Below are 72,089 nucleotides of genomic sequence, written 5' to 3'. Positions count from 1 at the left end.
GATGACAATCCAAAAGAGTGGTTTGTATTGCAGGCAGGGGGTCAATAGCATGAGATTCCAACTATAAGGAAAGCAGACAGACAGGGTAGGGGGCACGGCGGCAAGACACTATTACAAGCCCAGAGCCCTGGGCTTTTGATGCATAAATAGGGCACCACAGCACTGCAGCCAATCATGGGAGGATGTCAGACAGGTGTGTGTAGTATTGTGACTGTAGGATAATCAATATTCAGGAGGCTGGACAGACAGACCCAACCCATTGCTAAGATGCCTTCAGAGGGCAAATAGGAGAAGTGGGGGACTTTCTGTTCCATCATGGCTGTGCCCTTATACACAAAGCCAGCTCCAGTCAGACATGGTTTGATGAGTTTTGGGATGGGGAAACTTGAGAGGCCTGACCTCAACCCTAATGAACACCTTTGGGATGAATCAGAAGACCAAATATAAGCCAGTTCTTCTCATCCAACATCAGCACCTTTAAATGCTCTTATGGCTGAATGGATACAAATTCCCACAGATACACTCCAAAATCTTGTGGAAAACCTTCTAAGAAGAGTAGAGACTGTTTTAGACACAAAGTGGGGCCAACTCCATGTAATTGGTGAGAGTTTTGGAATGTGGTGTTTATGAACCTTATATAGGTGTGATGGTGAATTTTCCAAAAATGTTGGCCATGTATGTATGAATTTACTTTTTTTTTTGCCTTTTGTTGTGTCCCTAACGTTCCACATTGATATGCAACATTCTATAGCAAATGCAACCATGTGTCCAATGTGTTCATTATAGCCTTAAAAAAGAGAATGACCCTTTCATATTTCTTGCATCTCCATTTATTGGTGCCTCAGTCCAGGTCAATATGTAGTGCTGGATTTAGCAGTGTAAAAACATCTCCCTTCCTGTCGCTAAAAGATCTACCCTTTTCTGGCCACCCTAATGTTTATGGGTAACTTAAGTAGTGTTCACTGTTTGACTTCCAGTACTTAACAGAGAGCTATAAAAACTTCCACCACATCTCTTGGTATATTACGGTTATTGTTTTTCCTCTCCAGCCTTTGTTTACAAGGTTCCTGTGAGGTTATTGCTCCAGTGTCCTCTGTAATGTGATTACTTCGTTGATTTACGATTTCATCTGACCTATATTTGTGAGTCAGTGAACCCGTATAGGTCATCTTGCAAATTTTGCAGGATATATGCATTAAGTCATGTTACTTAATATATTGTTTCTAATTTCTTGCAGTTCTGCACGTTCTAGCCTAATGGAATGATTAGAGGGATATATGTTGTCTATAGACTCTCCTGACATGTAACGCTACACGACGGTGCCCTTGAGGAGATGGGTAATTATAACCGCAAGTGGTCCTCACTTATTTATCGGAGACAGTTACTGATAATGTAATGATAGACCGCCGTGAACCCCTGATACAGATATTCCTCACTACTACCGCAGATATTAAATGCACCACTACTCTCAAAAAGGGAAATACATCATTGTCACATAGTCAGGAGAGTGGGAGAGGATGTAATCATGCAAGTTAAACTAATTATCATAGAGCAGCTCGCCAGAGTAAAATGAATAGATTCATGGCTGCAAAAAGTATGTATGTTTTACTTGAGCATATATAGTTGCATTGTTAGAGTGGACATATACTTAAAGCTGTCTACTACTCAATGATAATTATAACCTCACCACTTCCATTTAAACTAACAAAAACATTTTTTTTTTTTTTTTTTTTTTTTACTCACGCCATGCTGTTTTTTCACTATATACATAAAAAAAAAATTTTTTTCCATCAAGTGATCTCATCGCTGGACTCTTCTCACCATCCTGTGGTGGTTGATGGGAGGGTCTGCAGGGGTAAAGACGAATATGTTGGCGGGGCTTGTATTAGGTACCTTGTATAGGGAGCAAATACTCACACACAGTTCATAGAAGTGGTGCTCAACCCGTGACTCGTTAAGCCCTATGATGTGGCCAATGGCCTCAAACCAGAGAAGCGCGTGCTCTAGGATGGCGGCTTGGCAAGTTCAGATCGTGATCAATGGGTTGCTGATCCGCCATCCCAGACCATTAGACTGCATAAAGCCGGCACTGGCAACAGAGGAAGCAGGAGGCCACTAAGGGATCAGGAACCCCATAAGCTGATGCCTCCTCTAGAGCCAACTCCTATGCCTTTCTAGCAGCATGGAGAGTGATGCCAGCAGAAGCTAGTAGAGGAAAAGGTCAGTGTGTTAAAGTGTTTGGAAAGTCACTATGTGACTTTACATGTATCCCATGCAGATATGCTGCCATTAACGAAAGTGTAATTGTTTGTTAGAAATCAAAAGGCTAAATACCTTTTCTGACCCCGCAGCTGTGCGGTCACGTGATCCCCCTGTGCTGACTGGCCTTGATCTATGGAGAGAAGCAGGAGGGGCCAAGATTCCCCTGTGACATTAGCCAGCCAGCAGAGGGGAATCTCGACCCCTCCCACTTCTCTCCATAGATGGGGGCCGGCTAGCACAGGGGGATCACATGACCATATGGCTGTTGTGTCAGAAAATGTAATTCGCCTTTTTATTTTAAACAAATCCCACGTACAGACAATCGGACATTCCCGCAACAAAATCCTGGATTTATTTCTGAAGGATGTTGGCTCAAACTTGTCTTGCATACACACGGACGCACAAATGTTGTTGGAAATTCGGATCGCCAAGAACGCGGTGACTTACAACACATACGGCGAGCCGAGAAAAAAAGTTCAATAGCCAGTGCGGCTCTTCTGCTTGATTCCAAGCATGTGTTGAATTTTGTGCGTCAGAATTGTGTACATACGATCGGAATTTACGACAACGGATTTTGTTGTTGGAAAATTTGAGATCCAGCTCTCAAATTTTTGTTGTCGGAAATTACGACAACAAATGTCAGATGGAGCCTACACATGGTCAGAATTTCCGACAACAAGCTCACATCGAACATTTGTTTTGGAAATTCCGACCGTATGTACGCGGCACTACAGTTTCATTAATGGGAGCATATCGGCATTGGGTAAATCAATATGTGCTGCGTTATGCAGCTGAATAGAGGCGGTAGGGGCAGGGAGGAAAGCTCTCTCATGCTGACAGGGAGAGAGGGGGAGAGACTGTCAGAGGAGAGATGAGAGCAGCGGGATGACAGGGGCACGTAAACTGACCGCGGTAATCAGGGCTCAGCAGCCATGATTATCGTTGTCAGCAGAGGCAGGGGGACACAGGAACTGGCAGGATAAACCAAGTTTATTACCAGTTAGGAATAGAAGAATTGCACAGCACAAGCACTGTGATGTTATTCATGCTTTGAAGGAACAGGATCTTATTTTTTTTTTTAGGGTTACAAACACTTTAAACACCTCATACACTACATTTTTCCAATGGGCATATAAGCAGTTATAAAAAAGGGTTATTAGGCTGCTTTCACACTGATTTGCAGGTGCAGCGCAGTGCACCTGTGGCTTTCCTGTGGGTTAGCTGTACTGATTCATAGACTTCTATTACATCCTGCGGATTTTGGCGCAAGATGTAATAGAAGTCTATGGCAAAGCTGCACCCATATGTGGGTAAACCACAGGGTATCGGTGTAAAAGCAGGCTTATAAGGGGCTCAGGGCAGTAAGGGTATGTTTACATTTGTGGTTTGGGGGGCAGTAAAATCCCTTAGTTCATTATGACCCACAATTGGTTAGTAAATCACTTAAGTTGCCCTCACTCTTCAAAAGGTTGAGCACCCCTGGTTTATGGCCTACGTATGTCTTGCACAGTTTGTTGCAGCAACAGAAAACTGTTCTTTAGTAGCTTCTTTGAATAGGCAGAGGATGTTTCTGCAGTCTTCACTGGCTCCACGCCTCCGCACCTGCTACTAGAGGGTATGGAAAGAAGGAACCTTCCCTAAGGTTCGTCATGAACTTGACCCTATGCTAAGCACTATCCCTCACAAGCTGATTCCTCTCCCTACCACACACTCACCAGAAGCACACCGAAAAGATTTGGGGGTCCCTTATTTAAAGGGTTTATCACCCAAGATGGCCGCCAAAGTCTCTCAAGATTTCAGTGTCCAATCAGACAACCTTTCTCTCTCAAGGCACTGTACCAAATCTCTAAGGGATTCATTGCCTTATGTGAGTCCCCTTCCTATAAAGTATAATAATAATGGCACTTAGCACTAGGCCATCTACAGGTGGGAAGGCTAACTGCACTTGTCTACAAACTAGTGTTTCTAGAAGAAATGCATCGACATGTAGACTGCTGTAGATAACATCCAATTGTGATTCAGATCTGCTGTAAATGTAAGTGCAATGGTTCACGTACCTTAAAGGGGTGGGCCCCTGAAAGCAAGGCTGGGGAGGAAGGGTCTGGATGATGGTGATCATTATTTGCATAGTAAGTAGTATAGCTGCCATTGGGAATAAGCTTTTTCTATTTCACACGGTAAGCTTCTCACAGAGAGAATATGAGTGGATCCAGTCTAATTATCAGAGTAAAATATACATTGACTAAACATTTAAGGTAAAGTGGAAGTTCAGCTTTAATATTTGCCGTCTGACAGGGATTTTTTAGTGTCATTTAATGTGACAAAGCATTTAGTAAAAAGAACAAATATTTAGCATATAACTCCTTATTTGAGGTAGCAATGCACTTCTGTACAGTGTCTAGGCACCCTGCACCTTCATTCCTTGTAGGTGCTTGTCAGGACTTTGACATCAATCATTACTGGCTTATCACTCCCACTTCTGCTCCTAATTACTGGATTACATTAATGGTGTCATCAGGGTTCAGCTACAGGATGCACTACCGGTGATAGGATGCACCTACATTAATATGACAGCCTTCCAGCCACACGGCACTCTGAAATGAATGAAAAAGTTGCCCTAGAAAAACAAGTAGCTGCAAACTCAATACTCTCTGTTATATCACTAACAACTGACTTGATTTGCTCAATCTGATGGATAAGGGTACCTGAGTCTAGGTCTGATTTAGTAAAGATTGATGTCTCTTGTGGTGCAGGCTTGAGTGGAGAGCTCCAGAGTGCTGTGCTTCCTTTCACCTGGACTTTGGAAGTCGTGTCAACAGTGTAGAGGCATCTATGAATGGTGTGACCTGTTCTTTAGCCATCTTTATGCATCATGGTCAGGGGCGGCCCGTCCATTAAGGCGCACAGGCACCACCCCCTCTATCACGTCACCCCCCTATAAGTAGAATGTATAGTATAGCATAGCATGAATCTATCCATGGCTGCTGTGGCCACCCCCTATTCAGGTGCCAGGTCCCTTTTTGTATGCCGGTTGCCTGAATTACAGCGGCGGGGGTGTTTTTTTTAAGTACCTGATTAGAGCCTTAGGCTCTAATAGGCTTCAAAAAAGGTGGAACTCGGAGCGCAGAGCTTTGCGCTCGGAACCCACCCAGGTGTGTTAGAAAAGCAAATGAATATTTGCTTTTCTAACACTGAACTGCCTCTCAGTCAATCAGAAAGCGCTGGTCCATTACCCATCACCTAATTAGCTGGAGGCACAGGCGATCCTACTGGATGCCTATCAGAAAGGAAGAAGAGATGCACGGGAAGCATGGAGGACACAGGAGCCATTGCCTGACTCGCTGCCCGTCCCACAGCTCGCCGCTGTCACCCGCTGCCTGACCGGGCACCAAGATGGGGTAAGCGTAAGTGCCGGTCAGACAGTGAGTGGGCGAGCGGGGGGGGGGTCACAGTGGCTGCATATGATGGGGCACAGTGGCTGCATTTGATTGGGCACAGTGGCTTCATTTGATGGGCACAGTGGCCGCATTTGATGGGACACAGTGGCTGCATATGTCACAAATGATGGGTACAGTGGCTGCATTTGATGGGCACAGTGGCTGCATTTGATGGGCACAGTGGCTGCAATTGATTGGCACAGTGGCTGCATTTGATGGGCACAGTGGCTGCAATTGATGGCACAGTGGCTGCATTTGATGGCACAGTGGCTGCATTTGATGGGCATAGTGGCTGCATATGATGGGCACAGTGATTGTATTTGATGGCACAGTGGCTGCATTTGATAGGCATAGTGGCTACATATGATGGGCACAGTGATTGCATTTGATGGGCACAGTGGCTGCATTTGATGGGCACAGTGGCTGCATTTGATCGCACAGTGGCTGCATTTGATGGGCATAGCTGCTGCATATGATGGGCACAGTGATTGAAATTTATGAGCACAGTGGCTGCATTTGATGGGCACATTGGCTGCATTTGATGGGCATAGTGGCTGCATATGATGGGCACAGTTGCTGCATATGATGGGCACAGTGATTGCAATTTATGAGCACAGTGGCTGCATTTGATGGGCACAGTGGCTGCAATTGATGGCACAGTGGCTGCATTTGATGGCACAGTGAGACTGAAATTAATAGTTTTTTTTTTTATTTTTCTGAATTTTTCGGTTTGTTTGCACCCCCCAAAAAATTTTCAGCACTAGCCGCCACTGATCCTGGGCATACGGTGGTCTGTGTTAATCCCCTTCCATCCAGTGTGCTGAGGCAGTTATTCAACTACAGATTGCTGTGTGAAGGACATCCGAGTAATGAGAGGCCTTTGCATGTACTGAACTTGTTTATTCGTGCAAGGACTTGCTTTTGCCATTAGAATTTCATTTTAGGGCATCTTCCTCAGCCTTCCATTTTTAGTTATCCTGGGATACTTTGTGAGAGCTTCTTCTCCCTTAGATTACAAATACCTTCATTTGAAGGTCAAGCACTCCCATAAAAGGTTAAAGGACCCCACCATCGGTAGCCTTTGCATGTATATACTGCCCTAGCCAGTACCTAGATATGGCATAAGCTAGATAGAAAACCATATATTGTTAACTACATTCTCTTATAACTATAATGCCGTGTACACACGGGCGTATTTTTCGACTGGACTGGTCCGACGGGACGAATCTGTCGGATAATACGATCCTGTGTGGGCTTCATCGGACCTGCAGCGGACTTTTTCAATCGAAAATCAGACGGACTTTAGATTTGGAACATGTTTCAAATCTTTCCGACGTACTCGAGTCCGGTCGACGCTAGGGCAGCTATTGGCTACTGGCCATCAACTTCCTTATTTTAGTCCGGTCGTACATCATCACGTACGAATCCGTTGGACGTTGGTGTGATCCCGTGTAGGCAAGTCCGTTCATTCGAAAGTCCGTCGGAAGTCCGTCAAAAGTCTGTCAAAAGTCCGTCGGAAAGACCGTCGGAACTTTGATGCTGAAAAGTCCGCTCGTGTGTACACGGCTTAAGAAGTTGAGTGCATGTGCTCAGCCTCATATCCAGAGGTTGTCTTTGGGAAATAGATGTATGAGTGACATTCACCCTGGAAAATATATGGAAGAATATGGGTAAAGCACAGGTTCAGCTTATAACATGGATAGTGTAAAATTTAAAGCTCAATTACATCATTTGCTCATTCCCATTCCCCAAATTTTACCACAATCTAATCAATACAGTCTGCTATTTAAAATAATATCACATTAGTGTACCTTTTATGTAAAATAGTAAAGCTCAAAGTGGACATATGCATTTTACTTCAGGAGAGTTTTATACCCCGTTCGATTCTACATTGCAATACACGTATGGGGAAAAATGGTTTGCATAATATTAAGATTAGATTAAATTTGGTTAATGAGGGCACACATTAGCAAAATTTAAGGCCACTGAATATTAGTTTGCACAGAATTTTTGCACAGTTTCTTCAATATTGCGCTGATTACATATTGTTTCACAATGTCTTGAAACCATCTCCATTAAAGGTATCATAACCAAAATAGTGGGAACATATGCCTGCCAGTATACAGTATATATATACTGTATATATACACAGTATGTATAGTATTTTTTTTTCTTCAGTGATCTTGTCGTCTCATCAGTGGAGACCTTTAGCAGTGATCTACTGCTACAGGTAGAGGCTGGACCTATCTGCAAAGCTTCCGTAATGGAAGTACTGTTACATCACTTGTGACATCACATTCACATGAACAAATTAATGGGGTGGGCAACTACACGGCAAATGAGGTTCAATGTAGGAAAATGTAAAATAATGCATTTGGGTGGCAAAAATATGAATGTAATCCATACACTGGGAGGAGAACCTCTGGGGGAATCTAGGATGTAAAAGGACCTGGGGGTCCTAGTAGATGATAGGCTCAGAAATGCCAAGCTGCTGCTAACAAAGCAAACAGAATATTGACATGCATTAAAAAGGGGATCAACTCCAGAGATAAAATGATAATTCTCCCGCTCTACAAGACTCTGGTCCGGTCTCACCTGGAGTATGCTGTCCAGTTCTGGGCACCAGTCCTCAGGAAGGATGTGCTGGAAATGGAGCGAGTACAAAGAAGGGCAAGAAAGCTAATAAAGGGTCTGGAGGATATGGTTGCGAGCACTGAACTTATTCTCTCTGGAGAAGAGACGCTTGAGAGGGGATATGATTTCAATATACAAATACCGTACTGGTGACCCCACAATAGGGATAAAACTTTTTTGCAAAAGGAAATTTAAAAAGATTTGTGGCTACTCATTAAAATTAGAAGAAAAGAGGTTTAACCTTAAAATACAGAGAGGGTTCTTTAATGTAAGAGCGGCAAGGATGTGGAATTCCCTTCCACAGGCGGTGGTCTCAGCGGGGGGCATTGATAGTTTCAAGAAACTATTAGATAAGCACCTGAATGACCACAACGTACAGAGATATACAAGGTAATACTGACATATAATCACACACTTAGGTTGGACTTGATAGATTTGTGTCTTTTTTCAACCTCACTACTATGTAACTATGTAACATTCCTTAAACGCAATGCAAAAGCAGTGAAGCACCTGGAGACAGGTATTTCATATGAAGTGCTGTGTAGCAAGATCAGAAACCCAGGTTTCAGCTCCTGGGCTTAGCCCTGGACCTTGACTATCACTGACCACTGGCACTTTCAGCTCTAGTGCCAAAGGACACTGGGGGGGGAGGGGGTTAGGAGCCACTCACAACAGCTTGAGCTCATAGCGGTACTCTGCAGAGAAAAGCACTCATGTTTCTACCTGAGTGCCATCCTATGTAGCTTAGAGCAGTGGTCATCAACCCTGTCCTCAGGGCCCACTAACAGGCCAGATTTTATGTATTACCTTGGAGAGATGCAGACTAGAATACTGCAATCACTGAGCAGCAAATGATATCACCTGTGACGTATTTCAGTTATCTTGCAAACCTGGCCTGTTAGTGGGCCCTGAGGACAGGGTTGATGACCAGTGGCTTAGAGGACTAACAATGCAGGGAGAAGTGAAGGACACCAGGATCCCACATAACCAGAAAGAAGACTCTGGGAGGAAAAAAAAGGTGTATATATACAAAATATTGTAAAACCATAAGTGTGTGTCAGGTGTTCCAGTGGAGGGCAGCCCAGCTTACAGTTGAGCTTTTACAACCAGCTTTATTACAGCAATAACAGAATATCGATGGCAGTAATGTCTTACTTCTCTCTTTTTAGGTCACTATCACATTGTGTGTCCATGTGGGAACAAGTCAGCTAAACAAAATGCTGGCTGAATAGGTCTCTAACTAAGGCGCTCCCTTGTTCCTTCTTCATTGCTTCCAAGTGACCCACTATCAATCTATCGGTTGCATCTATTCTTCCTCCTGAAGAGCTTCTTTATCTTCTAAAGAGGTTTCTACAGCGGAATAAGACACATTATCAGAGAACAAAACTGGTGTTAAAACGCTAGAGCTGAAAAGAAACGATCCAGTGCCATCTAGTGCTCAGTAGCGTTATTTTTTGCCTTTGACGCAGTGTTTTTAGTTGAGGGTGAATAGTATTATATTCTGCTATTCATTAGAATCAAATAAGTATTAAGGAATTTTTGAAATATACAGTATAATATTAGATATTTACAGGCTCAGCCCATCGACGTATGCCTGAAGAGGATTTGACGTAAAATAGCTGAAGTGTTCAGAGTGTCCGGATTTCATTAACCTCTTCACGACAAGGGGTATTTTATTGCCTATATGGTTGGAGAATGATTAAAGTCAGTTTTTTTTTTATTCTTAAGCTGTGAAGTCCTTCAGCACAGTGTAGTAGTTTATCTCTTTGACAGTAGGAGGGAGAAGGTTTATGCAACGCTGCTCTGCCAGTTGATCATTGTTATCACATTGATCATCAAATGAAAGTCATTGTGGTCAGGGCTGAGGACCGTCACTCTGAGCATGGTTGAGATTAAGAGTCTGGTCACAGCAAATGTTCAGTGTGCACCTCTGTGTTTGTACAGACATGCAGCCACATGTCCATATAAAACAGTGCTTTCCAAAGTGGGTGATATCATCCCCCGGGGGGCACTGGAACAATCTGGGGGGGAGGGAGTAGTAACCTTGGGTGCAATTTGGGGGTGTTAAATAACAATATAGGGGTGGGGGAAGAGAAGAGAATTGAATTTGGAAAAAATGTTTGTACATGTTTCATCTGTTGTGTAACATAGAGTTAAAGTACTTTATTATTAACACACAAAATGCAAGTTATAACCGATCAGTGGTCTGACAACAGGTCCTAAAGCCCATCTCCATCTAGAAAAAAATGTATCCCTTACAGTGGGGCTGTGCCCACACTATAATGGTTAGTGCTTGTTTTGTTCAGGGGAGAGAAGAAACCCTTATGCCGCGTGCACATGATCGGATTTTCCGACAGGAAATGTTGGAGGTGAGGTTGTTGTCGGTAAGTCCAACCGTGTGTATGCTCCATCGGACAATTGTTGTCGGACTTTTCGCCAACAAATGTTGGCTAGCATGTTCTCAAATTTTCCACCAACAAATGTGTGTTGTCAGACTTTCCGATCCTGTGTACACAAGTCCGTGGGACAAAAGTCCAAAGTACAAACATGCATGCTTGGAAGCAGACGCGGTCGGTCTTGTAAACTAGCGTTTGTAATGGAGAATTAACATTTGTGACATGGCAAATTATGAAATCTCTAATTGCAGAGCACATTCTCTTCTTCTTTAATGGGATAATAATGAAGCTGCTCTGCTAATGATACTGATGGAGTTATTGCATACGAATTTTCAAAGGATATTTTTTTTCTAGTGATATCAAGAATAATATTATTATATTTTGTTTTTTTTTTTCTTTTTGTGCAAGTTACCACAACACCAATATCCCGTCGTTTTTAAGAATAAAGATAACGTGGTGTCCCTTGTGAATTTTCATTGTATTTTTTAAAATGTAACTGCCTACTCCCAAACTGTCATTTGAAGTAAAACACATAGCCGAGTATTATTCTACACAATGTTTTTATTGTGCATTAAAAAAAAAAAATAGACATGCTATCTGCCAATAGAAAATAACCAAAAAGTGCATTCTATGCATCCAAAAATATAGAAAATTTACCAATTCAATTCATTATTCAACCAAAAAAATTATGTCAAAGCAATAACTCCAAGGCCAATAATAAATAACACTTTATTTTCTCCGATTCTGCACCATGGCTGGTTGTTGATCGGCCGTTCAGAAACAAACTGAAAAGCACGAACTGAAAAGCGTTAAATGAAAAACACCAAACTTATACTAACACGAAATTAGCAGAAGGAGCCCAAAGGGTGGTGCTAAAGAGCTGAAAAACCATGTAGTACGTCTAGTACGTCACTATGTTGTAACTGTTGGCCAACATTTATGTGACCGTGTGTATGCAAGACAAGTTTGAGCCAACACCCTTCAGACAAAATTCCATGGTTTTGTTTTCAGAAAGTCCGATCCTGTGTACGAGGCTTTATACTTATTCAGACCTCCGATCCCCGGAAAATGGTGCTCCCACAATCCAGGGGTGGACTATTCCTGGTGTCTTGATGTCATGAAAAGATTTTTGGATTTTACCCTGGGCTTGATGATACCAGAACTCAAGACCACTAAAGCACAGGGTTGCAGGAGCTGCAGGTCTTGTGCAGAGAGAAGTGGAGGATTGAGTAAGTATATCTCCTTTCATCTTTCCTCTCGTGAATGTTACTATGGTTGACTTTAAAAAATAATTTTGGAATTTCATTCTTCAAGATGTATTATTTGCAACAACATCTTTCTTTTTGCAGGATGTAGCTAGAAATATAGATTCATACAAGAACGAAAATGTGTCACTGCATGTTTCTGTTCGCTTAAAAGAAGATAGATTTCCAGGGGGGTGCTGAGTACATTTTTGTTTCTGAAAAGGGGACAGTAGGCCAAGTAAGTTTTGGAACCTCTGTTAAAAAAAAAAAGACTACTACCTTATCAGAATATGGCTCTACTGCAATCTGATCTGAAAGTGGACCGTCCAGTAATTTGTTTAAGTCTATGTTCCAGTATCAGTTGTCCCAGGCAAGAATACTACTGGTTTATCCATCCTGGATGGTACAGTATACAGTCACTACAATCACTACATACAGTTTCGGTACTCACAATGTCACAGGATTACCAGGTGCCTCCTTCCAGCATCCACCGGACACTCTTCAGTAAGCTCTCCGGACCAAGTTCTCATCCCTTGACTGGCTCCAAAATGGATTCTAAGAAGTAGACCCCCACATGTCTGCCACAGCTGGGACCTCTATGAATAGCTGCTGGTATTTGGATAATGGGTGCAGGTGGGGTTAGCCACCCCCACCCAGGTGGGTGGTTTCTCCTCAACAGGGAAAAGAAGAAGAGTCCCTGCAGCTCTAAATCTCAAACTATTTATATGCCTCCCAGTCACCTTCTGGGCACACTTCCCCAAAGATTGTCTGGAGCATAATCAATAATCAGGCTGGGATTTTCCTTGCCCAACCCCTTATGTTCTAGAAGCCTCTAGATAGCAGGGGAGAACATTCACCCCTACAGTCTGTGAGAACAAGAATAGCCAAATGTAATTAACAACTGAGGAGCCAGGAGAGTGCTAAATCTGCACTTACCATAAAACAATACTTCACACTTGCTTTCAAACAAAAATGTAGCAGAAGATAAAGTCTTAGTGCAACAGATTGGATTAAAAAATGTAGTGATATTAGAATGCAAAATTTCCAAAAGGGCAGTTGATTTGAAAGGGATACTTAAAGCAGAACTAAAGGCACAGATACCTACCACTGTTCCAAAGGTCCGATGCCCACGAGCTCCCTTACCAGTGGTAACATCTTGTCCCTGGCTTTTTCCAGGTGCTTTCTTCATCCATTTGGATTGGACAGCACAGGATAACATCATTGCTATGCATGCTCAGGAGTGCAGTCATCCTAGCACATAACTAGTGTGCCAAAATGTAAATGAAGCTGGCAATACACAGCTCAGTGTACATTCTGCAGGACATTGCGAAAAGACATATAAACGCAGAGGTCAGCTGTTTTCTGGAGTTTGGCTTTTACATAAGAACTCAAGGGGGCTGTGATAACAGTTATTGATTGTCTTACAGCCCAGGGGGCCAGTTCTCTAGGTGGGATTCCTGTCCCTTATTGCTGTGTGAATGATCTATGGTATTACCATGGGGGGAAAGTGACTCTAACTTTGACAAGTAGAAGGGTTGCAGTGAGTTCCATTTCATCGTGGCTCAAATGGCAGGAGAACAGTCAGTATGCTTCAAATCACAAGCTTTAATGTTAAACTTTCCATTCCCCAAGCTTGTAAACATAGTGGTATTTGCAATCTCAAGGCATGCAGCCTAAGTAGATTAGAGAACATTGCTACTGATATGCAAATTTTGACATTTGTCAAGTCTGAGCCTTTATCTCAATCCCAAACCACTCCCCTGGTTACTTCCTTCTGCAGTAACATGACTGTTACGGATGTTTCTGATGTGGGATCAGATTGATAGCTTAGTATTGCTTTCTCTGTATGAGAGGTAAGATTGTTAAACAATATTGGGTGGCCATTGTTGTGCCCTGAGTGAGATCTCTGTGTAGTTCTCACTTCTATCTCTAGATGTCCCCACCTGCCCTTATTTCTTTAGTGTGCAATCCTTTTAGAGAAAGTTCTTTTCTTTATTTCTACCATTAGTGAGGGGAGGAGCCCAGTATAGGACTAATGCAGGGATATGCAATTAGCGGACCTCCAGCTGTTGCAAAACTACAAGTCCCATCATGCCTCTGCCTCTGGGTGTCATGCTTGTGGCTTGTCAGAGTCTTGCTGTGAGTCATGGGATTTGTAGTTCTGCAACAGCTGGAGGTCCGCTAATTGCATATCCCTAGTAATGTGTGCTCTGCCAGACTGCCACCAACACCAGTGGAGAGGCTGTACTGTGTTTTTTCACCTTTTCATTTTTTGCTGTAAAGGTGAACTAACACTTTAAGTCTCAGTGGACACAAAGCTCTCTTAAGAATTGGGGAGCCAACGTTGACTCATAAGGCTATATATATATATATATATATATATATATATATATATATATATATATATATATATATATATATAGCACCTGGGTGGCATCCACAGTATAAAACACCATAGGGATGTTCATGGATACGCCTGGAGTTGACTCTACATCAGAGCAAGGTCGGCATAAGCATTTCCAGCTTTCTTATGTGACGCAGCCCTGCACAATGTATAGCCTAGGACAGCACCCTTTCAGGGAAGCCACATCTGGGAGCTGAACTTTAAAGGCATAATAACGCACTGTTATAACTGCTGATTACTTGTTACATAAAAGAAATGCTTAAAGGACAAGCTGAACCATACATTCTCTTTAACCACTTCTTACCCAGCCTATTATAAAAATATGGCCGGGCGGGAGCACTGTTATCCCAGGTGGACATCATATGACCTCCTCCCAGTCTTGCGCCTTGTAGGCACCCTAGGGAAACCAGCACACCAAGGATCTCCAGAGTAGGTCCAGAGCTTCAATCAGTGATCACATCTTTACAGTGGATTGCAATGTTTCGGAGCCATGCATGACCCCTTCATCAGGCATTGTAAGCACCCTAGGGGCTGTGCAGCTGTGCAATCTGTGACCTGCTGTTTCCAATGAACACAGTGGAACACAAATCATTGTACTGGGGCAGTGCTGGTACCATGTGATCTCTGTGACCAATCACAAAGATCACATGTTAGTTGTACACGTTGGCTTTGATTTATAGCCTTTCATTGTGTACTACTGTGATCTCTGTGATTGGTCACAGTGATCACATGGTGCAGGGACAGTCACAGTGGGCCTGTACTATGTGATAGCTGTGGTCAATCACAGCTATCACAATAGTACACAATGGCACATGAATGGATACCACTCACAAAGTAAAAATAATTGCTTATACAGTGATCATTACTGAAATAAGCAATCATAGTGTTTTAAATCCTAATCACCGCCCCAGAGGTGTACAGTACAGTGTAAAAAAATAAAATAAAAAAAGAAGTGAAAAAAAATTGTAATTTTCTTTTTTTTTTTACATACTCTCACCAGTCACTGTCCCTGATCAGTCATATGGTGCTCTGGAGTATGTAAAACAAAAACAATTGTGAAATTTCTGGTATTTTTTTGTTTATATAGCAAAACATTAAAAAACCCAGTGGTGATTAAATACCACCAAAAGAAAGCTCTATCTGTTTTAAAAAATGTATTTTATTTGGTACAGTGTTGCATTACTGCATTCAAAGTGTGACAGCCCTGAAAGCTTAAAAATGGCCTGGACAGGAAGGGAGTGAAAGTGCCTAGACTCGTGGTGGTTAAAGGAGAAGTTGTGCTACCTCTTCTCTTTAAAGTGGTAGTAAACAAAGTAAAAAAGTATTTTAAAAAAAATCCCTTGCAAAGCAATGGCGTAATGTGCTAGTATGCATCGCTTACTAGCACATTATGAAATACTTACCTTAGACTGAAGCCCTCCAAAGAAAAAAGCTTTTGAGGCTGACTATAAGCTTTGCAAATGCTCTGTAAAAGCTCCCTGCACACACTTCTCTTTGGAAAAGTGTTTATTTGCTTGATGTGTGAAAATTGGATCTAATGCTTTTAAAATATCCATAAGTATAAAACATATAAGAGTCTATTTATAAAACATTTATTGTGCGGATGTCAGAAGCATTTGTGCATGCTGAACGAAATGTGACCGCTATTTTTTTGTAAGTGAATAATATCTGTATCTTCAGCTCCATCTAGTACCCGCTTCTTCAGGAGTTTTTGTTCATGAGGAATATTGATCTAAAAAGAAGATATGGAAGGCATAGGCACATTAGAACCTTATATAAGTGCTAAAAGCACACAGACAAATGTAGTAATTACTGAAAAACCTAAATAAACATAAATACAGTATAAACAAATCCTGAAAAGACCCCCAACCTATGCCAAAAGTCATACTATGATACAAGTTAGCCTAAGTCAATAGAGTGGACATAAACTCAAGCCATTGTGACCAAATAGCATCGGACCTCCTCATTGAGTTTCCTAAAAAATATGTATGTTTTTCGAAAGAAATAAGCCTGTTAAGGTAAAAAATCCACTCAGATAAAGTAGGATGGTATGGAGAAGTCCACATAAGGGCAAATTGTCTACAGGCCACAAAAAGAGCACGCAAAATAATATTCAACATAGGAGGCATGTAAAAAGAAGAATCAAGGTAGCCCAATAGGCATGTAAGTGGTTCAACTGGTTCAAGTGGTTTCATCCAAAAGCCTATTAAAGCGGAGGTCCGCTCACAGCTTCAAAATTCAAAAGCCAGCAGCTGCACATACTGCAGCTGTTGACTTTTAATAATAAGACACTTACCTGTCCTGGAGTCCAGCGATGTCGGCACCGCAGCTGATGTTTCTATCAGATGTTGGGTGCATGCCGCCTCCATTGCGAGTAAGGGAACCCGGCAGGGAAGTATTATGGCTTCACGCTGGGAACCCTACTGCGCATGCACGAGCAGTGCCATCTTAATAGCATTGTGGGCCCCGGGCAAAGTAATGCACTAGAGCCCCCACAAGCCTGCACTACCACTCACCAAATGCAACCCAATCCAAGGTAGTAACCAGGATCACAAGAATGTTTGTCCCCAATTCTAAAGACCTCCTGTCTCCATCCCTCCCTGTGTTGCAGGTCCCTCCAACCTCTTCACCCTCCATCACTTCCATCCCTCTGTTACTCTATCCCTCCCTTCTTTTATCTTTTCACAACTCCTTGTGCCTTATATCCATCCACCTTTTCTCTCTTCCATCACTTTCATCCCTCTAGTATTCTGTCTCTCCCTCTTTCTTTCCCCAACTCCATCCCTCTATCCTTTGCTTCACTATTCCATTTCTCTGTCTCACTCACATCCCTCCATGCCTTGCTCTATCCCATCATCCATCTCTCTGTCACCCAGTTTATACCTCCATTCTTTAGGGCTCTTTCACACACACATCCGTTTTCATGGACTCCACTTGCTCAGCAGGGATCGCTCCGCTGAGCCGACGGATGACAGGTCTGTCTCTGCTCACTGTGGAGAGACGGACCTGTCAGAGCTCCGCTCTCCTCTATGGGGCATCGGATGAAAACAGATCTGCCTGTCCGTTTTCATCCCATCTGCCAGAGGGATGGACAATAGTAGACTTGTGCACAACGGGAAATTTTGTTTAGTTTCGGTTCGTTGTCATTCGTAAAATACATAATTTCGTTCTGTTATATTAGTTATGTTGCGTTAATTCGTTTTCTGATAATTCGTTATTATTCGTAGAGTGTGGATATTTGTTATACTGAATCTTGAATCATGTCGAATTCATTCGTTATAGCCGCTATAATTTCTTTAGTATTAGTTGAAATTCTATATTTATGTATGTATGTTGATTCGTGATAATGATTTGTAGTTTGGAAAGTCGTTTGTTTATTGAATCTATTAACACACACAATGACAATATCTCTTCTCCTCTGCTCAAATACAATACAACACCCTTCTCACTCAGTTCTCAGGAATGCACTTTGTCAGTAATCCAACCTCCAGAACAAAATTATTCAGCTGATTGGACTGTAAGATTTACTTTGAGTTGACCTTTTGTTTCATTACATCTTAAACGAATTACCGAATCATGTCGAATTCATTTGTTATATTCGCTATAATTTCTTTCGTATTAGTTGAAATTCGTTATTCTTTTATTCGGACATTCGGATGCATCCAAATGTTCAAAAGATGCAAAATTTGGCCGAATTTCGATTCGTTACGAAACGAATTGCACATGTCTAGACAATAGGGTTTTCATCCGTCTGGATTAGCGGATTGGATGCCAGCAGACAGGTCACCGCTGACATCCGTCGCTCCATTGAGGTGAATAGAACATCCGATCGGGTCCGCCTGAAAAACTGACAGACAGACCTGAACGTGTATGTGTAAAAGGGGCCTAACTCACTCTTCACTCTTCATTTCTCTGTCCATCCACCTCCCCTATCACTTCACTACTCTCTTTCCATTTTAAACAAATAAAAATACTCCAGTGCGCTTCCACACTAAATTTGCTCACTACTTACTAAAAAAAAAAAATATATGAATAATAAACACATTAAGACCATCAAGCACAATAATCAAATATATAATGATCATATGTTTTTTAAAACACACACTATAACACCAGAGCTTTTCATCTACAAAATCAGCCTGATCTGTGATATTGCTGCTGCCTCCCCTCTCCTAGCATGCTGGGATTTTTAGTGCCACAGCCTGACACATGAGGTGGTCATGCAGGAGAGGAGGCTGTGCCTGGTGAGCAGGTAATGAGTAGGGACAGGGTGGTGTAATAGAGATTGGGGGGAGATCTCAGAAAACATGCTCCCTTTAGAAGCAGAGCAGTTCACAGCCACACACAAAAACGATCTAGTGTAACAGCATGAGACAGGAGCCTGCTACACAGAGCCCATCCTCTACACAGAGCCCATCCTCTCCCCTTCTCTCCCCTCCTCTACACAGAGCCCATCCTCTCCCCCTCTCTCCCCTCCTCTACACAGAGCCCATCCTCTACACAGAGCCCATCCTCTCCCCTTCTCTCCCCTTCTCTCCCCTCCTCTACACAGAGCCCATCCTCTCCCCCTCTCTCCTCTCCTCTACACAGAGCCCATCCTCTCCCCCTCTCTCCCCTCCTCTACACAGAGCCCATCCTCTCCCCCTCTCTCCCCTCCTCTACACAGAGCCCATCCTCTACACAGAGCCCATCCTCTCCCCCTCTCTCCCCTCCTCTACACAGAGCCCATCCTCTACACAGAGCCCATCCTCTCCCCCTCTCTCCCCTCCTCTACACAGAGCCCATCCTCTCCCCCTCTCTCCCCTCCTCTACACAGAGCCCATCCTCTCCCCCTCTCTCCCCTCCTCTACACAGAGCCCATCCTCTACACAGAGCCCATCCTCTCCCCCTCTCTCCCCTCCCCTACACAGAGCCCATCCTCTACACAGAGCCCATCCTCTCCCCCTCTCTCCCCTCCTCTACACAGAGCCCATCCTCTACACAGAGCCCATCCTCTCCCCCTCTCTCCCCTCCTCTACACAGAGCCCATCCTCTACACAGAGCCCATCCTCTCCCCTTCTCTCCCCTCCTCTACACAGAGCCCATCCTCTCCCCTTCTCTCCCCTCCTCTACACAGAGCCCATCCTCTACACAGAGCCCATCCTCTCCCCTTCTCTCCCCTCCTCTACACAGAGCCCATCCTCTACACAGAGCCCATCCTCTCCCCTTCTCTCCCCTCCTCTACACAGAGCCCATCCTCTCCCCCTCTCTCCCCCTCCTCCTGCCCGCTAAGATAAGCCACCGACAGGACTGCATGTTGTTCAGCTAGCTTACCTTAGGCTAGGCTGAACTCCGTCCTCCACTGCAGGCTGGCTCCACTCCTCCCCCTCTCAGCTTCTCCTGTGAGGAACTTGAATAAGGCATGCTGAGAGAAAGGGGGAGGGTACAAATAGCTTCACTCACTCAGATAGATGATCGGAGACTCTTGGTCTCCGCCGGCTCCAGCCGGGAACTGCACATGAGCAGTCGAGCCGAGAGCGAGTACTGCATCCCCCTAGATCGGAGCCAGCCCTGATGGGGCCCCATGAGCATTTGGGGCCCCTGGGTAAGACAGCCCTGGGTCGCTGGGCAGGTGGGGCCCCTCAGGCAAGTGGGGCCCCTGGGCAACTGCCCAGCATGCCCATGGGAAAAGACAGCCCTGTGTGCGAGGCTCCACTCCTCTCTCCTACTGGCCCGGCGGCCGGGGAAGGAAGAGGGAGGAGGAGGGAGTCTGGGCGGTGACGTCAACACCCGTGGCTGAGGCTCCCAGAAGTGGGAACAGTACCTGTGAAAGACAGGTATCCTGTCCCCCCCCTCCCCCCCGAAAGGTGCCAAATGTGGCACTAGAGGGGGGAGGAGTACAACAAGCGGAAGTTCCACTTTTGATTGGATCTCCGCTTTAAGTGTACCAACCACCCCCGCCCCCAATATCTCTAGAGTTTGGGTCACTGTCACAGAAGATGTATAAGAGTACCAGGATTGCCACACTTGGCACAGGCTAGGTTAGTTCTCAAGCCTATGGCATGCAGAAATTCAGGGGTTCTATAAACCCTATAAAGAATAAAGATCTGAGTTAATCTGTACAATGTAGAAAGATAGCCAAGAGGGAGAAACTGGAGGATCTCCTCCCAAACCTCCTCATAGGGCCAATATCCTGTTCCCACCCAGCCCTGGAACGAATAGGAAACCTAAATAGAAATGTATCTAGTAGTTTTTGTTTTTTTTATATATGTTTCTAATAAAATACATTTTATGTATATGTAAGTTTTTTTTCCTGAAAATATATAAGGATTTTACCATTCATGTAAGGGGTGATTATTTCTATAAAAAATGTTTTAGAAATAATCAGGGCTTTTTTTCTAAAAGAATAGGTGCAGGAACCCCCTCCCCCCTTTTTAAGGCACCCTTGTCTCCACCCCCTACCCCCCTCCAAGTACCTTCCCTTGGTTTCACCCCTTGCCTACCTCCCAGTACCACCCCTTTTAGAGAATACAGAACCAAGTACTATTTTGTGGTGCTAAGTAATTTGTATGCAATTTGTTAGTGATAACAAAAAAAGCAGTAAAATAGATCCCCTAAAGCAATCAACAAAAGACCCCACCCCAGCAACAATAGCTCCCCCCCAGCAACAATAGACCCCCATTCCAGGCACACTAGATCCCCCCAGTGATAACAGATCAACCCAGCAACAATAGATCTCCCCCAGCGACAATAGACTCCACCCCAGAACACAATAGATCCCCCTAACAACAAAAGACCGCACCCCAGCAATAATATATCCCACTAGCAACAATAGATCCCTCACACAACATTATACCCCCAGCAACAATAAATCCACCCCGGCAACAATATACCCCCCAGCAGCAACAACAGATCTTCCAGCAGCCAGCAACAATAGACCTCTCCCTCAATAATAAATCCCTCCCAGCAACAATTGACCCCTCGGCAGCATAAGACGCCCCCTAGCGACAATAGCCCCCGTGCAAAAATAGATCCCTACCAGTTACATTAGATCCCCCAGCAGTCAGCATCAAAGACCCTTCATCACCCCTTGCCATTACATACATTCAGTGCTGGAGGTGCTGGAGATGCTGGAAATGCGTTCCCCTGCATTCCCCCTGAAAAAAAGCCCTGGAAATGATAGGTTTCAGTGTTCTGTTCAAAATGTCTAGTTTGGAGAACAAAGATTATTTTATCAAATTGTCTAGTTTGGAGAACAAAGATTATTTTATCAAAGACCCCCGTGCCTCTATTTATTGCTGGGCCTTGTGCCCTCGGCTTTGACACCGTTCTCATTCCTAGCATTCAGGTGGTCACAGACACAACTTGTAAGGAATAGAGAAAGCTGAGATTGCCATATTGTGATTCACAGAGGGGCAGGTACTTAGGAGCAATTTAAGGATTATGTCAATCAAACACAGCTCCATGAACTGATCAGTGGAAATAATTAGACACCGCCATAAAGAAAAAGCAAAATATAAAAGAACAGCTGCATATAAGTCAAAATAATCACGCTGCCGAATCGATGGGAATAATACTTTCCTCTGTCATAGGCTTGAATAGAGAAAGAAGAAATGTACACACGTCTGTAGAGAACAATTAAAAACTGTTGCAGAGTTTACAAAAGAAATCCTCTGTTTGCGCTGTGTGTGGGATGATCTTACCATCACTATACATCTTAAAGCACTACTCCAGCCAAAAGAGTTTTTATTTTGGCTTTGGAAAGAGTGAGGAAATTACATATCACTGCCAGGTTTATATTACTGTTTCTGAATTCATTGAAGGAAACTTTGGGGAAACCCCATGCTGTTTTGTTTTTTTTTGCATGGGGTGCCCAATGGCTCATTCAGCTGATTGGAGCTGTCAGAAAAAAAGAGTAATGTTGTTATCAACAACATTGCTCAGCCAATCAAACAGAAAGATAAAAAGAAACATTGTTTCTTTTTGTATCTTTCTGTTTATTCACCTACAGATCAAAGGGATGAACTTCAATCTGCAGATGAAGTCAGTTTAAAGCAACCTGTCAAGTAAAAAAAAAAAAAAAAAATGTTTTTGTTTTTTATTAAATGTTTCTCTGTTTAATCCCTTATTAACCTTTAATTTGCTATAATCAGCCCTAATTAACTCCTTATTCTCCTTTATTTATTATTTTCCTGCTGATTTTTTATTTTTTTTTTTGGTTCACTTCTAATTTATGAACTATTAATATTTAAATTTTTTTTTTGTTTGCTTTGTTTGTTAATATTTTTACACCTTTAACATATATTTACACATTTGACATAAAAAAATAACTAGTTGTAAAATAACGGTATTGGTGCATCTCTATCTGACATGTACATTTTTGTGTGTGAGGTCCCCCATTAACATTGATGTAGCACCCTCCTATTTAGGTGCTAGGATGTTAGGTAAATTATTCTTTTTGGGATCCTTTGTAATCAGTTGATTATATTGGTCTGATCTGGGTGTCACAGGCTGCAGGTTTGATTACTTTCTCCCTGTCTTCTCGACAGTCAGGTAAATGAGCATTCTGAATAATTATGCGACTTCAGCCAATCCTTGGGGGGATGTGCCCAGGAGGTGGCTGAAGAGCACATAAATAGTCTGTGGACTGGAGCAGTGGTGTCTTGTCCAGGATGAGAAGTCCACAGCCTGAAGGGATGCTGCCCTTTTGGGAAGCTCAGCTGAAGTTATATGTGATACGTTCATCGAGGTCCCAGCTAAGACAGTGCTGGAGGGCCTACTATTTTGAGAATCCTTTGAGCTGATCGAGGGATTTCACTAAGTATCTGGTCTGGGGAGCTCCTGGATGAATGTCTGGCCGATATTGGAAGGAAGGAGGCAACCAATTATCCAGGGACATTGTGAGTACAGACCTGAGCCTAGAATGCTAGTGAATGTTTTGCTGCTCTCCCTAGTGCATAAATGCCAGTATATGCCTGGACCGAGACAAAGCTTACAATGCTCAGTGTTGATTCTTCCCTAGGCCTCTACTGGAGGGACTATGCAAAGAAGTGTCGATAAAGAGCAGAACTCTTATTATTGTACAGTATTGTTGGAGTATCCCAAAGATCCCTCCACCTTACCAAATGTGTAATCTGCAATAAAATATAAATAGACAACCCCATTTGACTGATCAATGAGCCAGAGTGAATGATGGTTACTGTGTTCCCAGCTGTCTCTGCATTAATTAAGGAAAAGAACATGTGGCAATATGTGGTTCTTGTGTGGGTTAGCGCTACATCTAGATTAGGATCAGGGTCCCATATGTATGAAGGGAATCCCTGGACATCTTTTTACAAACAGGTTAAGCAGCTGGGGGCTGTCATTTGTTGGCTATTGATCTTGCATTATTTTCTTTGTAAAGGTAGTTTTGATGTAGTAGGTTGTATACATTGTGCAGATGCACCATTTCACTGGCAGGTTAAGGGCAACCCCCAGGCATATTATGTACATTAGGCCGGGGGGAGCCTTATTATCCTGGGAGGACCCTGGGAGGATCCTGCAGTTAAAGGAGTTGTAAAGGCAGAAGGTTTTTTATCTTAATGCATTCTATGCAGCCTTCCCAGCATCCCCTAATTACTTACCTGAGCTCCATCCCTCTCCAGCGATGTTCTTGAGTGTCTTAGCCAACCAGGACTCTCCTCCTGACTGGCTGAGACACAGCAGCAGCGCCATTGGCTCCCACGGCTGTCAATCAAAGTCTTTAAGCCAATCAGTAGAGAGAGGGGGTGGGGCCGGGTCAGCGCTTCGTGTCTGAATGGACACACAGATCTGTGACTCGGCTCAGGTGCCCCCATAGCAAGTTGCTTGCTGTGGGGGCACTCAACAGGAGGGAGGGGCCAGGAGAGCCAAAGAGGGATCAGAGAAGAGGAGGATCCAGGCTGCTCTGTGCAAAACCAACTGCACAGAGGAGGTAAGTATAATATGTTTGTTATTTTATATTTTTTTTTAAACAAGACTTTACAATCACTTTAAATAGCCAATGCTTGTTTCCTGTGCTTTTCACCAAGTTATTGCTATGTTGCCACCATCTGGTCATTATAATAATTCCAGCTTTTTATGTGTATCCTCTCCTTTGTGTGATGCAATTTTCATAGCTCCCAACTATCCCTGATTTTAGGGGCTGTCCCTGATTTGGAGCAATGTCCCTCTGTCCCTCATTCCTCCTCATTTGTCCTTCATTTCGGTCTGATGTATATATTTGTATATAAAATGCACTTTTTATCTATCAAGAAGTGTTTTCCAGTGCTAAACCTTTCATCTGATTTCTAAATTGCTGCATTTATAAATTCCAAAAGCCAATATAAAGGAATAGTAGCAGTAAAAAAGCACTTGTGGGTTTAACCAATCTTGTTTTTTGGTACAATTCTCCTTTAAGAGGGCATGGCTGGGGGTATGTGATATGCCTGCATACTTTTGCTAATAGGTGTCCCTCATTCCCATCTCAATAAGTTGGGAGGTATGAATTTCCTTCTTCTTCATTGTAAGTTCCTGTGATCCTTACAATAAAGACATAGATAAGTGAGTGGGGTGGAAGAACTTGACTGGCCTGCACAGAGTCCTGACCTCAACTTGATAGAACACCTTTGGGATGAATTAGAGCAAGCCAGGCCTTCTCGTCCACATTAATGCCTGACTGCACAAATGCACTTCCTGAAGAATTCTCAAACATTCCCATAGACACACTCCTAAACCTTGTGGACAGTCTTCCCAGAAGAGTTGAAGCTGTTGTAGCTGCAAAGGGTGGGCCAACTCAATACTGAACCCTACAGGCTAAAGCCTGGTAAACATGATCAGATTCAGACCGTTCGTCTGTTTTCTGTTGCATGCTAGTCTCATGTCGAAAGTGTAGAAGTTACTCACCATACAAAAATTCTCATATGACAGAATACAACTTCAGAAGTGACGTAATGTGTTGTATGTATTCTTTCAGTTCTGAGCATGCGTAATCTTGCTCTTACGATTTTTTTTCTACGAAAACCATACAAATAAAACAAAAATCAGACTTGAGTTCACGTACGACAAAAATTTTATAGTCTGCATATTCAGTCTTTGTCGGACGAAAAACCGGAATCGACTTTCGAAAAGCTCTGTACTAACGATCCGAAAATTGGACAAAATTTTACTTATAATTTTCGTATGTACGGGCCGTAAGACTGGGATGCCATTAAAGTTCATGTGCGTGTAAAGGCAGGCGTCACAATACTTTTGACAATTTTATATATATATATATATATATATATATATATATATATATATATATATATATATATATATATATATATATAGAAAAAACACATGGAACGATGCTTGATGCCAAAAAGTGTCCTTTTACTGAAAAGTTAATCCATTGAATATTTCAAAATACAAGCAAGCCACTGTACAGTTCCGAGCACAAATCGCTCTTCGTCAGGCTTTTCAGGCTGTGTGTGAAAAGCCAAACCACACTATGTTCTTTTATCCACACCCAGTCTGATACACACCTGTGTCACTTAACCAATTATCCTATACAAAACACCTAAAACCATTCTAATATTTAACCCTACTGAATAAACCTACTACCCTAAAACCATCCTAAATTCCCCAATAGGGGATAATTTACAAGACAGGTTCATCATATTATATCTCAAATGTCATCATCATATCACTTGTGAACCAATTATATTATCTCATTTCATTAGCTCGGTGTTTTGCAAATATTTCTCATGAATATACATATGTTACTATTCTTATTCATGTCTCAAAATTCTTCATGGATTCCAGTTGATATTCTGCTATCTAGTATTTCCAACGGGAGCCTTTGTGATCAATCTAAAGAAAATATAACATATTCAAAAATAGTCATACCTTCTAATCAATCTCGCACTGTAAATCTCTAAACAAACAAAAATAAATCATAATCCCTATTCATACCATCAGGGTGCAGGGACTGTAATTTGTTAATCCACCAAACTTCACGTCTTTTTAGTTTCAAAATCCTATCACCCCCTCTTTTGTCATGGGGAATCTCTTCTAAAACCATAAAACGTAGATCGGTGTCTTTGTGGCCCATTTCTGAGAAGTGACGCGATACAGGTAAACTTGATTGGGGATGTCTAATTGTACTACGGTGTTGTGCGATACGGTCTTTAATTTTTTGGGTTGTTTCCCCCACGTAAAGGAGATTGCAAGGGCATGTGAGAATGTAAATCACATATGATGACTGACAGGTATAGAAGCCGTTAATTATTATTTTCTTATTAGTCCTAGGATGAGAAAAATTATTCCCTTTGATAACTAAATTGCATTGAATGCAATTGAGACAAGGGTAACAGCCTTTTCTTTTGCTGCCAAGAAAAGTCATCTTTTTCTCATCCTGCCTCTCTGGTTTAAATTCGGATCGCACTAAGAGATCGCGCAAAGTTTTATTGCGCCGGTATGCCTTCATCGGAGTTAACTGAAACTCCTCTATGTGAGGATAGGATCGTTTCAATATCGTCCAATGTTTTCTCAATACATTAAAGATCCTATCGCTATAACTGTTAAACTGGAAGACAAATGGAATTCTAGGTTTGTCAGCTGAGTATCTCTTCCTATTGGGAATTTCAATAGGGTTCAAAATTTTATTTAATTCGTGTCGGATTACATCTTCTGGATAGCCCCGCTCCTTAAACTTGCAGCACATTTCATCTAATCTTTCATCCTTAACTGTAGTATCACTCACTATTCGCGTCACTCTGAGAAGCTGGCTTCTAATGATAGAGCTAAAGACATGAGGGGGATGATAGCTGTCATATCTCAATAACTGATTCCTATCTGTGGGTTTCGTGTATATGTCAGTTTCAATCCGTCCCTGTTTTATGTATGCCCGTATATCTAGAAAGGGGACCGAATCTCCGCCAATATGAATTTTGAACTGAATATTTGGTGAAATACTATTAATCATCTCATCAAACGTTTTGAGTGATTCAATGTTGCCCCGCCATATGACAAAAATGTCATCTATATAGCGCCACCAAGTGGCGCAATGTTCCCGAAAAAAGGTCATTCACAAAAATATGTTTTTGCTCAAAATCATGCATAAATGAACAGGCATATGGCGGGGCAACATTAGAACCCATGGCTACCCCCGTCAATTGCACATAGTACCGATCCTTAAAGAGAAAATAGTTATTGTACAAAATCAATCTAAACAGTTTCTCAAAAAAAATAATCTGAGCTTCCGAATACTCTTGACAATTCCTAATTAGGCTTAGCGCTGCCTCAATGCCAGCCCCATGAGGAATCGATGTGTATAAACTTGTTACATCCCAAGTGACCAGAATATATTAATTTTGAATTTGTGGTAGGTCCCTAATTTTAGTTAGAAAGTCACCGGAGTCCTTGATGTAGGATGGGGTGGCCTTTATCAAGGGTGATAGTACTTTATCCAGTAGTTTGGCCGTGGGTACAAAGATCGAATCCCTCCCCGATACAATCGGGTGTCCCGGTGGGGAATGTTTGTCCTTATGGATCTTGGGGAGTATATACAGGACCGGAATACGGGTATGTGTTGGTAACAAAAATTCGCATAAATCATGTGAGATTAGTCCTTCTTTTAATGCCGGTTTTACAATACTCTCCAAGATCTTTCTGATACTCCATGTGGGATCTGATTGTAGAGGTTTGTATACTGTATCATCATCCAATTGTCGCCTGATCTCATTCTCATAAGCCTGGGGGTCCATAATGACTACCGAACCCCCTTTATCAGCAGGTTTACAAATAATATCATTCCGTTTGGTTAGTTCCCGCAATGTCACTCTTTCATGAGGGGACAAATTGTTAGGTACATGATCTTGGAAGTCCACTTGTTTTAACAGACGTTTCACATCTCGGGTAACCTCCTGTACAAACATCTCAACAGGTACATAAGTAGTAGGGGGGACGGATTTAGATTTCATTACCAGTCCTAGACTTTTACTACTTAGTCTCCCTTCAGGTATGTCATTATGAACAAATGGTTTATGAAGAAAATGGACCTTCCATCTAATATTGCGAAATAGGCGATACAGATCTTGATCTAACTGAAATGGATCTAGGTGACTTTTAGGACAGTAAGATAAACCACGGTTAAAAAGTCCTACCTCATCCGATGATAGGACCCGCCTGGAGATGTTATGAACTAGGTCTCCCTTGGTCGGCCACGGTTGCCTCGTGTGTTGCGATATCTGTCGTGGCTTCCTTCTCTGTTGTAGCGGGACCTGGTTTGCATCCGAGTAGTAGACCGTTCTCTGCGATCTGTTTGTAAAAAATTGGATGAGGAATCGGTATCTGTATTGGCTGAAGAGTTGTCAGATATCTCTCTCCTATGGCTTCCATAGTCGCTGCGACCTCGTCGGTTGTATGGACGTGGCCATCGGTATACCTGGTTCCTCTCATAGTCCTCAATATCCCGATCAAATTTGTTACGTTTTCTGGTCTCCAGTTCACAACGATATTTGTTAATACTTTCATCGGCCATCTCCTTACATTTGTTAAACTCTTCCAGAGACATCACGGTACGCAATTCTGATTCGATCTTGGTGAGTTGTTCCGACAATGAAGCCAATTCCTTATGTATGAATGAAATGGTCAAAGTCATTAAATCAAATGAACATTTGTTGAGAATCTGCATAAATGTACTCTTGAACTCATCATTATCGCTGAATAGGGTCAGGGCCAAACGTACCCTCAAACCTCTAGGGATTCGTTGTACTCGATGGTATTCGGCCAAAGTAAGCCCGTGCAATTCCAGAGATGTGTGTTTCCTTCTTAGTTTCTCCCATGTACGAGAATTGTAGACCGGGGTATTGCCCGTCAGGAAATTTCTGGATCCTGAGATCTGAGACATGATCTGTGTGGTCTCTTCCTGGGTGTATGAAAATGTAGCTCCATTGGTATCCATCTCGACTGAAGGTAACTTACTCACTGGGAGTGTAATAAATGAACATCAGGTGGGTTACCCTCTTATCTTGATATCCTTGTTCAATCAAAGCACCGTCAAGGTGGACTCCCAAAACTCCACCATAAATGATAGAAAAAACACATGGAACGATGCTTGATGCCAAAAAGTGTCCTTTTACTGAAAAGTTAATCCATTGAATATTTCAAAATACAAGCAAGCCACTGTACAGTTCCGAGCACAAATCGCTCTTCGTCAGGCTTTTCAGGCTGTGTGTGAAAAGCCAAACCACACTATGTTCTTTTATCCACACCCAGTCTGATACACACCTGTGTCACTTAACCAATTATCCTATACAAAACACCTAAAACCATTCTAATATTTAACCCTACTGAATAAACCTACTACCCTAAAACCATCCTAAATTCCCCAATAGGGGATAATTTACAAGACAGGTTCATCATATTATATCTCAAATGTCATCATCATATCACTTGTGAACCAATTATATTATCTCATTTCATTAGCTCGGTGTTTTGCAAATATTTCTCATGAATATACATATGTTACTATTCTTATTCATGTCTCAAAATTCTTCATGGATTCCAGTTGATATTCTGCTATCTAGTATTTCCAACGGGAGCCTTTGTGATCAATCTAAAGAAAATATAACATATTCAAAAATAGTCATACCTTCTAATCAATCTCGCACTGTAAATCTCTAAACAAACAAAAATAAATCATAATCCCTATTCATACCATCAGGGTGCAGGGACTGTAATTTGTTAATCCACCAAACTTCACGTCTTTTTAGTTTCAAAATCCTATCACCCCCTCTTTTGTCATGGGGAATCTCTTCTAAAACCATAAAACGTAGATCGGTGTCTTTGTGGCCCATTTCTGAGAAGTGACGCGATACAGGTAAACTTGATTGGGGATGTCTAATTGTACTACGGTGTTGTGCGATACGGTCTTTAATTTTTTGGGTTGTTTCCCCCACGTAAAGGAGATTGCAAGGGCATGTGAGAATGTAAATCACATATGATGACTGACAGGTATAGAAGCCGTTAATTATTATTTTCTTATTAGTCCTAGGATGAGACAAATTATTCCCTTTGATAACTAAATTGCATTGAATGCAATTGAGACAAGGAGGTACAGGAGGTACAGGAGGTTACCCGAGATGTGAAACGTCTGTTAAAACAAGTGGTCTTCCAAGATCATGTACCTAACAATTTGTCCCCTCATGAAAGAGTGACATTGCGGGAACTAACCAAACGGAATGATATTATTTGTAAACCTGCTGATAAAGGGGGTTTGGTAGTCATTATGGACCCCCAGGCTTATGAGAATGAGATCAGGCGACAATTGGATGATGATACAGTATACAAACCTCTACAATCAGATCCCACATGGAGTATCAGAAAGATCTTGGAGAGTATTGTAAAACTGGCATTAAAAGAAGGACTAATCTCACATGATTTATGCGAATTTTTGTTACCAACACATACCCGTATTCCGGTCCTGTATATACTCCCCAAGATCCATAAGGACAAACATTCCCCACCGGGACGCCCGATTGTATCGGGGAGGGATTCGATCTTTGTACCCACGGCCAAACTACTGGATAAAGTACTATCACCCTTGATAAAGGCCACTCTATCCTACATCAAGGACTCCGGTGACTTTCTAACTAAAATTAGGGACCTACCACAAATTCAAAATGAATATATCCTGGTCACTTGGGATGTAACAAGTTTATACACATCGATTCCTCATGGGGCTGGCATTGAGGCAGCGCTAAGCCTAATTAGGAATTGTCAAGAGTATTCGGAAGCTCAGATTATTTTTTTTGAGAAACTGTTTAGATTGATTTTGTACAATAACTATTTTCTCTTTAAGGATCGGTACTATGTGCAATTGACGGGGGTAGCCATGGGTTCTAATGTTGCCCCGCCATATGCCTGTTCATTTATGCATGATTTTGAGCAAAAACATATTTTTGTGAATGACCTTTTTCGGGAACATTGCGCCACTTGGTGGCGCTATATAGATGACATTTTTGTCATATGGCGGGGCAACATTGAATCACTCAAAACGTTTGATGAGATGATTAATAGTATTTCACCAAATATTCCGTTCAAAATTCATATTGGCGGAGATTCGGTCCCCTTTCTAGATATACGGGCATACATAAAACAGGGACGGATTGAAACTGACATATACACGAAACCCACAGATAGGAATCAGTTATTGAGATATGACAGCTATTATCCCCCTCATGTCTTTAGCTCTATCATTAGAAGCCAGCTTCTCAGAGTGACGCGAATAGTGAGTGATACTACAGTTAAGGATGAAAGATTAGATGAAATGTGCTGCAAGTTTAAGGAGCGGGGCTATCCAGAAGATGTAATCCGACACGAATTAAATAAAATTTTGAACCCTATTGAAATTCCCAATAGGAAGAGATACTCAGCTGACAAACCTAGAATTCCATTTGTCTTCCAGTTTAACAGTTATAGCGATAGGATCTTTAATGTATTGAGAAAACATTGGACGATATTGAAACGATCCTATCCTCACATAGGGGAGTTTCAGTTAACTCCGATGAAGGCATACCGGCGCAATAAAACTTTGCGCGATCTCTTAGTGCGATCCGAATTTAAACCAGAGAGGCAGGATGAGAAAAAGATGACTTTTCTTGGCAGCAAAAGAAAAGGCTGTTACCCTTGTCTCAATTGCATTCAATGCAATTTAGTTATCAAAGGGAATAATTTGTCTCATCCTAGGACTAATAAGAAAATAATAATTAACGGCTTCTATACCTGTCAGTCATCATATGTGATTTACATTCTCACATGCCCTTGCAATCTCCTTTACGTGGGGGAAACAACCCAAAAAATTAAAGACCGTATCGCACAACACCGTAGTACAATTAGACATCCCCAATCAAGTTTACCTGTATCGCGTCACTTCTCAGAAATGGGCCACAAAGACACCGATCTACGTTTTATGGTTTTAGAAGAGATTCCCCATGACAAAAGAGGGGGTGATAGGATTTTGAAACTAAAAAGACGTGAAGTTTGGTGGATTAACAAATTACAGTCCCTGCACCCTGATGGTATGAATAGGGATTATGATTTATTTTTGTTTGTTTAGAGATTTACAGTGCGAGATTGATTAGAAGGTATGACTATTTTTGAATATGTTATATTTTCTTTAGATTGATCACAAAGGCTCCCGTTGGAAATACTAGATAGCAGAATATCAACTGGAATCCATGAAGAATTTTGAGACATGAATAAGAATAGTAACATATGTATATTCATGAGAAATATTTGCAAAACACCGAGCTAATGAAATGAGATAATATAATTGGTTCACAAGTGATATGATGATGACATTTGAGATATAATATGATGAACCTGTCTTGTAAATTATCCCCTATTGGGGAATTTAGGATGGTTTTAGGGTAGTAGGTTTATTCAGTAGGGTTAAATATTAGAATGGTTTTAGGTGTTTTGTATAGGATAATTGGTTAAGTGACACAGGTGTGTATCAGACTGGGTGTGGATAAAAGAACATAGTGTGGTTTGGCTTTTCACACACAGCCTGAAAAGCCTGACGAAGAGCGATTTGTGCTCGGAACTGTACAGTGGCTTGCTTGTATTTTGAAATATTCAATGGATTAACTTTTCAGTAAAAGGACACTTTTTGGCATCAAGTATCGTTCCATGTGTTTTTTCTATCATTTATGGTGGAGTTTTGGGAGTCCACCTTGACGGTGCTTTGATTGAACAAGGATATCAAGATAAGAGGGTAACCCACCTGATGTTCATTTATATATATATATATATATATATATATATATATATATATATATATATATATATATATATATATATATATATATATATATAAAATCTCACAAAAGTGAGTACACCCCTTATATATTTGTATATTTGTAAATATTTTATTCTATCTTTTCATGTGACAACACTGAAGAAATGACACTTTGCTACAATGTAAAGTAGTGAGTGTCCAGCTTGTATAACAGTGTAAATTTGCTGTCCCCTCAAAATAACTCAACACACAGCCATTAATGTCTAAACCGCTGGAAACAAAAGTGAGTACACCTCTAAGTGAAAATGTCCAAATTGGGTCCAATTAGACATTTTCCCTCCCCGGTATCATGTGACTCTTTAGTGTTACAAGGTCTCAGGGGTGAATGGGGAGCAGGTGTGTTAAATTTGGTGTTATTGCTCTCACTCTCTCATACTGGTCACTGGAAGTTCAACATGGCACCTCATGACAAGAACTCTCTGAGGATTTGAAAAAAGAATCGTTGCTCTACATAAAGATGGCCTAGGCTATAAGAAGATTGCCAAGACCCTGAAACTGAGCTGCAGCGTGGTGGCCAAGATCATACAGTGGTTTAACAGGACAGGTTCTACTCAGAACAGGCCTCACCATGGTTGACCAAGGAAGTTGAGTGTACGTGCTCAGCATCATATCCAGAGGTTGTCTTTGGAAAATAGACGTATGAGTGCTGCCAGCTTTGCTGCAGAGGTTGAATGGGTGGGGGGGGTCAGCCTGTCATTGCTCAGACCATACACCACACACTGCATCAAATTGGTCTGCATGGATGTCGTCCCAGAAGGAAGCCTCTTCTAAAGATGATGCACAATAAAGCCCACAAACAGTTTGCTGAAGACAAGCAGACTAAGGACATGGATTACTGGAACCATGTCCTGTGGTCTGATGAGACCAAGATAAACATATTTGGTTCAGATGGTGTCAAGCGTGTGTGGCGGCAACCAGATGAGGAGTACAAAGACAAGTGTGTCTTGCCTACAGTCAAGCATGGTGGTGGGAGTGTTATGGTCTGGGGCTGCATGAGTGCTGCCGGCACTGAAGAGCTACAGTTTAGTGAGGGAACCATGAATGCCAACATGTACTGTGACATACTAAAGCAGAGCATGATGCCCTCCTTTTGGAGACTGGGCCGCAGGGCAGTATTCCAACATGATAACGACCCCAAACACACCTCCAAGATGACCACTGCCTTGCTAAAGAAGCTGAGGGTAAAGGTGATAGATTGGCCAAGCATGTCTCCAGACCTAAACCCTATTGAGCATCTGTGGGGCATCCTCAAACGGAAAGTGGAGGAGCACAGGTCTTTAACATCCACCAGCTCTGTGATGTCGTAATGGAGGAGTGGAAGAGGACTCCAGTGGCAACCTGTGAAGCTCTGGTGAACTCCATGCCCAAGAGGGTTAAGGCAGTGCTGGAAAATAATGGTGGCCACACAAAATATTGACACTTTGGGCCCAATTTGGACATTTTCACTTAGGGGTGTACTCACTTTTGTTGCCAGCGGTTTAGACATTAATGGCTGTGTGTTGAGTTATTTTGAGGGGACAGCAAATTTACACTGTTATACAAGCTGTACACTCACTACTTTACATTGTAGCAAAGTGTCTTTTTTTCAGTGTTGTCACATGAAAAGATATAATAATATATTTCCAAAAATGTGAGGGGTGTACTCACTTTGTGAGATACTGTATATATATATATATATATATATATATATATATATTTATTCTGCACACACTCCCTCTGACTTCTTCAGCTCAGCATACAGGTGACACACACCAGAAGAAGGCGGGCCCAGCGCGATCTCCATGGCTGGTGCATCTCCATCCTGCTCACTGAAACTTAATTGCAGTACTAGAAGAAAGCAAGGAGGAGGCAGTCTCCATCTTGAGGATGTTCCTGCAGTCCTCCTGAGACCTGGGAGAGCCTGAAACTGCTGGGGGAGGAGATACGGGGAGGAGATTTGTCCCAGTAATGTGCAGGTCATCCAGGACAGTTGACAGCTATGAGTGATTTAGGTGTGCCCAGGCACATCCGGCACACCCTGTGCTCATACCTGTCTGTCTGCACAGAATTATAAATCTTTTGGCAGGTAAAGCAATTCCCGTGTATTTCAACTGTGTATTTAGCTTGTTGTTTGGAGTTCAGCATTGAGTGCAATCATGCATGCTCTGTTGATTGCCCGTGGTCGTTTACATGCATTTGCTTGTTTGAAGGATTAAGGAAAACTAAAAAGATTGATCTCTTTTGTTAATTAGCTCTTTAGCAGAGTGTCACACATGAAATATGGCTGTTTAGTGGCAGAAACGACTGTTGATATCCATATTTTATGCAGGATCACTTGGAGTTTTTAGTACAATCTCTTCAATTCACGGCCTGTAATTATCATCAAAATAGTGTTAAAGATTCCATCTGAAACCTACTTTGCAAGGAATACAAGAGGTAATTACCTAAACAATCAAATCAGCCCATGCGCCAATCGGCGTGCAATGATAATATACTGTCATTCCGTTGTGCTTCTGCAACGCAAATTTAAGTATTGTGAATCCTCTCCAGCTGGACATATTTGTATTTAGACCATCTCATCAGCACAAACTACAGATGGGCCCCCAAGATTCTGTTTGGTTTTGCATTTTTCTGTGAATAGAAATTATATCTTTTATACTGTGCTCTTGTTTAGTTCGGTTTCATTAACATAATTCAAATTTGATGCTGTCAGCAAAATGGCTTTCAAAAGTACTGAAAAGTTGAGTTTAAAAAAAAAAAAATTGTTTGTGAGTTTGAAGGAACGTCAGCTTTGGCTTCTGTCTACTGAGTGACGTCTGTATCCATATAGATACGGGTCATGGCTGCCACGGTGGATTTCTTTGTTTTTGGAGTCCAGCGGCGCACATCTCAGGGTGGGGCTCGCAGCACCAAAAACAAAGGTGAATATCCACTTGCTGACCACGACTTATTCTGGCACTTTTTGTAAAAAGCTGTATTTTTTGCTAGAAAATTTCTTAGAAGCCCCAAACTTTATATATATTTTTTAGCAGAGACCCTAGAGAACAAAATGGCAGTCGCTGCAATTTATTACATCACATGGTTTCTGCACATCAGTTTTTCGAATGCAATTTTTTGGTATAAAATACACTTTAATGAAAAAAACTAAACACAATATATTAAGCGCATGCCAAGACTTCTTTATGGAGAGATCTGGGGTCTGGAAGACCCCAGATCTCTCATCTCCCCTAAAGGCAAAAGCTAAAAAAAAAAAAAAAAAAACATCTTTTGCTACAAAATTACTTAAAAAGCCCCAAACATTGTACATATATATTTTTTTAGCAGAGACCCTAGAGAATAAAATGGCAGTCTCTACAATTTATTATGTCACATGGTTTCTGCGCATCGGTTTTTCAAATGCAATTATTTGGTATAAAATACACTTTAATGAAAAAAATAAACACAATATATTAAGCGCATGCCAAGACTTCTTTATGAAGAGATCTGGGGTCTGAAAGACCCCAGATCTCTCATCTACCCTTAAAAGCAAAAGATAAAAAAAAACAAAAAAAAAACATTTTTTTTGCTAGAAAATTACTTAAAAGCCCCAAGCATTTTTATATATATATTTTAGCAGAGACCCTATGGAATAAAATGTCAGTCATTGCAATTTATTATGTCACATGGTTTCTATGCATCGTTTTTTCAAATGCAAAAACTTAAAATACACTTTAATGAAAAAAACAAAACACAATATATTAAGACCCCAGGTCTCTCATCTACCCATAATAGCAAAAGATTAAAAAAAAAAAAAAAAAAAAAAAATTTTTGCTAGAAAATTACTTAAAAACCCCAAGCATTGTATATATATTTTTTTAGCAGAGACCCTATGGAATAAAATGTCAGTCATTGAAATGTATTATGCCACATGGTTTCTGCGCATCAGTTTTTGCAATTTTTGGTAAAAAATACACTTTAATGAATAAAAAAAAAAAAATAACTCACTATATTAAGCGCTGAACTTTTGTTTCTTTATTGTGATACTTTTTACCTGAGTTTTGTGCTAACAGCTTTTCTTTATATTTTTTGACCTTCAGCATGTGAATTTCTTCTTTTTTTAAAAAAACACAATATATACCCCATTTTTTTTTTTTTAAATATGAAAGATGATGCTACGCCGAGTAAATAGATACCTAACATGTCATTTAAATTGTGCATGTTCGTGGAATGGCACCAAACTACGGTACTTAAAAATCTCCATAGGTGACGATTTAAAAATATCTACAGGTTACCAGTTTAGAGTTACAGAGGAGGTCTAGTGCTAGAATTATTGCTCTCGCTCTGACATTTGAGGTGATACCTCACATGTGTGGTGCGAACACCACTTACATATGTGGGTGTGACTTATGTATGCATTCACCACCGCACACGAGCACGCAGGGACGAGGGCGCTTTAATTGTTTTTTTTTTATTATTACATGTTTTTAATTTTTACACTGTCCCTTTAAAACATTTTTAAAATCACTTGTAAACATCCCTTGTGATAACGCTACAGCATGACAAGACTTCTTTATGGAGAGCAGACCCCAGATCTCTCATCTACCCTTAAAAGCAAAAGATCAAAAAATAAAAAATAAAACATTTTTTTTGCTAGAAAATTACTTAAAAGCCCTAAACATTGTTATATATATTTTTAGCAGAGACCCTAGAGAATAAAATGTCGGTCATTGCAATTTATTATGTCACATGATTTCTGTGCATCGGTTTTTCAAATGCAATTTTTTTGTAAAAAATACACTTTAATGAATAAAAAAAAAAAAAACCTCACTATATTAAGCACTGCACTATTCTTATTTCTATATTGTGATACTTTTTACCTGAGTATTGTGCTAGCAGCTTCCCTTTATATTTTTTTAGCTTTAGCACGCGAGTTTTACTTTCTTTTTAAAACACAATACACACCCCATTTTTTTTGTAATATATGAAAGATGATTTTTGCGCCGAGTAAATAGATACCTAACATGTCATTCTTTAAAATACACGCTCGTGGAATGGCGACAAACTACGGTACTTAAAAATCTCCATAGGCGACAATTTAAAAATTTCCACAGGTTACCTGTTTAGAGTAAAATAGGAGGTCTAGTGCTAGAATCATTGCTCGTGCTCTGACGTTCATGGTGATACCTCACATGTGTGGTGGGAACACCTTTTATACATGTGGGAGTGGCCTAAAAATGCATTCACCACTGCATGTGAGCACATGGGGACAGGGACTCTTTAAAAAAAAAAAAAAAAAAATATATATATATATATATATATATATATATATATATATATATATATATATATATATATATTTTTTTTTTTTTTTTCCTGCAAAAAAATGTTTTTTTGATCACTCTTTTTGCTATCGCAGGATAACAATACAGCATGACAGGTCCTCTTTATGAAGAGGTCTAGCGTCTAAAAGACCCCAGATCTCTCTCCTCTACCCTTAAAAGTAAAAGATAAAAAAAATAAAAAATGTTTGATCTTTCGCTTTAAAAAAAAATTACCTTGTTTACATGGGACCGGAACCGGAAGTAACATCATGACTAGGCCATTGAGATGAGTGGAGGCCATCTTTCCTCTTTCCTTCGCTCAAATCTATGCCCAGCCACCGCCACACGGGTTCCTGGAGCTACCAATCGGCCAGGTAAGTCCAGGAACCACCGGGGGGGGGGGGATGTTATCCCTGTTACAGCACTGTGCTTTGTGTCTACAAAGTTACAATGTACCATCTGACTAGTGAAGGAGAAGAGACTGAGATTATGTTTGATCCTGTCAGCAACAGGGTGATGACATCATCACCGGCTATGCAAAATCACTGCTATGGTGCTCAAGGACTACTTTTTAATGACAAATTAAGAAACTTTTTATCTAAAAAATATTGTTGCAGTTTTGCAGACCAGTAAAAACGGTCGATTAATTGCTATTGTTTTGCAGTTAGTAGAGTTGCAAAAAAACTGCACTACTCCAATCTCCAATACATCCCTTAGGCTGGCCATACATGGTGCAAATTTCTTCGCTGCAACCACGGGTTGCAGCGAAGAAATTTGCACAAGTCCCACATCAACGCAGACAGTGCTGACAGGGGAATCCCTCTTGCCGAGCAATTGCATGTGGGTCCCCGCTGTGAGAAGACTGTGATTATCGCCGCTAGCGATAATCGCAAGAGATTCCGGGAGGCGGTTGTACCCAAGTTGATTGATCAATCAACTTGTTACATTCAGCCTGCTCATTAACAGTTCGAATGTTCGCAGGTTCGGAGGTTCGCAGGAACTGGCCGAGATTCGAACCGTGTATGGCCGGCCCTAGATGCAGGTAAACCCGAGTGCCAGCCACAGAAGCCTGTCCCTACTCTGTGTGTTAATGCAAGAAACAAAGGACCACACACCAATGATGTCACTAAGAATAAAACACATTATCAAACCAAGTAGGTGTTCTGTGAGTCCCTATTTTACAGACTGAGCCGTGGAGATGTTGGTTAGTAAGGGTTGGACCATTGTGGTGCTTCAATGTGCCTTATTATACACTGTTACCAAAAGTATTGGAACGCCTGTTTTTACATTTACATGAACTTTAATGGCATCCCAGTCTTAGTCCGTAAGGTTCAATATTGAGTTGGCCCACCCTTTGCAGATATAACAGCTTCAACTCTTCTGGGAAGGCTGTCCACAAGGTTTAGGAGTGTGTCTATGGGAATGTTTGACCATTCTTCCAGAAGTGCATTTGTGAGGTCAGGCACTGATGTGGACGAGAAGGCCTGGCTAGCAGTCTCCACTCTAATTAATCACAAAGGTGTTCTATTGGGTTGAGGTCAGGACTCTGTGTAGGCTAGTCAACTTCCTCCACCTAAAACTCGCTCATCCATTTATGGAACAGGAAGAGGCCGTTCCAAAACTGTTTCCACAGTTCCCAAGATGGAAGCATGAAATTGTCCACAATATCTTGGTACGCTGATGCCTTAAGAGTTCCCTTCACTGGAACTAAGGGGCCAAGCCCAACCCCTGAAAAACAACCTCACACCATAATCCCCCCTCTACCAAATGATTTGGACCAGTGCACAAAGCAAGGTCCTTAAAGACATAGATGAGCGAGTTTGGGGTGGAAGAACTTGACTGGCCTGCACAGAGTCCTGACCTCAACCTAATAGAACACCTTTAGGATGAATTAGATAGAGACTGTGAGCCAGGCCTTCTTGTCCACATCAGTGCCTGACCGCACAAATGCGCTTCTGAAAAAATGGTCAAACATTCCCATAGACACACTCCTAAACCTTGTGGACAGCCTTCCCAGAAGAGTTGAAGCTGTTATAGCTGCAAAGGATGGGTCAACGCAATATTGAGCCCTATGCACTAAGACTGGGATGCCATTAAAGTTCACGTGCGTGTAAAGGCAGGCGTCTCAATACTTTTGACAATATAGTGTATGTAATATTGCTAAAAAACATATGTTGATTTGACCTCACTAATGCTTAGAAAATCAAATGAATGTTCTTAAAGTGGTTGTAAACTCTTACATATACCCAGTTTAGTGACTGGCCTCAGGTGATACAGAGTGAAAATGAAAAGTGCAGCTCTAGCTATAACATGAATATAAACATGTACAGTGCCTTGCACAAGTATTCACCCCTTGGCTTTTTACCTATTTTGTTAGATTACAGCCTTTAGTTTTTTAATCTGAATTATATGTGATGGATCAGAACACAATAGTCTAAATTGGTGAAGTAAAATTAGAAAAATATATACATAAAACTATTTTTCAGAAATAAAAAACTGATAATTGGCTTGTGCGTATGTATTCACCCCCTTTATTATGAAGCCCATAAAAAGCTTTGGTGCAACCATTTACCTTCAGAAGTCACATAATTAGTGAAATGATGTCCACCTGTGTGCAATCTAAGTGTCACATGATCTGTCATTACATATACACACCTTTTTGAAAGGCCCCGGAGGCTGCAACACCTAAATAAGAGGCACCACTAACCAAACACTGCCATGAAGACCAAGGAACTCTCCAAACAAGTAAGGAACAATGTTGTTGAGAAGTACAAGTCAGGGTTAGGTTATAAAAAAATATCCAAATCTTTGATGATCCCTAGAAGCACCATCAAATCTATTATAACCGAATGGAAAGAACATTACACAACAGCAAACCTGCCAAGAGACGGCCGCACACCAAAACTCACGCACCGGGCAAGGAGGGCATTAATCAGAGAGGCAGCACAGAGACCTGAGATAACCCTGGAGGAGCTGCAGAGTTCCACAGCAGAGACTGGAGTATTTGTACATAGGACGACAGTAAACCGTACGCTCCATAGAGTTGGGATTTATGACAGAGTGGCCAGAAGAAAGCCATTACTTTCAGCAAAAAACAAAATGGCACATTTTCAGTTTGTGAAAAGGCATGTGGGAGACTCCCAAAATGTATGGAGGAAGGTGCTCTGGTCTGATGAGACTAAAATTGAACTTTTTGGCCATCAAAGAAAACGCTATGTCTGGCACAAACCCAACACATCACATCACACAAAGGACACCATCCCCACAGTGAAACATGGTGGTGGCAGCATCATGCTGTGGGGAAGTTTTGTCAGCAGTCAGGACTGGGAAACTAGTCAGAGTTGAAGGAAAGATGGATGGTGCTAAATACAAGGATATTCTTGAGCAAAACCTGTACCACTCTGGGTGTGATTTGAGGCTAGGACGGAGGTTCACCTTCCAGCAGGACAATAACCCCAAACACACTGCTAAAGCAACACTTGAGTGATTTAAGGGGAAACATGTAAATGTGTTGGAATGGCCTAGTCAAAGCCCAGACCTCAATCCAATAGAAAATCTGTGGTCAGACTTAAAGATTGCTGTTCACAAGCGCAAACCATCCAACTTAAAAGGAGCTGCAGCAGTTTTGCAAGGAGGAATGGGCAAGTGGCAAGATGTGGCAAGCTCATAGAGACTTATCCAAAGCGACTTGGAGCCGTGATAGCCGCAAAAGGTGGCTCTACAAAGTATTGACTTTAGGGGAGTGAATAGTTATGCACATTGACTTTTTCTGTTATTTTGTCCTATTTGTTGTTTGCTTCACAATAAAACAAAAAAAACTTCTTCAAACATACAAATATATCTTGGCACTTTGAGTAGAATATAAGCTTTGCATAGGCAACATAGGATTTTGAACATTGTACTTATTTTGATGTCTGTTTAACCTTTATTTCACATAGGCAGCCATTTTATTAAAATATTATTTCAATGGTTATATAAATTTAAAAAATCAGTATCTTCTTTTTGGTTAATATTCTCAATATCATTCGGTCGTTTTAGTGCAAGTGATCTATGCAATCCTTGCGGCTATTAAATGTAATGTGGGCCGCATATTCTGTACAATATATATTGTGTACCTGTCTTTGAACAATGTATGAGGAACACATGAAGCGTGAAGATGCCATTGTTGACCCAGGATGAATGTAAATAAAGATGACATTTCACCAAGATACGATTCACGAATTCGGCATCGGCTAAAGCCAGTTTTCAGGAATGGGTGAGCTGTGCTTTTTATTTTACTTTTATACCTCGAGTCATTTTTACAGCTCTGATTCCATTTTAAGATAGCACTCAGCTTGAGCTTGAAGATTTTTTTTTTTTTTTTTGTGGGTTCAATAACAATTTGCCAGGGTATTTTTTAACTTGTAAACTATATAATTCCTTAGAAGTCAAAGTACAGACTCTTATACACAAAAAAAAGAAAGCCTGGGCTTAAATTTTACAAAGCGTTTTATTATCAGCGGTAGCGCACATTCTAATACGGAATATAGAGGATGGTGACAAGTGTTCAGCACTGATAACTTTCAGAATAGACCCTATAGGCAAAAAGGAGATGGTATGTAGAGATTATTAAAAAAAAATGTCTGATGTATCAGGTAGTCGGGGTGGACGTTACAAAGAGTACAAAAGAATAATTGATCGTAAGAGCTCCATAGATCATGGATGGGAAATGTACTAAGGTAATAGATTCAATAAAATAGAAATTCAGCCACACACACAATAGTACTAAATAAGATAATAATTTAAAATAAACATAATGATCATATTCAATACAATAAAATATATACAGGTAGCCAAACAAAATAATTATAGTTATTATTATTAGTTTGGCTACCTGTATTTTTATTGTTTTGCATGTAATCATTATATGTGTATTAGTCATTTTATATAATCATAATAATAATAATAAGTAATAATAATTATTATTATTAGTTTGGCTACTTGTATTTTTATTGTATTGCATGTGATCATTATATGTGTAATCATCATTTTACATAATAATAATAATAATAATAATAATAATAATTAATAATTATTATTATTAGTTTGGCTACCTGTATTTTTATTGTATTGCATGTGGTCATTATGTGTAATTATTATTATTATATGAAATAATGATTACACATAATGATCACATGCAATAAAGTAAAATACTGGTAGCCTAACAAATAATAATAATAATTATTAATACACATAATAATCACATGCAATACAATACAAATATAGGTAGCCAAACTAATAATAATGATTACACATAATGACCGCATGCAACACAATAAAAATACAGGTAGCCAAACTAATAATAATAATAATTATTATTATTACTGGTTTTATTATTATTATATAAAATACGTCTTAACTACATACAATACATTAAAATACCATATAGGCGCTCTAATACATGTCTTTTGTGAATGCCCTGTGTTGCACCCGTTCTGACAACAGGTTATCCAAATCATAATTCAACTTACTGATATCTTTCTTTCTAAAGATCCTGCAGCTGTCCTTTTAAACTTGAAACCATTGAACCATCTAATTGCTTCCAGGGCCAGCACTTGGAAAGAAACAAGCCCACCAACGTTGAGGCAGTGGTTTGCCAGGGTGAATAATACACAGACTATGGAGAAAATAACCTTTGCCTTGCCGATTCTCCACCTAATATCTGCAATATACTCTATATGAAAAACAAAATAGTCTCAGAAGCTTGCTGAGGACATGCTCTCCTCCTATAGTTCCTTGACCCATTTTTTCCTTCCTCTACTCTGTTCCTTTTCTCTTCCTTACCTGATTTTCCCTCCTGTTGATCTCTTTTTCTCTGCCTTCACCCCCAATGACTTACTATTAAAATCTGCTAGTACCCTTTCCAAATGTCCCCTATAGTTAGCCTCGTGGTTAATAAGTGGAACCATAACCTCCCCTTTCTTTGTCCTTGTCCCTTATGAGAAAAGTTGGTTTCCACCAAACTCTTTACCACACATGGTGATGTACTCGCCCTCTTCCCAGGGGTAGTTATGCTCTTGGGAAATTGAGTAACATGCAACTTATCTTCACTTGGCATATTTTCAAATATTTATGTATGAGTGTACAATATCAATGGTGCCTATATCAGTTTCAGCTGTATAGGATATCTATTTTACCTGAATGCTTTGCTGGAACCTTTGAGTAAACCCCAACTTCAGCTAAAACATTGTATTCAATTTTAGATTTACTAACTAAGAGTTAGAACCTGTGATACTTACACTCCTACCTCAAAGTCCCAATTATGAGTCTTAACCACTTGCCAACCAGCCACCGTCATACTGCGGCATGTTGGCACGGCTGTGCGAACCGCTGTAGGTGTACGTCAGGCGCTTTAAGAGCGTTAGGGGGCGTGCTCACGCTGCCGGAGCCAATGCGCATGGCTGGCGGCCGCGATGTCCGCCGGCCACCAGCGATCGCTCCACAGAGAGCCAGAATGGGGATCTGTGTATGTAAACAAACAGATCCCTGTTCTGACAGGGGAAAAGAGAGAGATCTGCTGTTCCTAGTGATCAGGAACAGTGATCTCTCTCCTCCTTCAGTCACTAAACTCCCCCCACAGTTAGAAACACCTTCCTAGGGAACACATTTAACCCCTTGATCACCACTAGTGTTAACCCCTTCCCTGCCAGTGACAATCAATGCATTTTTATAGCACTGATCGTTGTATAAATGTCAATGGTCCCAAAAAAGTGTCAAAAGTGTCCGATCTGTCCACCACAATGTTGCAGTGCCACAAAAAAACGCAGATCGCCACCATTGCTAGTAAAAAATAAATAAATAATAAAAAATGCCATAAATCTATCCCCTATTTTGTAGGCGCTATAACTTTTGCACAAAACAATCAATTTACGCTTATTGCGATATTTTTTTAACAAAAATATGTACAAGAATACTTATTGGCCTAAACTGATGAAGAAATGTTTTCTATTTTTGGGGATATTTATTATAGCAAAAAGTACAGAATATATATTTTTTTCAAAACTGTCGCTCTTTTTTTGTTTATAGCGCAAAAACATAAAAACGCAGAGGTGATCAAATACCACCAAAAGAAAGCTCTGTGGGAAAAAAAGGACATACATTTTGTTTGGGTACAATGTCACACGACCGCGCAATTGTCAGTTAAAGCGACGCAGTGCCGTATCGCAAAAAATGGCCTGGTCATTAAGGCGGCAAATCCTTACGGTCCTTAAAGCAGAAGTAAACCCATCAATTTACCAGTTTCAAAAAAGTTTCATTTCCAGCACGTGCCGGAAATGTAACACTCCCATTGGTTGTGCTCTCAAACAAACTGTCAAACCATCCAATGGCTGGTGTCATAACTGATCACATGTGGAGCATCATGGTAGTTGTAGATTAAGCAGAGGCAAAGATGGCAGCTTCCTTGAATTCATATAAATTTTTCCCAATAGACAATACTTCCATACAAAAAACAGTAAAATATGTTTCATAAATACATACTTTCAAATCCCCCCGTCCCCCCAACCACCCAAACAAGGGACTTTAAGTGTACTTTTGAAGGAACATGTATAGACAAAGATAAAATATGTATAAAACAAAGTATTATTACAACACATAAAAACACTTTACAAGTATGACTCAATTGGACAAAATTGTGTAACAGATTGACGCAGATGATGTCTCTTTAGATGAAATGCGTCGGTAACAAGCCCTGCTGATGTCATTGCGTTACCCACAAACTTCAATTTTAAGCGCTTGATCCACTTTCTAAATGTGAGTGTTTCCAATTCTCTTTTAATAAATTTTACGTTTATACAGATTCACACTATGTGGTGTATTTTCTTTTTTGGTCATGCTATTTTGAACACTTGAGAGGATTTGGTCTGACAAGTTGGCCGCTTCTGAAAACTGCTTCTTGGTGACATCTTTTGACCAATTGGATTGCCTTACAACTTGATCTGGAGCCCAGACATGGAGGTGCCATATTTTGGTGGTTGCTCCATAAGCCTTGTTGACTCACTGAGCATATACCCATTTGAGTCCTCTCACTCCGGTAAGCCTCCTCACTAACCGGTGGTGTTTCTATTGTCTGTGTCCTCACCTCAACATTGATGGCACGTGGAATCCCATTTCTAGTTACACAATTTGTTTTCACCGTTTATTTAAAGACTGCTATGTTTATCTTTCAAAACAAATTTTGTATGATGGCACATGGACTTTAGTTTGGGAGTGAATTTCACATCTCATTTTCATTATTTTAAGTTTTTGTGGTCATTGTACAGTGTACATTAGTTTGTATACATATGTATTTCAATGTTTTGAGCGCTGCACATAATTTCACTTTTTACTTAACAGACTGGCGCGTTTCACAAGATTATCGCTTCCTCAGGAGCCAAGCCTTCAGTTACATGTATGATCCAACTTAAACGCTAGTCTCCAACAGGCCAAAGAAGCTGGCAATATGAGGCAAACATCAATATAAGCCATAAGGGATAGGTCGATAACCATCCTTAAAAAAGGCACTCCACATCATAAACAATGCCCAAGAACAAGTCCCACAACAGGCCAAAGCAGTGAATCAAATCCATAAAGACAGCAAGAAGACTGCAATGAAAATGGTTTTAGTAATGGTTTTGGGAATTTTTTTTTACCAAAAATATGTAGCAGAATACAATACATATTGGCCTAAATTTATATAGAAATGTGATTTTTTATTTTTTTTTATTGGATGTGTATTATAGCTGAAAGTAAAAAATACTGTTTTTTTTTTTTCAAAATTGTCCTCCTTTTTTGTTTATAGCGCAAAAAATAAAAACCGCAATCGTGATCAAATACCACCAAAAGAAAGCTCTATTTGTGGGGAAAAAAAATATATAAATTTTATTTGGGTACAGCATTGCATGACCGCGCAATTGTCATTCAAAGTGCAACAGTGCTGAAAACTAAAAATTGGTTTGGGCAGGAAGGGGGTGAAAATGCCCTGTATTGAAGTCGTTAAAATTAACTCCTGCATGCTGCGCCTATATGCTATGGCAATATGTGCAAGGTGTGAAGCTAACCTAAAAAAAAAAAATTGAATAAACAGAAAGTGTTTTTTTTTTTATTCTGAAATGATATTGGGGTCATGCTATGTGGCCGATAAAGAACACTTAACTTCTACGATATATAGTATAATTATATATACATATATTGATTCCCTTTTTTATTTCACATTACCAGCATTTGTGTTAGTTTTCCTTTCTGAAATGAATACTAAAGAATAGAAGTATTATCACAAAAGATAGAGCATTATGCCCCTCCCCCCTCATTTTGCTCTATCATATTTCCACGCAGAAGCTTCATTCATATGTAGGATGCATACATCTAGAAACTGCACAGCCTTTCCATCGCCGTTCCAAAACTAATTGGCACTTTACGCAGAGAAAGATTTGGCTTTGATGCAAATTCCAGGAACCATATAGCTGCTATATTAAGGAACATTATGCATAATATGTATCATTTGATACAGTTACACTTACATTAGGATTGATGGAATATATCAAGTTTTGTTTAGCAGAATTATATTTTATTGCAATGTTACACTTCCATGATAGGCAGCTAAAATGGAATAAGCAGGATTGGCCAGAAGCCTTCCAAATACTTGAATTATCTAAGACAAAACTGGTTGTTGCCTTATCCAAGCAGGATCAGGATAACTCTCTACTAGTGCAGTGTTCTCAATAGGAGAACTTTAGCCCTAAAGTGAAATGCTTTTGTCATGTAAGCCATCCTGTGTCTGCCATAGAAGACATCCTTGCATAAGCTTATCATAGGGAGAACAACAGAAATTGGGTAAGGTTTTCCAACCTGTCCTATCGCTATGTCCCTCAGCTTTGGTTGTTTAGTGCTGTGGGGTGCTGACACATTAAGGTTAGATCACTGGAAACAGCAGGTTTGTTCTGGACAAAGAAAATGCAATGTAAATGTAAGGTTGAGGATAAGGCACCACAAGGTGTATCCGATTACCTTTTGTCATGGTCAGGGGTTAGGCTCAGAAACCAGTAGCTATAGTAGTAGAGAGGTTCCTAATGACCAGCTGGATTATTGAACAAGCAGGTCATCTGATATGGGCTCTCCTGAATTTTGGGGTCTAAGTACTAACTGTTTTTTGCCAGAGCTCCTGATGGAGTAAATGGGTTTTACTGCGCGTAAGCACCAGTTCGTGGTCCTCAGGATCGTCCCACCAGGACACAAGAAAACCGGGGTCCAGTAGCAGATATAGCAGGTAGGGATCAAGCAAAAGCTTAGTCAGTAAACAAGCCAAAGGTCATTAACAAGTGGTTGCAGATTGGGATCAACCAGAAGCATAGTCGAGGAACAAACCAAAGGTCGATAACGAGTGGTAGTGAAGATATGGACGACAGCAGGAGTGACAAGAGCAAGATATTGGCTGGAAAGAGCACAATGATCTGTCAGGAAGGGCAAAACAAGACGAAGGGGGTGGGGTGGTAGGAAGCTGGCAGTGAGGTACGGGGGGGGTGAGGATGACTGGGGGTACAGGGGATGATGATAACAGGGGGTTACAGGGGGATGCATATGGCAGGGGACACAGGGGGATGCATATGGCAGGGCGTACAGGGAGATGCATATGGCTGGTGGGTACAGGGGGATGATGATGACTGGGGGTACAGGGGGATGCATATGGCAGGGGAATGCATATGGCAGGGCGTACAGGGGGATGCATATGGCAGGGGGTACAGGGGGATGCATATGGCTAGGGGGTACAGGGGGATGATGATGACTGGGGGTACAGGGGGATGCATATGGCAGGGGACACAGGGGGATGCATATGGCAGGGGGTACAGGGGGAGGCATATGGCTAGGGGGTACAGGAGGATGTTGATGACTGGGGGTACAGGGGGGTGCATGTGGCAGGGGGTACAGGGGGGTGATGATGACAGGGGGTTCAGGGGGATGCATATGTCAGGGGACACAGGGGGATGCATATGGCAGGGGGTACAGGGGGGGGTGATGATGGCAGGGGGATGATGACAGGGGGTACAGGGGGATGATGACAGGGGGTACAGGGGGGATGATGATAGGGGGGTTATGATGACAGGGGGTGCATATGGAAGGGGGTACAGGGGGATAATGATGACAGGGGGTACAGGGGAGAAGATGATAAAAAGTTTGATGACAGGAATCGGAGGTAGGGTGGTGGGCTCCCAGGAACAGGGAAATAAAGAGGAGCATGATGATGATGACAGGAGACAGTAGATGATCAGGGCTGTGTGTGTGTGAGGTGACAGGCAGCTGATAGCAGGGATGTTCGGGGCGCCCTCGGTCAGGGAATGACATCACAGGAGGGGAGGAGCCAGGGGAGGGGAGCACATGAATCCACTCACTGACCAGCGCCTCCTCCTCTTTCTCCACACAGGACTGCACAGTGACACCGCCAGTCACTCGGGGCTATTGAGCCCACATTCGGGGCTCCAGCCTCAATAGCCCACCCTTAACGACGCCTCTGTCTACCGCTATATTGGAAGGTGTATGAACAGAGTTGGTGCACTGGCCATATTATTCACTACAAATCCGTAGTAGAAAAAATAAGCCATAAACCCAATAGCTTCTTCGTTCAAAGGATTTTATTTTTGCACAACAACGATAACAGGATCCAATAAAATTTGAACGTGTTTCAGCCGCATTCAGTACCATTTTATTGGATCCTGTTAACGCTGTTGAGCAAAAATCGAGTCCTTTGAATGAAGAAGCTATTGGGTTGCCAGATTACCTTTTCTACTAAGGAAGGGCAAAAGCATGGCTTAAATAGGAAGTTCATGGGGGGAGTAAAGGGTTCAAGGTTCACCAGAAACAAAGTTCAAGGCAAGTTTGTCCAAGGAATTGTCCAGAGGGCTGTCCAGCATCTCAGGTGGCTCAGTGCGAAGAGTTACCGCCAGACACAGCAGAGGTCCATGGTTCAGGTCCAGCCTTTGTTTTCTCACCACCTGTGCTCTTAGAAAATGTAAGCATTTAGATATTTAGATATGGGTAGATCTCTGCATATACAGTATGTAATTCCCTATAATGTCATGAGTGGATAGTATAAGTTAAGCATTGAAAGGTAATTTCCATTGAGTTTAATTTCCTGGTGAAAACACAAGTTCACACCTTCTTACATAAATCAGAATCTCTGTAAAGTCTGACACCAGATGCTTGTTTTTATGTGAAAACTGTTTGTAGCACCTCATAAAGCATATTACATCTCTTTATCTATGGGAAATCTTGTCAGACAGTACAAAATAAAGAATTAATAACAAAGACAAATAAAAAAATAATTACCAACCCTAACATCAGCACTCACAGCAATGTTGTATCTATAATCTATGTGGTCTTATGCTGTCCAAAATTCAAATAAGCAACACAGCAAAATACATTATAAATTCCAAGGTCAAGCCAACCAAGTCTATTCCAAAATTGATATCTGCTAGATCTCATGGGCAAGCTGTAGATTTTCTCTGAACACTTCTTGGGAAAATTCAATAGTCTGTGCATGTAAATTAGGAGGTACAATCCAGAATTTAGTAGGCTCTCTTATGAATAAAATTTACAGCCCCATTTGGAGCATCCCACGAGTATCTCAACCACATCACCAAAATGTCTTCACTTTGAAAGAACAGTAGGTAAAAACGTTTTCAGATATTCAGTCTAATGCCCTGTACACACGGTCGGATTTTCTGACGGAAAATGTGTGATAGGACCTTGTTGTCGAGAATTCCGACCGTGTGTGGGCTCCATCACACATTTTCCATCGGATTTTCCGACACACAAAGTTTGAGAGCAGGATATAAAATTTTCCGACAACAAAATCCGTCGTCGGAAATTCCGATCGTGTGTACACATATCCGACGGACAAAGTGCCACGCATGCTCAGAATAAATAAAGAGATGAAAGCTATTGGCCACTGCCCTGTTTATAGTCCCGACGTACGTGTTTTACGTCACCGTGTTTAGAACGATCGGATTTTCCGACTTTGTGTGACCGTGTGTATGCAAGACAAGTTTGAGCCAACATCCGTCGGAAAAAATCCTAGGATTTTGTTGTCGGAATGTCCCAACAAAGTCCGACCGTGTGTACGGGGCATTACATCTGGAAATGTATTTTAGCCTTCAAAGAGGTTAAGAAGGTCTGTTATGTACCTTAACTGGTGCCATTGCTCATATCAACCAATTGGCTTCTGCCTTTAATTTTTTTTTAGAAAATGAAAATTTAAAGTTGATTGCACTTCAGTTGAGACAAAGTTTTAAAAAAGTTTGTCTCAGACACTTATTAATTCCCGCCATTGTGTTTATTTTCTCTAACCATCAGCCATTTATGATCTAATTGAAGTCCAAGCACAGGACATTCCGTACTGACCTTTATTCCATGTAAACATTAATAAGACTTCCTCAGGCCAGACGCTCGTTTGTATAATACTATATTTTTCTCCAAGAACATTACACCCGCACAGTAATAAATGTGCTAGCAAGAATTATTAGAATCTTCATCCTCTTGCTATCTGGGAAGCCGAGGTCCTCTTGCAATCATGAAGAGCAGCACAAATATACAGCTTTTTTACCTTTTTTTATTTTATTCAGAGACAAGGCACAGAAGCAATTTTGGCTGCGCCAACTGTTTGTTTTTTTTTTTTTTTTTTCTTTTTTTTTTTTTGTCTGCTAGTTTAAAAGAAAAAGAACATGAGATAAAAAGGGAAAAATCAATTTGCCAGTAGGTCTGACTTGCTACGGTTTCCTTAGTTTTGACTATAATCATCAACTACATGCATTATTTAATTTGATAGACCGACACTCTGACCTTGTTGCTGCCAGTGATAAGGATAATAGAATTAATCACTTTAAGTACCTCAGGCAGGTACAATCATTTTGCTATTCTCTGCCACTGTCAACAGTCGCAGCTCGCAGCTGAACGTCCCTTTCCCCATCACCAGAGCTGGGAAAACAGTGGAATATGCTCAGATGGATCTCTCTTCTTCAGTTGTGCTGGAAATAATATGCAAAGGGGAGATTTCAATTCTCTAAAAACATGAATATTTAACATATTTGCTTTGATGCCTTTGGTAAATGACTGCATTTTGCACAGAATAGGAGATGCAATGGGACTCTACTCTCCAGCCTTAACTCTTATGATGATGAATATGGTACGAGTGAATGAAGTCTTTTACAAACATTTTTAACACGTTTTTAAATCCTTTTTCTTCTCAAAGTGTAAAGAAAACTGTAACACTGGTCTTCCAAGAATATAAGATTAAAATGTTTTTATACTAATGCATTTTCCTTCTTGTTTTAACCACTGCAGCCCCGGAAGGATTTACCCACTTCCTGACCAGGCCATTTTTTGCAATACGGCATTGCGTCGCTTTAACTGACAATTGCGTGATCGTGCAACGCTGTACCCAAACAAAATCGATGTCCTTTTTTTCCTAAAAATAGAGCTTTCTTTTTGAGGTATTTGATCACCTCTGCTGTTTTTATTTTTTGCACTATAAACAAAAAAAGAGTGTCAATTTTATAAAAAAATAAATAAATAAATAAATACATTTTTTTACTTTCTGCTATAAAACATTTCCAAAAAAAAAATTTAAAAAAACAAGTTTATTCATCAGTTTAGGCCGATATGTATTCTGCTACGTATTTTTGGTAAAAAATCGCAATCAGCGTATATTGATTGGTTTGCGCAAAAGTTATAGCGTCTACAAAATAGGGGATAGATTTAAGGCATTTTTTTTTTTTTACTAGTAATGGCGGCGATTAGTGATTTTTAGTGCGGCAGACACCTAACTGACATTTTTTACACTTTTTTTGGGAACCAGTGATTATTACAGTAATCAGTGCTAAAAATATGCACTGTTATTATACTAATGACATTGGAAGGGAAGGGGTTAACATCAGGGGCGATCAAGAGGTTTAATGTGTTCCCTGCAGGTGTTTTCTAACTGTATGGGGGACGTGTGACTGGGGAAACATACAGATCCATCTTCCTATTTAGCAGAAAGACAGGATCTGTGTGATCTCCCCTGTCAGAACGGAGATCTGCCTTGTTTACACAGGCAGATTCCCATTCTGTCACTGTGGGGAATGATCGCGGGTGGCCGGCAGACATCGAGTCCCCCAGATCCGCTGATTGGCTCCCCACCGCTGGCAATTGAGCTCACGAGCCAACGTGCACCTACGGAGATTTGCGGGTGCGAGTCAACCTGACGCAGTATAATGATGGTGACTGGTCAACAAGTGGTTAAAGTGTTACTAAATCCACAATAGTTGGAAATGGTACTCTAATAACACACACAGTCTTTGATTTCAGAAATATGTTTACAGTTGAAATTCAAATGGAATTCAATGTAAAATGTGATTCTAATTTTGAAAATTTGGATGAATTTAGTTTTGTTATTAGGAGCGTTCGGTAAACTTTGTTTATACTGAAATTCAGGTATTCGGACACATCCAAATCTCAGAATAACAGAAATTTGTCCGAATATTTATTCAGAATGAAACAAACCGCACATGTCTAGTATTTCATTTAGTGTTGTGTACATGTTTTTCCCCTTTTGTGTATTTCATTATTTATGTACTATCACTTTAACTTTTTTTTTATTATTATCTTCCTGTGGAAAACCTAGTAAAATAACAAGACTAATGAGAGCTCATTTATTGGCACAAGAACGGGTCCACAATAGTTGGAGTCATTGCACCCTTACAAACTGTGAAAAACATGTTCATTAAAGTGTTACTAAACCCACGACAGTAAAATCAGTCTGTATATGCAGTAAAGCATGCTTGTTATACTCACTGTGGAACCTAAGGGGTTAATCATCTGCATTGTGTAAAAAAGTTGTTTGATCCTGTCTTCTCTGATCCTCCCCTTCTTCCACTGTCCCCAATCCATCTCCTGATAGCACAGAGTCTTTGGAGGCACTCTGCACATGCTCAGTTTGGTGTGTATTACTAGTATTTTTTCTTGGGAGGGTGCATGTGATCAGCACAGGACCAATCAGCACTGTCCAGACAGGGGGCCTACAGTCTCATAGAACAGTCATAGGCAGAGGCGTTGCTAGGGGGTGGCTATTGGGGCTATAGCCCCGAATCTGGGGCCCCATAGCCACGAGTCTCTTGCCGCAGGGTCCCTGCCTAACCTGCGGCAGGCAGGCTGGCTGCATGAGAGGGGTGGAGGAGAGGAGAGAAGTGAGCGGGCGGACGAGTAGAGATGACATAATCTCTCTCCGACAGCTCCACATCAGCGCTCTTCACAGCTGGGCCTCTTCAATGTAAGAGTGAGGTGCAGAGAGATGATATTATCTCTCACTGCCCGCCACACATCAGTGCTCTTCCACCCTCACAGCATGGTGGAGTGGAGGTCACATGCTTCCTGTCATCGGTTGAGCTCCACTCTGCAACCAGAGCCCCCTTGTTTCAATGTTGGAGGTGGGATGGGGGAGCAATGAGATGACATGCTTTTCCTATGAACCCCTTCAGATGGGTTTGTATTCTATTTCAAAAAACTAAATACCCAAATCTGATTGGCTGGTTTAAAAATTACCTACACTTTTATTATCTGCAGTTCTAACATGCATTAAAGTGTTTGTTACCCCAAAACTTCATATTCCTGATATGTGCCTGCTGTACCTTGTACTTGTATGAGAAAGTATCCTGTTCTCTTTGTATTGCTTCCTTTATGTGAAATCCTCCCTGGTAATCCTGCCAGTCCCTCTGCTTTCCTATTAAAAACTAACCACACTAAGCAGAAGAACACACTGTGGTTAGATATCTATCTGTGCTGGGAACTCAGTGTACTCTCCTCCAATGATCAGACTTGTCCTCAACCCCCCCCCCACTGCACAACCATTCACTGGAAGCTCAGTGTGCTGTTGCTTCTCCTCCCCCAGCTCTTATGCAGCTGAGAACAGAGGGAATATGATCACATATAAAAAAGAGAAAAAAGGTATTTATAATGTTTTTTTTTAATATCAATACAAACATGTTTTGCCTTAATTTTCTTTTTCAAACTGAATGGGTTGTTTTGCAAGGTGATCATTTACAATCACTTTAATATACTGTATGTATTTACACCAAAACATGCATTCCTTTTCATATGGCAGTTTGAATATTAACTAGAATGTACATAAATTAGAAATGTATTTTTCTCTCTCCAACAAATCCAGCATGCTCAGAATGGAGCAGATTTACATTTTTCCAGGTACAATGAGGTTAAAATGTTATGTTTATTTATACGCGCTATTCCACCAGAGTCATTTGTTATTTTTGCCCGCCAGTCTGTTCCCAGATGCACAAGGTGGTGACTTTGCCCACAAAGGTGCTTTGATTTTCAATTGTTTAAATGGCTAAATTCAACATCTGAAAGTCTTTAATTGAATTCAAAAATTTTAAGCCTTTCCCTACAGCTTTATATAAACAGCCATCCATCTATGTCAATCTTACTTATTCAGAGTCACTGGGTACTTTATGCTCTTATCCGGTATTAAATGCCCAGGGGAGAGGAACAAAGAATATTTGGTCACTCTCTGAACAATAATATAACGTGTCTCTTAACTTCAAGGTCACATTTGCTATGCAAATTATTTTTTCCTTTTTTTTGTTTCATCTTGGCGTAGCTATTGTAGTCCTGATGAAGAAATGTATTTTTGCTTACAAAGCCTTTGCGACTGTGAAGCTTTATTGTATAAGTGCAAACTGCAGTTAATACATGGGTATAACAGGACCAGGGGGCAATCTACAGCTTGATGGGCTGGGTCTACATTTAGATTACAACCCGTTTTTTAAGGTAACACCTTCACGTACTCACTATCATACTGGCCCATGTTTTATTGGTTCTTTCTGGTAAATTCAGGAGAAACCTTCAAGGGGTCCTAACAAAATTTCTCCCTGTCTTTCTCACCATACGGGTGATACTCGAAAAATTAGAATATCATGCAAAAGTTCATTTATTTCATTAATGCAACTTAAAAGGTGAAACTAATATATGAGATAGACTCATTACATGCAAAGCAAGATAGTTTAAGACGTGATTTGTCATAATTGTGATAATTATGGCTTACAGCTCATGAAAACCCCAAATCCACAATCTCAGAAAATTTGAATATTACATGCAATCAATAAAACAAGGATTGTACATAGAACAATGTCGTACCTCTGAAAACTATAGGCATACATATGCACTCAGTACTTGGTTTGGGCCCCTTTTGCAGCAATTACTGCCTCAATGCGGCGTGGCATGGAAGCTATCAGTTTGTGGCACTGCTGAGGTGTTATGGAAGACCAGGATGCTTCAATAGCGGCCTTCAGCTCTTCTGCATTGTTCGGTCTCATGTCTCATCTCTCTCTCTTGGCAATGCCCAATAGATTCTCTATGGGGTTCAGGCCAGGCGAGTTTGCTGGCCAGTCAAGCACAGTAATCCCACGGTCATTGAGCCAGGTTTTGGTGCTTTTGGCAGTGTGGGCAGGTGCCAAGTCCTGCCGGAAAATGAAGCCAGCATCCCCATAGAGCTCGTCTGTGGAAGGAAGCTTGAAGTGCTCCAAAATCTCCTGGTAGACGTCTGCGTTGACCCTGGACTTAATGAAGCACAGTGGACCAACACCAGCAGATGACAAGGCTCTCCAAATCAACACAGAATGTGGAAACTTCATACTGGACTTCAAGCATCTTGCAGTGTGTGCCTCTCCATTCTTCCTCCATACTCTGGGTCATTGGTTTCCAAATGAGATGCAAAATTTGCTCTCATCAGAAAAGAGGACTTTGGACCAGTGAGCAACAGACCAGGTCTGTTTTTCTTTAGCCAGGTAAGACGCTTCTGATGTTGTTTGTTGTTCAGGAGTGGCTTGACAAGAGGAATATGACATTTGAAGCCCATGTCCAGGATCCGTCTTTGTGTGGTGGCTCTTGATGCACTGACTCCAGCCTCAGTCCACTCTTTGTGAAACTCCCCAACACTTTCGAATGGCCTTTTCCTGATAATCCTCTCCAGGCTGCGGTCATCCCTGCTGCTTGTGCACCTTTTTCTTCCACACTTTTCCTTTCCACATAACTTTTTATTAATGTGCTTTGATACAGCACTTTGGGAACATCCAACTTCTTTTGCAATTACCTTTTGAGGCTTTCCCTCCTTATGGAGGGTATCAATGATGGTTTTCTGCACAACTGTCAGGTCAGCAGTCTTTTCCATGATTGTGATTCCTACTGAACCAGACTGAGAGACCATTTAAAGGCTCAGGAACTTTTTGAAGGTGTTATGGCTTAATTAGCTGATTAGAGTGGGACACTTTGAGCCTAGAATATTGCACCTTTTCACAATATTCAAATTTTCTGAGATTGTGGATTTGGGGTTTTCATGAGCTGTAAGCCATAATCATCACAATTATGACAAATCACGGCTTGAACTATCTTGCTTTGCATGTAATGAGTCTATCTCATATATTAGTTTTGCCTTTTAAAGTTGCATTAGTGAAATAAATGAACTTTTGCACGATATTCTAATTTTTCGAGTATCACCTGTATTTGGTAACAGACACTCTGTTTTCAAATCAAACAATACCTAATTTGGATTCCTAAACCAATCAGTTAAAGCGGTTGTAAACCTCTGAAAAGAAAAATGAACAAAGCATGCGTTCATATAGTGTGTGCCTGCTTAAGCCCATAGCACTTAGTGTAGATCTCCCGCATCTGCTATCTGCATGAGTCCCACACCAGGCTTACCCTCTGGGCAGATTCTCCCCTTAGCCCTGTACTCCCAGGCTCACAGCAGCACTGCTGGGCTCACACCCGCTCTCCATGCAGTACTTGGCTTCACTCCCAGCAGCTTTAAGAGCAGTGAGCTAAAATAGACTAATGTGGTAACATCAGCCTCAGCAGCCAATCTGATTCCTCCCTGGCTCTGTTGCTAGGGGCAGGCATAGTCCAGGCTGTGGTGGAAGCCAATGAAAGTCCTCCTTTGTCATCCTCTCTCTCCCTGAGATTCACTGGTTGGGAGGAAGCGACAGTCTACAGGCAGAGAAAATGTTCTGCTGGGTGGCTTAAAAGGGCTGCTGGTGGGTGCTACCTATGTGTCAGCAGGGTGGCTTGTGGTCTTAACCAGAATGTGTAAATATTTATTAACCTAATCTCAAACTTTAACTTTCAAGTTCAACCTAACCCCAAAGTGGAAAACTCAAGCTAAGCCACAATTTTAGTGTCTTAAAAATTATATAATTATATCATAAATGTTTCAAATTTATATTGTAATAAGTTAAAGGGTAACTAAATCAAAAAATATAAAAATTGAATATATTACAGCTTACCAGTCCTTAATGGTATAGTTTTGCCAGTAATAGTGTTCTTGTCAGCTCTTGTGAGATAACATTCAAGCAAAAATCTTTCTTGTGTAAACCTCTAAGCCCATCACCCCCAGGTGATAGAGATGATAAGAAGACATTTTTGATGTCCAACAAAAACAAGAAGAGAGGGTGCACCAGGCTTGCACATTACCTTCATAATACATTTTTAATAAAGTAGTAACAGATGTATACGTACAAAAACAGTAAAAAGTCAAGCTCCTCAATATCCAACAGTCCTAGACTACATGGTCCACTAAGCGAATCCCAACCATCAGAAGACCCTCAACGATGACTGGTGCGTTTCAAAGGGAGAGCCCCTCTGCCTCAAAGCCAATCAGAGCTCTGAGGAAGGTGGGATCCCCCCTCAAAACAAGCCAGCCATCGCTGAGGGTCTTCCCACAATTATAATTCGCTTAGTGGACCATGTGGTCTAGGACAGTTGGAAACTGATGAGCTTGACTGACTTTTTACTGTTTTAGTGAGTATACATCTGTTTTGCTATTCTAAAAAAATGTATTATTAAGGTAATGAGCAAGGCTGTGCGCTCTCTGTTCTTGTTTTTGTAGTGCATCCTCTGGGTTCCCCCAGCCCTTCGGGGACCTGCATAGTCTTGCCAAGATTTGAGTGACCGAAGATCTGTGGCCAAGTGCTGCCTAAATCTTTTGAGCACAGGAAATTATTTTTGTCCATGTTTGATGTCCAGCCTGGGCTCCATAGATATTGTGGAGGAGTGAGCATAGCCACCTAGGGCAGGAACTATGTTATTCACAGGATCACCAGGTAACAATAAATGAAAAAAAGTCTGAAAAAAGAAAACTAAAGCAGGTACCCTACCTAAGGACTAGAGTTGGGCGAACGGTTTGGGCCGAGCAAAAGTTCAGCCCGAACATCGCCTGTTCGCCAGTTCGGCAAACACCAAAATTTGCAGGGCGTTCGGTGATTGTTCTCCCCACCGAATGCCCTGCAATGCACTGCATGCTGCACAGTGCATTGTAAGCCCTGATTGGGCAAAACTTAGCCCAATCAGGGCGCAGTGAAAAGCTGGTTGTTAAGGAGCGGGCTGGGAAGCCGACTGCGGCATCCTTGACAACACATGAGTCATCAGAAGTCAATGGGCTCCTCGCTGATAGCTGAATAAAAATAAATAAAAAGATTACTGGCAATAAAAAAGTGAAAAAAAAATGGCGTGGGGTCCCCCCCAAAAAATCCATACCAGACCCTTATCTGAGCATTCAGCCTGGCAAGCCAGGAAAGGGGGGGGGAACAAGCGAGTGCCCCCCCATCCTGAACTATACCAGGCCACATGCCCTCAACATGGCCAATTACTTGCATATTAGCCTTCAAAATGGGGACTTTTGATTTTTTATGTTCAAGTCCCATAGACTTAACCCCATCAGATCCACGCTATAGCCGAATGAGGGCTACAGTGTGGATCTGCTTTGCCGGGAGGGCGTCAATAGACATCCTCCCCTTTGCATGCTTGCCAGCCCTGCCTCAATCAGACTTGGGTGATCACAGATCGGAGTAAGGCGTCGATCCCGACCCCTTACCACGTGATCAGCTGTCAGCCAATGACAGCTGATCACGTGATGTAAACAGAAGATCGGTAATCGTTTTTCTTTACTTCTCACACTAACAGCGTGAGTAGAAAAAAAAGCCGATCACCGGCTTCTGTTGAAAGGACATCGGTTCCGAAGAGGAAGAGGCTAAACCACTTCATATGTGCCCACCAGTACCACCTGCCAGTGCCACCTGCCAGTGCCACGAATCAGTGCCCACCAGTACATCAGTGTCAGCAATTAGTGCCACCTCTCAATGCTCACGAGTGCAACCTATAATGCCCATCAGTGGTGCCAATCAGTGCCTCATCAGTGCCACCTAGCAGTGCTGCCTATAATTGTCACCTACCAGTGCCGATCAGTGCCCATCACTGCCACCCATCAATGCTCATCACTGCCACCCATCAGTGCCAGCTATCAGTGCCACCTATCAGTGCCACCTATCAATGCCCTTCAGTGCTGCCCATCAGTGCCACCCATCAGTGCCACCTCTCAGTGCCCACCAGTGCCACCTCATCGGTGCCCACCAGTGCTGCCTATTAGTGCCCATTAGTGCCACCTTATCAGTGCCTATCAGTGCAGCCTATCAGTGCCCAGCAGTGTAGCCTCATCAGCGTACATCAATGAAGGAGAAAAATTACCTGTTTGCAAAATTTATTAACAAAATATAAAACGGTTTTGTATTTTTTAAAAAAAAATTTGGTCTTTTTTAATTTTTTTAACAAACAATAAAAAACCCAGAGGTGATCAAATACCACCAAAAGAAAACTCTATTTGTGGGAAAAAAATGATAAAAATTTCATTTGGGTACAGTGTTTTTTATTTATTTTTTTTATTTCAGGTACTTATATAGCGCCATCAATTTACGCAGCGCTTTAGTTGTATGACCGCGCAATTGTCATTCAAAGAGTGACAGCGCTAAAAGCTGAAAATTGGTCTGGGAAGGAGGGGGGTTTAGGTGCCCAGTAAGCAAGTGGTTAATAAGGTTTGGCGTTCGGGTTAGAACTGCTAATCTGTTCGGGAGTTCTGGTGCAAACCGAACAGGGGGGTATTCAGCCCATCTCTACTAAGGAATGGAGAGCTGCACTATATAACATTTTGGGTTTATACTGTATATGCTTTAATGATGAAAAATATGACACCAACCTACGATCTTCCTAATTGCCAGAGCTAAAATCTGTTTGAAAATATCCAAGCTGAATGCAGGAGAACTTCTTATAAATTCACCAACACAAAATGGCTTCTTGTCTACTCTGTGTGAAGCTGACAGACCCATTTAAAACTATCTGTAGTAAAACGCTCTATAATAAAAGGTGAATGTTATGCTCCAGAAAAGATGAAATGTCAGGCTGTAGACAGTTTATAGGTTGGAGCACAATGTGCTGCGTTTGGTATTGTCGAACATCAAAAAAACACATTCACCATCGAGCTTCAAATTATATGTTTATTGCGCCTTTTCTCCAGACTTGGTAGGAAGCTGAATAAACAGATGAATGTCCCATGGATATTTTGTCCTTGTTTAGTTACTTTGTTACTGAAGTGAACCAGCTCTAATTTAATGCTCAGCTTTTATTTCTAGTACATTTACAATGGTTCTTTTGTTCCCTTGAGGGTGTTATGTATTTTTGCTTGTTCTAGTGTAACATAATCCGCTTCTGTTCTTGTTCCTTTACTTTTTTATTTCTCTTCCTTTATTTACTTTCTTTTTGTTTGAGATTTGCGCTTTTATTTTTTATTAGTTCTGCAGCTCAAACACATTTTTCACAAACAAGGATATCAAGATAAATGCAAATAACTTTAGTTTAGTTCATATATTTTTTTCATTGAACATTTGCTGAAGTTATTCATTAAACCATGCTATGGTCTGCAATACTTTATGTATTAATACTGTATTTCTCTTGTCATCTGTACAATAGCTGAAGTCAGTTTCAGAGTTCTAACACAATATGGGTCAACAACATTACTTACACTTTTCCTACTCCACTTTTCTTACCTACATAATAGTGATAGCAGAGAACGACAAGAAAACAAGCCAGATTAACCACTTGTTTACTGGGCACCTAAACCCCCCCTCCTGTCCAGACCAATTTTCAGCTTTCAGCGCTGTCACTCTTTGAATGACAATTGCGCGATCATACAACACTGTACCCAAATGAATTTTTTATCATTTTTGCCCCACAAATAGAGCTTTCTGTTGGTGGTATTTGATCACCTCTGCGGTTTTTAATTTTTTATTAAAAAAATTGAAAAAGTCCAAACAAAAAAAAAATACAAAACCGTTTAATATTTTGTTAATACATTTTGCAAACAGGTAATTTTTCTCCTTCATTGATACGCGCTGATGAGGCTACACTGATGGGCACTGATAGGTTGCATTGATGGGCACTGATAAGGCGAAACTGATGGGCACTAAAAAGGTGGCACTAATGGGCTCTAATAGGTGGCACTGGTGAGCACTGATGAGGAGGCATTGGTGGGCACTGATAGGTGGCATTGGTGGGCACTGAGAGGTGGCACTAATGGGTGGCACTGATGAGCATTGATAGTTGGCACTGAATGGCACTAATAGATGGCACTGATGGACACTGATGGGTGACAGTGATGGGCACTGATGGGTGACAGTGATGGACAATGATCGGCACTGGTAGGTGACACTGATAGGCAGCAGTGCTAGGTGGCACTGATGGGGCACTGATTGACACCATTAGTGGGCATTTATTAGGTGGCACTTTTGGGCACTGATAGGTGGCACTGATTGCTGGCATTTACTGTAGGCACTGGTTCGTGGCACTGTGGGCATTGATTCATGGCACTGGCAGGCGATATTGGTGGGCACATATGAGGCTCTTCTTCTTCAGGATCGATGTCCCTTCAAACAGAAGCCAGTGATCGGCTTTTTTTCTCCTCATGCTGTCAGCGTGAGAAGAAAAAAAAAGCGATTACCGATCTTCTGTTTACATCACGTGATCAGCTGTCATTGGCTGACAGCTGATCACGTGGTAAGGGGCCGGGATCGGGCCTGAGTCTCATTGACTCAGGTGATCACAGCGCACGACGCTCGTGCCTTTTAGGGGGGCATGGCGAGCCTACAAAGGGAAGGACGTCACTAGACATACACCAGGCAAAGCAGATCCGCGCTGTAGCCGTCATTCGGCAATAGCGTGGATCTGAAGCAGTTAAAAATAACAAAGTTCCTTATACTACTTACCTTACGATAGCAATGAAACCAAATTCTTTAAACTTGGTTTTGATGAGCCTATAATGCTTGCAGATTATGTTTATGGTTTACTCGTGACACCTTAAGCTGTATCTAACAAATGTATGCAGTTGTATCTGCGACTTGCATATTGTGCAACCTTTCCTTACATTTTCAATAAATTTGAATGTTTAAAAAAAAAAATATGGGTCAACAATTAAAGTGTTACTAAACCCACAACAGTGAAATCAGTCTGTATATCCAGTAAAGCATGCTTGTTATACTCACTGTGGAACCTAAGGGGTTAATCCTCTGCATTGTGTAAAAAGGCTGTTTAATCCAGTCTTCTCTGATGCTCCCCTTCTTCCACTGACTCCAGAACATGTCCGGATAAGACAGATTTAGTGGAGTTAGGCTGCACATGCTCAGTTTGGTGTGTATTGCTAGAGAGTTTTTTTTTCTTGGTTGAGTGCCCATGACCAGCACAGGGCCAATCATCACTGTCCAGACAATGTCCAGAAAATGTCCAGAAAATGAAAACTCCTCCTACAAAATTTAGCCAGACACTGATAGAAGTCACAATACTGCTCTAACTGCTGATGAAAAAAGGTATTTAGCAGTTTATATTTGCTAAAACTATTGCATTTCCATGTTCTGTGGGAGACCAGATATAGTGAATGCAGGGTCCTGGGTTTAGTAACACTTTATTACCAAAAATGAGTCAACAAGCCTAAAGTTAAAGTGGTTGTAAAGGCTGAAGGCTTTTACCTTCCTGCATTCTATGCAGGAAGGTAAAAACCTTCTGTGTGCTGCTCCCCCCCACCCACAGCCCTCCCTAATACTCACCTGAGCCCCCTCTCGAACCAACAATGTGCACAGGAGCCTCAGGTGTCCCTGGACTCTCTCTCCACATTGGCTGACACAGCAGCATAAGGCACTGCTCTGACTGCTTTCAATCACAGCCAGTGAGCCATTGAGGAGAGAGCGGAGGTGGGGCTGATCCACAGCATTATGTGTCTTACGGACCCATGGAGCGGGCTTGGGAGTGAGCATGCATCAGTGCCCCCATAGCAAGCAGCTTGCTATTGGGGGATTGGTCTAGGGGATGAGCTAGGATGCTGACGGGGGACCCGAGAAGAAGAGGATTGGGGGTTTTCTGTCAATCCTGATGTACTGACTGCCTCATTTCTTGAGGCCCTAAAATTCCAGGAAAGTAGAAAAAAACCCCGAAATGTCTCAGCTCAGCTGCCCGGGACTCTCCCTCCTCATTGGCTGAAACAGCAGCATTGCACCATTGGCTCCAGCTGCTGTCAATCAAAGTCGGTAAGCCAATGGGGGAGAGAGGGGGCAGGTCCGGCCCTGTGTCTGAATGGACACGCAGAGTAGTGGCTTGGCTCGGGTGCCCCCATAGCCCCATGGGGGCATTTGGCAGGAGGGAGGGGCCAGGAACTCAGATGAAGGACCTCAGAAGAGGAGGATCTGGGCTGCTCTGTGCAAAACCACTGTACAGAGCAAGTAAGTATAACATGTTTGTTATTTTTAATTAAAAAAACTGAGACGTTAGTATCACTTTTCACAATTTCTTACCAAATTGTCACTAGTGCAGTATAGTGTCATCATAGGACTGGTGTGGTAGTGATCAGGGATACTGACTGGTAACAGTAGGTTAAAAAATAAATAAATAACTTTTCATTACTTTTTTTACTTTTTTTCTTTTTTTACATTTCTTACCTCTGTCATCAGTGTAGTTCAGTCTCACCACAGTGACACTGTACTTCTCAGTTTTGAACACTCATAAATGGGTTTCATTTATAACAGCTGTGATTACTAGTGTGACGGTATGATTGGCCCACAGCTATCACATGGTACAGGGTGCTGTGATCGGCCCAGGTACTGTACCATGTGATAGCTGTGGGCCAATCACTGCATCGCATACTAAGCACAGCTGTTATGAATGAAACCCATTCATAACAGTTGTGTTGACATTGTGATTATGTGATTGCATATGTGATAGCGATCATACAATCAATATCCTGGCTGCTCAAAGCGGCCAGGTACCTGGAGCAACCACCGGACACATCGGTCGCAATGCGTGGCGCCATGCACACCTCAGGGGACACGCCAAGCACATGTGTCGGGTGACGTACAGGTACATTGCCTGGTATATAGCTGCTGCCTAATTGCAGTAAAACTACGGGTGGCAAGTAGTTAAAATGTAATTTATAATCCCTGATAACTATCTATATGAAAAGAAAATATACATTTACTTGAAAAATACTTCTTAGCTGATCTGCTCTCACACTATCATCTTGAAATGAAATCCCATGCATGCACAGACATGCCACGGGTGTCAGCGCATGCTGGAGTTACACTGCACTTGAGCAGACACACCATGGGTCTCTGCCAGGTTCCTTAGACAGGCAGAAAGGCATCTCAGTGCAAATGCAGGATTTTGTGCAAAATTACTGCAACAAAAAAAATAAAGGTCTGTATCCTGCAGATGAACCTTGTCACCTTTAGGCTGCAGTGGCATCTGCAGGTTCATCACCTATTTAATAGTATAAATGGTAGATACAATTATAGTTTGAAAAAAATAGAAACAAAAAATCGCTATTTTAGTATACTTGCCAGCCTATAATAAAAGAATATAGCAGGGTTTTTAATTTTAAAAAGTATTCTAAATAAAAACCTTAAACATAAAAATTATTTTGGTATGCAAAGAAGTCAGTGAGTTATTTTTATGTTAACAAATGCATGTTGATGCTACTAAATTTGGCCTGGGCATCTTGGCATCAATAATCTATGGCCATGAAAAGGTTTCAGCTAGCATTCTATTAAACTGCAAGCTTAATACAGATGTTTTTCTACAAAAACATTATTTCCAAGACATCTCATTAAATAAAGGGTTAGATATAATTGCTTAGTGAAAAAAATAAAAAATAGTAATAAATAAATGTAATAGAATACTGACTCTCGTAAAAATACACATTTTCCAAAATGTTGTAGTTGGCAATAATTATGAACTAGGGAATTGTAATTATTAAGCCATTGTAACTGGGAAGTTGGATGACCTTTCTGCTCCTATTAACTTGTATTTAATGGTCTTTCTTCCAGAGTACGCTGGCTTTTGGATGCTCACAGAGGAACTGTTAGTAAAATAATGGAAGGAAAATGTATGTATGAGCACAAATCTTTTTAAAGGGTCAACATTTTAAGTATAGCTTGAATAAGATGTTGTTTTTTTTATTGCTTGGATTCTTGAATTCTTATTATTTTAAATAATTTGTAAATATGGAGGAAGGATATATAAGGAAGCGGTTTAACTTGCCAAAGTCTTTTTACTGTTAAAGTGTTAATTTGTCTTACACAGCCCTGCTGCATAGCATAGCCAAGCAGATGAAATCATAAACTTTGGTTATAGTGATTTTGAAGAGAATTGAAGAAGGTGTACACTGTACAGTGTTGTCCTGTCTTCTCTTCCAGCCTTCTTACTAGACAGTGAAAGAACAGCAGTAGGCTAATGAGATCACTCTTCTGCTCATCCCATTTTATTCTCCTTTCTTCATGTTGCTCACCAGATTTGCATAACACCCACTTGATTGGCTCCTAGTCCTGCTTCTTCCTCTCACACAGAGTATGTTTAGAGGATTGTAAGGCCCTATTCATAATGACAGTAACATACATGCATTTGTAGAACATCTTTATAATTTCAACTGTGTTTAAATAAACTAAACACAGGAAGCCAGCGTCAAATTCAGATACTTATACTGAATTAATAAAAAACACATTTATTGGCTTAATTTTCAAACGACTGACCAATTCCAACACTCGATGGAATCTATCCCTTAAATGTGTGCACCTTTATGACCGCTATCTATATCACCTAGCTCTCTCCCTGTAAGACAATCATGGACCTAGTATTTCCTTTAGGATTCATGTACACTGCTGCTGGTAAACGGACGTTTAGGAGCAGGTGGGCATTTTTTTCAGCTGCCCCTGAACTCTCCTCTATGTTATCTTATCAGTATATGTACACAGGGTCGTTTATAGTCGTTTCTAGGCAGTTGAGTTAAGAAGCATTTTTTGGAAAGCAAAAAAATGGGGCAGACGGATGTTCAGAGGAATTTGAAATGCCAAATGCCTGTAACAGCCTGTAAAGGCTACAAATTGCGGTAACTCACGTTTAGCAGCGTTTCATTTACAGACTTTTTTTTTTTTTTTTACAAACGCTTCTAGATGCAAACGCGGCTAAATGCAACTAAACATGGCATGTAAACACGGCTAAACGGACGTTTTTAGATGCCGGGTTCTAGCTTTCAAGTTGAATCATTCAGGAGAGGTTAAACAAAATCCTGTGTGCATGAAGCCTAAATTTCCTTTTTCCAGGAGAGGCTAGATGGGGGGGGGGGCATGCCAAAGAGATTTACTAAAGAAGTTAGGTGAGTCTCAAGCAGGGGTGCTCAATCTTTTGAAGAGCAAGGGCCACTTAAGTGACTTGGTAACCGGTCGCGGGCTCTATTCTATGGGCCCTCCGATCTGAACCACCCAGATGGAAGGGGACAGAAACCCTTCTGTTTTTTTTTTATCTTTTTTTAGAGGATCGGATTGGAGGTAAGTGGGTGTAAACTGACACAAGTCCATTTACATCTGCTGCTCCATAGAGGTGAATCGAAGTTCCGATTGGGTCCACCTGTAAAACAAGCAGGCAGACCCGATCGGACCGATCATGTGAAAAGAGCCTTAGGATGCTTTCACACTGATGCGCTGTTGTTTACCTGCACCGCGGGTGCAGCGCAGTTCAGTGGATTTCTTACTGGTTAGCTGCACTTTGCCATAGACCTCTATTACTGTATATCCTGCAGGGGTGGTGCACTTTCAGAAAGCGCACCACATTCAGAACACTGATGCTCTGGGATGGCAGGTCGGGAACCTGAAATCTGGGCTTGCAGACCTGCCATCCCATAGCAGGAGGTCGTAGGTCACATCAGAAGGTTCCCCAGCTGGGCACCCCTGTTCTAAAGAAACCTTTGAATTATAATCCAATGAGGCACCAGATATCTTACTATCCTTATGGCTGTATACCTGACCCTCTTACAGGTAGATCTATGTTATTTATTACATTTTTAATTTTTTTTGGCCACTTGAACTAGTCTACCGTTCGGAGTCGCATGCTGTAACTATATCTGAATGTTAAAAATGTCAAAGGAGTTGTAAATTTTTAGGGTTTTCCACCTTAATGCATTCTATGCATTAAGGTGAAAAACCTTCTGTGCTGCAGCTGCCCCCCAGAGCCCCCTTTTTCTCACCTGATCCCGATATTTCCAGCGACGGGGATGAGCACAGCAGCTCCAGCCGCTGCCTCGGGTTCTCTTTGGATAGATATATAACAGCAGGAGCCATTGGCTCCCGCTGCTGTCAATCAAATCCAGTGACACGGAAGCCGGAGGCGGGGCCGAGTCCCGCTGTCTGTGTCGATGGATGCAGCATCAAGACTCAGGAGCATTCCCGCAGGAGAGCCCCTCATGGAAATCGGCTCTCTATGAGGGCACTCGCCGAAGAGGAAGGGCCAGGAGCGCCACCGGGGGGACCCCAGAAAAGTAGGATCAGGGCTGCTCTGTGCAAAACCCTTGCGCAGAACAGGCAAGTATAACATGTTAATTATTTAAAAAAAAAAAAAAAAAACCTTTACAATCACTTTAACATTCTCTACATACACTTCATTCCATTCTGTATGCATTACTGCACACACTGGGAACATCCGTGTCAACTAATAGAATTGCGAAGAGTACAAGTTGCCAGAAGAATATAAAAATACTGAACCATAGACGGAGGGGAAATAAATATACTTAGAAAAGCTCAATAATGACTCCACTAAGACCCCAAGCACTAAAGATAATGATGATCACTGGATCTGGCCAATTAATGTTGAATCAGTGTAACATGTCTATGGGAACCCCTGGCCTGTGAAGACAGTCAATTTTCCAAACTGGCGGGTGGAAAAGAATTGCTATTGTTTTCGAAAGATTAGATAGCACCAGGTATAAACGTGCAAAATGTTTTTTTTTTTTAATTAGAAAAGGTTTTATTGAAAGAATACAAAGTACAAAAGTTAAGTACAAAATGTCCAATCCAATAGATCAGAATATATGACCATATACTACCTACGGTTCAAAAATAACAATTACAAAGGCATGTTGCATCTTTATCCTGTCAAGTTTGACATATCCCAGCCTCATAAACTACAGTAATCTGCACAGACAAATATATGGGGATCAAATAGTTGGGTCATGGCACCTATAGAGGAACATACGTCTTGCGCAGACCCCTTCTGTGGTCCCAGGAGTCTCCCAGGGTGCACTCATCCCACGGGACACTGCAGAGTTCTCATCAGGACAAGCTCCCTGGGGGACATCCCAGGAGCATTGAGCCATGGAGACCACAGTTTTTCAAATTTATTTAGCCGGCCCCTGTGTTGATAGATCTATCTCTCCAGAAGTGTATTCCCCATATAAGCCACCCATGTTTTAACTGATGGGGGTGTCGCAGACTTCCAGCCAAGGAGAATAACCTTCCTGGCCTGGAATAAAGCCCTGGAAAAAGCTATCCTTGTAATTTCCTCTGGGCTTACCTCCAGTCCTCAAGAATTCCAAGCAAACGGTAAATAAGATTTAAGGGAACAGACACTTTGAAAATGTTATTGAGCATGGAGAGGACCTCGCTTCAGTAATGGTGAAGCTTTGGGCATAGCCAGAGGAGATAAATAAGGTCCCCAGACATTTGTCTGCATTTACCACACAGCGAGTCGGGTAACCTGCCCATCCGGTGGAGTTTCACTGGGGTATAGTGCACTCTGAGTAGAATCTACAGTTGGGATACCTTCTGAGATACATTAAGAGAGCAAATGTTAGCCAATTGAAAGGCTTCCTCCCACTGATCACCTGTTAATGTGCCCACATCCTCCTCCCACTGAGACATTGCCCTAGTAGTGTAGGCCTTCAGATATTCTGTCAGGAGCATGTGATAACACTGAGATAAAACCCTTCGTTATGGACACAGTCTGGAGTGGGTGAAAAATGGGGGTGGGTGAGAGTACGCATACTGCTGTCTCACCCTGGGCCTTAGCAAAATGTTTATTTACCAACAATTCTTACAAATGAATCTCAAATTAATAAAGCCAGATTAAGACCTCATGTACACTGGATGCTATGCTATGCCCCCTGGATGACTTTCTTCCTGGCCAGGGGCATTTTTGGCAGAAAAAATGCTTGGCACTTGTAAAAGTGTGTAAATTGTTTACCCACATCAAGCATTTAGGTGTTAATTCATATTTTGGACATTGAAGTGAATCACCCTCAAGTGCGAAATGGGCCTAGCCTTAACAAGCGTTTAGACGCATTTATATATGTTTACACATATTTAGAAGCATCAAGCATTTTTTTTCTGCCAAAATTCTGCTGCTACTGTATATACTGGCAGTGTTTCTTTTTTTTTGTTTGCCTCTAAACACCTATGTGTGTATGGGCGCATAGGGATTGATTTACTAAAGGCAAATCCACTTTTCACTATAAGTGCACTTCAAGTGCAGTCACTGTAGATCCGAGGGGGACATGCAAGGAAAATAAAAAACAGTATTTTTGCTTGCACATGATTGGATGATAAAATCAGCAGAGCTTCCCTTCATTTCAGATCTTCCCCTCAGATCTACAGCAACTGTACTTCCAAGTGTACTTTCGGTGTACTTGTAATGCAAAGTGGATTTGCCTTTAGTAAATTAACTCCAAAAAGATTGTGCACTTTGCAAAGTTTCAGTTGCTCCAGAGTTTATAAATGAGCAGAAGTTCTGCTGACTTCCATCATCCAATCATGTGCAAGCAAAAATGCATTTCATTTTTATTTTCCTTACACGTAATTGGGTACTTTTTGCAAAGCGAAGACTTACCTCGTTTACTAATCTCTGGAGCAACTGCACCTGCAGAGGGTAACTGCAATTTGCAAAGTGCACAGTCTGTTTGCCTTTAGTAAATCAACCCCATAGGTTTAAATGCAGGGGCATTTAGAGGCAGGAAGAAAAAATGTTGGACACCCCTACGATCAACTGAAAAAAACATCCAGTGTGCATGAGGACTAACTCTTTTATTTTGAAGCTGGCAATACCAGACTGAAACTAATGTATACCCACCAATTTTCTGAAATGATAAAGAGGGACATCTTTTATCACACATTGGGGGTTATTTACTAAAGGCAACTCCACTTTGCACTACAAGTGCACTTGGAAGTGCAGTCGCTGTAGATCTGAGGCGGACATGCAAGGAAAATAAAAAACAGCATTTTTGCTTGCACATGATTGGATGATAACATCAGCAGAGCTTCCCTTCATTTCAGAGCTTCCCCTCAGATCTGCAGCGATCTACAGCGACTGCACTTCCAAGTGCACTTGTAGTGCAAAGTAGATTTTCCTTTAGTAAATAAACCCCCAAATT

This window comes from Aquarana catesbeiana, linkage group LG11, assembly GCF_042186555.1.
Source record: "Aquarana catesbeiana isolate 2022-GZ linkage group LG11, ASM4218655v1, whole genome shotgun sequence".
NCBI classification, from domain to species: Eukaryota; Metazoa; Chordata; class Amphibia; order Anura; family Ranidae; genus Aquarana; species Aquarana catesbeiana.
Note: the sequence above shows the minus strand (reverse complement) of the source record.